The sequence below is a fragment of the Arachis hypogaea genome, chromosome 8, assembly GCF_003086295.3.
Source record: "Arachis hypogaea cultivar Tifrunner chromosome 8, arahy.Tifrunner.gnm2.J5K5, whole genome shotgun sequence".
NCBI classification, from domain to species: domain Eukaryota; kingdom Viridiplantae; phylum Streptophyta; class Magnoliopsida; order Fabales; family Fabaceae; genus Arachis; species Arachis hypogaea.
The window spans coordinates 876759-948847 of NC_092043.1; the positions used below are offsets into that span (position 1 = coordinate 876759).

General features: G+C 32.9%; 4 protein-coding genes across 10 annotated transcripts; 1 reads left to right on the plus strand and 3 right to left on the minus strand.

Moving 5' to 3' along the window:
• Window positions 1–23887: 23887 nt before the first annotated feature.
• On the minus strand, window positions 23888–26503 carry LOC112705563 (cytochrome P450 90D2). The gene is made up of 7 exons (XM_025756417.3): window positions 25815–26503; window positions 25547–25696; window positions 25229–25480; window positions 24991–25159; window positions 24543–24649; window positions 24339–24457; window positions 23888–24231 (listed from the first exon to the last, which is right to left on the minus strand). Exons 1-7 carry the CDS (start codon window positions 26406–26408, stop codon window positions 24123–24125), a joined length of 1500 nt encoding a protein of 499 aa, XP_025612202.1. The 5' UTR covers window positions 26409–26503; the 3' UTR covers window positions 23888–24122.
• A 14319-nt stretch (window positions 26504–40822) lies between these two features.
• LOC112708281 (protein FAR1-RELATED SEQUENCE 5-like) lies at window positions 40823–43478 on the minus strand. Its single transcript, XM_025760468.1, has 3 exons — window positions 43467–43478; window positions 40978–43356; window positions 40823–40891 (listed from the first exon to the last, which is right to left on the minus strand). The coding sequence occupies exons 1-3, from the start codon at window positions 43476–43478 to the stop codon at window positions 40823–40825; spliced, it is 2460 nt and encodes an 819-aa protein (XP_025616253.1).
• A 366-nt stretch (window positions 43479–43844) lies between these two features.
• LOC112705565 (inositol-pentakisphosphate 2-kinase) lies at window positions 43845–48187 on the plus strand. Of its 7 annotated transcripts, none has more exons than XM_072200359.1 (10): window positions 43845–44056; window positions 44145–44275; window positions 44369–44572; window positions 44663–44810; window positions 45387–45427; window positions 45535–45645; window positions 45809–46405; window positions 46639–46838; window positions 47167–47315; window positions 47412–47749. In XM_072200359.1, the coding sequence occupies exons 2-8, from the start codon at window positions 44153–44155 to the stop codon at window positions 46780–46782; spliced, it is 1368 nt and encodes a 455-aa protein (XP_072056460.1). In that variant the 5' UTR covers window positions 43845–44056; window positions 44145–44152; the 3' UTR covers window positions 46783–46838; window positions 47167–47315; window positions 47412–47749. The 7 variants fall into 7 exon arrangements, with proteins under 7 accessions (XP_072056460.1, XP_072056461.1, XP_072056462.1 ...); XM_072200360.1 differs by having other exon boundaries at window positions 47176–47315; XM_072200361.1 differs by having other exon boundaries at window positions 47176–47315; window positions 47392–47528.
• Window positions 47747–52393, minus strand: LOC112705564 (phosphatidylinositol/phosphatidylcholine transfer protein SFH6). The gene is made up of 14 exons (XM_025756418.3): window positions 52104–52393; window positions 51663–51945; window positions 51255–51354; window positions 50904–51170; window positions 50737–50814; window positions 50538–50639; window positions 49847–49896; window positions 49660–49759; window positions 49469–49567; window positions 49246–49359; window positions 49016–49157; window positions 48464–48864; window positions 48202–48276; window positions 47747–48085 (listed from the first exon to the last, which is right to left on the minus strand). Exons 1-14 carry the CDS (start codon window positions 52117–52119, stop codon window positions 48065–48067), a joined length of 1848 nt encoding a protein of 615 aa, XP_025612203.1. The 5' UTR covers window positions 52120–52393; the 3' UTR covers window positions 47747–48064.
• Window positions 52394–72089: the final 19696 nt, after the last annotated feature.

Below are 72089 nucleotides of genomic sequence, written 5' to 3' on the forward strand. Positions count from 1 at the left end.
AGATTAACTTCATCAGCAACCTCTTTGCTATGTGCAAAACCAGATTCGCAAACCTCAGATACAGTTCTTCAGTATTGGCCGAATGCTTCTTTGAAAGTAAGCATTATCCAAGTAGAGGAACTCCTTTTCAAGACACTGTTCTCACACTCTGGTTTTCTTTCCTTGGTTTCTGAATGAATAGCAAACCTCTTTTTATCTCCTTGCATGTTACTAGGTTCTTCTTCCAAGGTCAACACCTTGAACCTTGAGCTTCACCAACCCACATGTTCACTTTTTCTCAGAGTAGAAACTTTGCTTCTGACTTCCTTATCTTGACCAAAAGCCATAAAACAGCAACCATAGAAATCTTCTCATGGTCAACTTGATCTTAGCCATTGAAAAACTACTTGGTCCCCAAGTATCACTTATGACCGTAGATGTGAAGTAGAATAGGGCAGAGAACAATTTTCCCTTGAATGCCATTTTCGGATAGAGCAGAGAGTTGGGAGAAGAGAAGAAGATCTAATGCATGCAAGATGAGATGGATTACCTTTAACCTAAGCTTGATTTGATTTGGATTTTCTGTTTTAGCTTCTGTGCTTCAAGCTTAAACTTTCTCTCTCTTGCTTCTTTGGTTACTAGCTTAGGGAGGAAGCTTTTTCTCTTTCTCTTTCTTACTTTTCTGAAGCCTTGATGTGACTTGATTAGAAAGGAGAGGAACGTTGCTTCTGGTAAGGCAAGATGGTGGGAAATTGAAAATCAATTTCGGGCTTGGATCGGGTTCTTCTCTACTTCAGCCCGTTAGTGCCTTGCTTTGCTTCTTTGAATTTTTCTTGAGATGAATGACTTGGGCTTGTCTTTATTTTTCACTTACTATTCAGCCCATTAGTTGATATCTTTTGTTTGATGTTCGGCTGCTGCAACTTAATTAAGGCCTGCAACATAATAATAAATAATTAGCAACATATATTCATTAATTGATTTATCAACACTAATTATTTATTTTGCCAAAAATAATGTTTGTCATCTGATGAGCGGATAATTTATATGCTTTTTGACATTGTTTTTAGGTAGTTTTTAGTAAGTTTAAGCTACTTTCAGGGATGTTTTCATTAGTTTTTATGTTAAATTCACATTTCTGGACTTTACTATGAGTTTGTGTGTTTTTCTGTGATTTCAGGTAATTTCTGGCTGAAATTGAGGGACTTGAGCAAAACTCTGAAAAAGGCTGACAAAAGGACTGCTGATGCTGTTGGAATCTGACCTCCCTGCACTCGAAATGGATTTTCTGGAGCTACAGAACTCCAATTGGCGCGCTCTCAACAGCGTTGGAAAGTAAGCATCTAGAGCTTTCCATCAATATATAATAGTCTATACTTTATTCGGAAATTGATGACGTAACTTGGCATTGAACGCCAAGTACATGCTGCTGTCTGGAGTTAAACGCCAGAAACACGTCATGATCCGGAGTTGAATGCCCAAAACATGTTATAACTTGGAGTTCAACTCCAAGAAAAGCCTCAGCTCGTGGATAGATCAAGCTCAGCCCAAACATACACCAAGTGGGCCCCAGAAGTGGATTTATGCATCAATTACTTACTCATGTAAACCCTAGTAGCTAGTTTAGTATAAATAAGACTTTTTACTAGTGTATTAGTCTTCTTTTGACCACGTTACATCTTTGGTCTCAGTTTTGTTTTATTCTTCATCTTAAGAGGCTATTGATCACGTTTTAGGGGGCTGGCCATTCGGCCATGCCTGAACCTTTCACTTATGTATTTTCAACAGTGGAGTTTCTGCACACCATAGATTAAGGGTGTGGAGCTCTGCTGTACCTCAAGTTTCAATACAATTACTATTACTTTCTATTCAATTCTCCTTTATTCTTATTCCAAGATATACGTTGCACAACACTTTGATGAATGTGATGATCCGTGACACTCATCATCATTCTCACCTATGAACGCGCGTGACTGACAACCACTTCCGTTCTACTCTGGGCCGGGCGCATATCTCTTAGATTCCCCAACAGAATCTTCGTGGTATAAGCTAGATAGATGGCGGCATTCATGGGGATCCGGAAATTCTAACCTTGTCTGTGGTATTCCGAGTAGGATCCCGGGAATCCGGAAAGTCTTACCTTGTCTATGGTATTCCGAGTAGGATTTCGGTATTGAATGACTGTGACGAGCTTCAAACTCCTGAAGGCTGGGCGTGATGACAAACGCAAAAGAATCAAGGGATTCTAATCCAACCTGATTGAGAACCGACAGATGATTAGCCGTGCTGTGACAGAGCATTTGGACCATTTTCACTGAGAGGATGGGATGTAGCCATCAACAAGGGTGATGCCTCCAGACGATTAGCCGTGCAGTGACAGCGCATAAGACCATTTTCCTGAGAGGATTAAAAGTAGCCATTGATGATGGTGATTCCCTACATACAGCTTGCCATGGAAAGGAGTAAGAAGGATTGGATGAATGTAAGAAGAAAGTAGAGATTCGAAAGGATTCTAGCATCTCCACACGCCTATCTGAAATTTCCACTATTGATTTACATAAGTATTTCTATCCCTTTTATTTTATTTATCTTTTAAATATCTAATCCAATTACATTTGACCCTATGAATCCACTTAACTGAGATTTACAAGGTGACCATAGCTTGCTTCATACCAACAATCCCTGTGGGATCGACCCTTACTCACGTAAGGTATTACTTGGATGACCCAGTACACTTGCTGGTTAAGTTGAACGGAGTTGTGGAAAGAAAGTGCTGAGTTAGTTTTTTGGCACATGCCAAAGAGCCATTATTGTTGATCGCAATTTCGTCCACCAAGTTTTTGGCGCCGTTGCCGGGGATTGTTCGAGTATGGACAACTGACGGTTCATCTTGTTGCTCAGATTAGGTAATTTTCTTTTCAAAAATCCTTTTCAAAATTTTTCTTTTCTTTTTCATTTTTCTAATAATGTTTTTCGAAAAAATTAAAGAAAATACAAAAAAAATTTCATAAAATCATAAAAACCAAAAATATTTTGTATTTCTTGTTTGAGTCTTGAGTCACATTTTAAGTTTGGTGTCAATTGCATGCTTTAAAAATTTTTCTTGCATTTTTCGAAAATTCATGCATTCATGGTTTCTTCATGATCTTCAAGTTGTTCTTGGTAAGTCTTCTTGTTTGATCTTGATGATTTCTTGTTTTGTGTTGTTTGTTGTTTTTCATATGCATTTTTCGTTTGTTAGAGTCCATGCATTAAAGATTTCTAAGTTTGGTGTCTTGCATGTTTTCTTTGCATCAAAAATTTTTCAAAATTATGTTCTTGATGTTCATCATGATCTTCAAAGTGTTCTTGATGTTCATCTTGACATTCATAGTGTTCTTGCATGCATCTTGTGTTTTGATCCAAAATTTTCATGTTTTGGGTCATTTTTGTGTTTTTCTCTCTCATCATAAAAAATTTCAAAAATCAAAAAAATATATTTTCCTTTTTTATCTCATAATTTTCGAAATTTTGGGTTGACTTGGTCAAAATTTTTTAAAATTAGTTGTTTCTTACAAGTCAAGTCAAATTTTCAATTTTAAAAATCTTATCTTTTCAAAATCTTTTTCAAAAATCATATCTTTTTCATTTTTTTCTATTTTTCAAAAATTTCAAAAATCTTTTTCAAAATATTTTCAAAATCTTTTCCTTATCTTTATATCAAATTTTCGAAAACTCACTAACAATTAATGTGATTGATTCAAAAATTTGAAGTTTGTTACTTTCTTGTTAAGAAATGTTCAATCTTTAAGTTCTAGAATCTTATCTTATAGTTTCTTGTTAGTGAAGTAAGTAATTTTAAAATTTTTGAATTAAATCTTTTTATCTTTTATCTTATCTTTTTCAAAAATTTTATCTTTTTCAAAATTTGATTTTAAAATAACTTACCTAACTTATCTTCTTATCTTTTCAAATTTGATTTTAATATCTTTTTCAACTAACTCTTTGACTTTTTGTTTGTTTCTTATCTTTTTCACCTAACTACTCTTCCCTCTCTAATTTTCGAAAATATCTCATCTCTTTTTCAAAAATTCTTTTTTGTTTTAAATTTTAATTTTAATCTTATCTTATCTTTAATTTTCGAAAATTGCTAACCCTTTTTTAAAATTATTTTTGAAATTCTCCCTCTCTATTCTTATTCTATTTAATTATTTAATTACTAACACTTCTCTTCACCTCTCTTCACCTAAATATCCGAACCTACTCTTCTTCATTCTTCTCTCCTTTCTTTTTCTACTAGCATAAAGGAATCTCTATACTGTGACATAGAGGATTCCTCTTTCTTTTCTTGTTTTTCTTCTCTTTCATATGAGCAGGAACAAGGAAAAAAGGCACTCTTGTTGAAATTGATCCAGAACCTGAAAGGACTCTGAAGAGAAAATTAAGAGAAGCTAAGTTACAACAATCTAAAGGTAACCTTTCAGAAACATTAGAACAAGAGAAGGAGATGGCAGCCGAAAATAATAATAATGCAAGGAGAATGCTTGGTGACTTCACAAAGCCAACGTCCAAATTTGATGGAAGAAGCATCTCCATTCCTACCATTGGAGCCAATAATTTTGAGCTGAAGCCTCAGCTAGTTGCCTTAATGCAACAAAACTGCAAGTTTTATGGACTTCCATCTGAAGATCCTTACCAGTTTTTAACTGAGTTCTTGCAGATCTGTGAGACTGTTAAGACGAATGGAGTAGATCCTGAAGTCTACAGGCTCATGTTTTTCCCTTTTGCTGTAAGAGACAGAGCTAGAATATGGTTGGATTCACAACCTAAGGATAGCCTGGACTCTTGGGATAAGCTGGTCACGGCCTTCTTGGATAAATTCTTTCCTCCTCAAAAGCTGAGCAAGCTGAGAGTGGATGTTCAAACCTTCAAGCAAAAAGCTGGTGAATCCCTCTATGAAGCTTGGGAAAGATACAAGCAGCTGACCAAAAGATGTCCATCTGACATGTTTTCAGAATGGACCATATTAGATATATTCTATTATGGCCTGTCTAAATTTTCGAAAATGTCATTGGACCATTCTGCAGGTGGATCTATTCACCTAAAGAAAACGCCTGAAGAGGCTCAAGAACTTATTGACATGGTTGCAAACAACCAATTCATGTACACTTCTGAGAGGAATTCCGTGAATAATAGGATACCTCAGAAGAAAGGAGTTCTTGAAATTGATGCTCTGAATGCCATATTGGCTCAGAACAAAGTGTTGACTCAACAGGTCAACATGATCTCTCAAAATCTGAATGGATGGCAACATGCATCCAACAGTGCTAAAGAGGCAACTTCTGAAGAAGCTTATGATCCTGAGAACCCTGCCATGGCAGAGGTTAATTACATGGGTGAACCTTATGGAAACACCTATAACTCATCATGGAGAAATCATCCAAATTTCTCATGGAAGGATCAACAAAAGCCTCAACAAGGCTTTAACAATGGTGGACGCAATAGGCTGAGCAATAGCAAGCCTTTTCCATCATCTTCTCAGCAACAGATAGATAATTCTGAACAAAACACTTCTAATTTAGCCAATCTAGTCTCTGATCTGTCAGAAGCCACTTCCAGTTTCATGAGTGAAACAAGATCCTCCATCAGAAATCTGGAGGCACAAATGGGCCAGCTGAGTAAGAAAGTCAGTGAAACACCTCCCAGTATTCTCCCAAGCAATACAGAAGAGAATCCAAAAGGAGAGTGCAAGGCCATTGATTTAATCAATATGGCCAAATGCACAAGGGAGGAGGAGGACGAAAATCCTAGTGAGGAGGACCTCCTGGGACGTCCCTCAAGCAAGAAGGAGTTTCCTATTAAGGATCCACAGGAATCTGAGGCTCATATAGAGACCATAGAGATTCCATTAAATCTTTTTCTGCCATTCATGAGCTCTGAAGACTATTCTTCCTCTGAAGAGGATGAAGATGTGACTGGAGAGCAAGTTGCTCAATATTTAGGAGCTATCATGAAGCTGAATGCCAAGTTGTTTGGTAATGAGACTTGGGAAAGTGAACCTCCCTTGCTCATTAGTGAACTAGATACTTGGATTCAGAAAATTTTACCTCAAAAGAGACAAGATCCTGGCAAGTTCTTAATACCTTGTACCATAGGCACCATGACCTTTGAAAAGGCTCTATGTGATCTAGGGTCAGGGATAAATCTTATGCCACTCTCTGTAATGGAGAAGCTGGGGATCATTGAGGTACAAACTGCCTTGTTCTCATTACAATTGGTAGACAAGTCATTGAGACAAGCTTATGGAATAGTAGAGGACGTGCTAGTAAAGGTTGAAGGCCTTTACATCCCTGCTGATTTTATAATTTTAGACACTAGGAAGGAAGAGGATGAGTGCATCATCCTTGGAAGGCCTTTCCTAGCTAGAGCAGGAGCTGTGATAGATGTCAACAGAGGTGAATTAGTCCTTCAATTGAATGGGGACTACCTTGTGTTTAAGGCACATGGCCATCCCTCTGTGACAAAAGAGAGTAAGCATGAAGAGCTTCTCTCAGTTCAGAGTCAAGAAGAGCCCCCACAGTCAAACTCTAAGTTTGGTGTTGGGAGGCCACAACCAAACTCTAAGTTTGGTGTTAAGACCCCATGTCCAAACTCTAAGTTGGGTGTTGGGACTATACAACATTGACCTGATCACCTGTGAGGCTTCATGGGAGCCCACTGTCAAGCTATTGACATTAAAGAAGCGCTTGTTGGGAGGTAACCCAATTTTATTTATCTAATTTTTATTTTATTATTATTTTGTGTTTTATTAGGTACATGATCATGAGGAGTCATGAAAAAATCATAAAAATTAAAAACAGAATCAAAAACAGCAGAAGAAAAATCACACCCTGGAGGGAGGACAGACTGGCGTTCAACGCCAGTAAGGAGCATCTGGCTGGCGTTCAACGCCAGAACAGAGCATGAATCTGGCACTGAACGCCAGAAACAAGCAACATTCTGGTGTTTGAACGCCAGGAATGTGCCTTGAGGAAAAACTGGCGCTGAACGCCAGTAACAAGCATGAAACTGGCGTTCAACGCCCAGACATGCTTCACATGGGCGTTGAACGCCCAGAACGTGCATCATCTCGGCGTTTAAATGCCAGAATGGTGTGCAAAGGCATTTTACATGCCTATTTTGGTGCAGGGATGTATATCCTTGACACCTCAGGATCTGTGGACCCCACAGGATCATCTCAGGATCTGTGGACCCCACAGGATCCCCACCTAACATATTACCCCCTTCTATTTTTCATTCACCACCTCCATCTATCCACTCTTCCCCATACACCTCATCTACCTTTAAATTCAAATTCTCTTTTCCCACCCAATCCCACCAATATAGCCGAATACACACATCCCTCCATCTCCTCCATATCTTCTTCTTATTCTTCATCTTTTCTTTCTTCTCTTGCTCGAGGGCGAGCAATTTTCTAAGTTTGGTGTGGTAAAAGCATAGCTTTTTGCTTTTCCATAACCATTAATGGCACCTAAGGACAGAGATATTCAAAAAAAAAAAGAAGAAGAAAAAAAAGGGAAGACAAAAGCTTCCACCTCTGAGTCATGGGAGATGGAAAGACTCATGTAAAGGGTTTATAGCTCAGTGGTAGAATATTTGACTGCAAATCAAGAGATCTCTGAGATACCTCAGGGGATAAATGGTCCTCCACACAACTATTGGGAGCAACTAAGGATAGGAGCACCAAAATCACTAGGGATCATGCAACAGAAGCAAGGAAAAGACATAGAGGAGCTCAAAAAGCACCATTGATCCTTCAAAAAGGCGCCACCCTTACTAAGGTGGATTCATTCCTTGTTCTTATTTCTTTCTGCTTTTCGGTTTTTATATTATATGTTTATCTATGTTTTGTGTCTCTACTTCATGATCATTAGTAGTTAGTAACTATGTCTTAAAGTTATGAATAATTCCATGAATCCTTCACCTCTCTTAAATGAAATATGTTTTAATTCAAAAGAACAAGAAGTACATGAATTTCGAATTTATCCTTGAATTTAGTTTAATTATATTGATGTGGTGACAATACTTTTTGTTTTCTGAATGAATGCTTGAACAGTGCATTTTTTTATCTTGTTGTTTATGAATGTTAAAATTGTTGGCTCTTGAAATAATGATGAACAAAGAGAAATGTTATTGATGATCTGAAAAATCATGAAGTTGATTCTTGAAGCAAGAAAAAGCAGTGAAAAAGAAAAGCTTGCGAGAAAAAAAAAAGAGAAAAAAAATTTGGCGAAAAAATTAGAAAGAAAAAGAAAAAGCAAGCAGAAAAAAGCCAATAGCCCTTAAAACCAAAAGGCAAGGGTAAAAAGGATCCAAGGCTTTGAGCATCAATGGATAGGAGGGCCCAAGGAAATTAAATCCAGGCCTAAGCGGCTAAATCAAGCTGTCCCTAACCATGTGCTTGTGTCATGAAGGTCCAAGTGAAAAGCTTGAGACTGAGTGGTTAAAGTCGTGATCCAAAATAAAAAGAGTGTGCTTAAGAGCTCTGGACACCTCTAACTGGGGACTCTAGCAAAGCTGAGTCACAATCTGAAAAGGTTCACCCAGTCATGTGTCTGTGGCATTTATGTATCCGGTGGTAATACTGGAAAACAAAATGCTTAGGGCCACGGCCAAGACTCAAAAGTAGCTGTGTTCAAGAATCAACATACTTAACTAGGAGAATCAATAACACTATCTGAAATTCTAAGTTCCTAGAGATGCCAATCATTCTAAACTTCAAAGGAAAAAGTGAGATGCCAAAACTGTTCAGAAGCAAAAAGCTACAAGTCCCGCTCATCTAATTAGAATTAATATTCATTGATATTTTGGAATTTATAGTATATTCTCTTCTTTTTATCCTATTTGATTTTCAGTTGCTTGGGGACAAGCAACAATTTAAGTTTGGTGTTGTGATGAGCGGATAATTTATACGCTTTTTGGCATTGTTTTTAGGTAGTTTTTAGTAAGTTCAAGCTACTTTTAGGGATGTTTTCATTAGTTTTTATGTTAAATTCACATTTCTGGACTTTACTATGAGTTTGTGTGTTTTTCTGTGATTTCAGGTAATTTTTGGCTGAAATTGAGGGACTTGAGCAAAACTCTGAAAAAGGCTGACAAAAGGACTGCTGATGCTGTTGGAATCTGACCTCCCTGCACTCGAAATGAATTTTCTGGAACTACAGAACTACAATTGGCGCGCTCTCAATGGCGTTGGAAAGTAGACATCTAGAGCTTTCCAGCAATATATAATAGTCCATACTTTATTCGGAAATTGATGATGTAACATGGCATTGAACTCCAAGTACATGCTGCTGTCTGGATTTAGACGCCAGAAACACGTCATGATCCGGAGTTGAACGCCCAAAACACGTTATAACTTGGAGTTCAACTCCAAGAAAAGCCTCAGCTCGTGGATAGATCAAGCTCAGCCCAAACATACACCAAGTGGGCCCCGGAAGTGGATTTATGCATCAATTACTTACTCATGTAAACCCTATTAGCTAGTTTAGTATAAATAAGACTTTTTACTAGTGTATTAGTCGTCTTTTGACCACGTTACATCTTTGGTCTCAGTTTTGTTTTATTCTTCATCTTAAGAGGCTATTGATCACGTTTTAGGGGGCTGGCCATTCGGCCATGCTTGAACCTTTCACTTATGTATTTTCAACAGTGGAGTTTCTGCATACCATAGATTAAGGGTGTGGAGCTCTGCTGTACCTCAAGTTTCAATACAATTACTATTACTTTCTATTCAATTCTCCTTTATTCTTATTCCAAGATATACGTTGCACAACACTTTGATGAATGTGATGATCCGTGACACTCATCATCATTCTCACCTATGAACGCGCGTGACTGACAACCACTTTCGTTCTACTCTAGGCCGGGCGCATATCTCTTAGATTCCCCAAAAGAATCTTCGTGGTATAAGCTAGATAGATGGCGGCATTCATGGGGATCCGGAAAGTCTAACCTTGTCTGTGGTATTCTGAGTAGGATCCCGGGAATCCATAAAGTCTTACCTTGTCTATGGTATTCCGAGTAGGATTTCGGTATTGAATGACTGTGACGAGCTTCAAACTCCTGAAGGCTGGGCGTGATGACAAACGCAAAAGAATCAAGGGATTCTACTCCAACCTGATTGAGAACCGACAGATGATTAGCCGTGCTGTGATAGAGCATTTGGACCATTTTCACTGAGAGGATGGGATGTAGCCATCAACAAGGGTGATGCCTCCAGACGATTAGCCGTGCAGTGACAGCGCATAAGACCATTTTCCTGAGAGGATTAAAAGTAGCCATTGATGATGGTGATGCCCTACATACAGCTTGCCATGGAAAGGAGTAAGAAGAATTGGATGAATGTAAGAAGAAAGTAGAGATTCGAAAGGATTCTAGCATCTCCACACGCCTATCTGAAATTTCCACTATTGATTTACATAAGTATTTCTATCCCTTTTATTTTATTTATCTTTTAAATATCTAATCCAATTACATTTGACCCTATGAATCCACTTAACTGAGATTTACAAGGTGACCATAGCTTGCTTCATACCAACAATCCCTGTGGGATCGACCCTTACTCACATAAGGTATTACTTGGATGACCCAGTACACTTGCTGGTTAAGTTGAACGGAGTTGTGGAAAGAAAGTGCTGAGTTAGTTTTTTGGCACATGCCAAAGAGCCATTATTGTTGATCACAATTTCGTCCACCATCATCACTAATTAATTTAGTTAATTTCTTAATTCAACAAAACTGAAATTGGGTTTCGATTTAGATGACTTGGTTCTGGTCTAAGTGAGTTGGTTTTTAAATTGGTTCGGAATATTTGGACACATGACTTGGTTTTGGTTTAAATTCAATTTTATTTATTTAAATCAAGAAGTTAAGGTTTCGGTGGTTTTCAGTGAATTTAAGAAATAAGTTAGGTTATTCTCCCCTGAAGTCTTGAGACTCCGCTGAGGAATTTTATGACCAAATCCTGATTTAGAAATGAATGATTTTGAGTCTTTCAAAATATGATTTTGAAATTGGCATGGTTTTGAGATTGTTTGGAAGTGTTGGAAAGACGTGGAAAGTGGCTCCGTTTTGAAAAGTGATTCTTGGCAAGATGTGAATTGAATACGGTTGTTATTTAAAAGTAAATGGGCCAAGAATGATTTTGAAGTAAGATATTGAGCCTGATTGATGTGTTGAAAATGTTTCTGAAAAACCACTAGACTACTGTTTTATATTGAGATTATGAGACGTTATGCACCCGGCAGGGGCTGTGGTTGGATCCCGCCTGTCGAGGTAGCGGCGGCGGCATAAGGGCGGTGGTTCGTCTCGCTTGCGCTTAGATGTGAGGTCAGTGGCAATAGATTCCGCTCGCATCCCTTCGGATCATCAGAGCGTACAGGCGCAAAACCCTAGATAGTGATCCGAGCACTATATCTCGGGGGTTCCCACACCATGAATCTGAAGGACAACATCTCCATGGGGATGTGTCGGGTTGGCAGTTGAACCGACAATGTGATATCACAGGCAGTAGGGCAGACATTCATCATTTGCATTTATGTGACATTGTTTGGGTGTGCATATTGTAATTGGTTTGCCTATGTGAATACTTATGTTAATTGCTAACTGCTATATTTGTTGTAATTACTATTGATTGTGTTTGAACTACATTATTTGTGATTGTGTTTGATTGGTTGATTTGTGATGAATTGGTTGATGATTGAGTTGTTTGAGCCGGGGGCTGTGTTGGATTGGATGGGCTTGAAGCCATGATTGGTATATTGAGTTCTAGTTTTGTATAAAGTATCTTACCGGTTCAGCATAGACTTAATGAACTTATGCTTGGAATGGGATGATCATTTATACCGCGTAGGTAACTGCTTTCATGGTTGTGGTTTAGAAAAGTATGAAAAATTAAACTCTTATAGCATAGACTTAATTGAACTTATGTTTGGGATATGTTGGTCATTCATACTGTTTAGGAAAAACTTATTAGATTTTACAAGAAAGGAAAAAGGTTTTGTTTTAAATTATTTGAGAAATTTACCAAAGTCTTCAAAAAGGGATTTTCTGGATTTCTAATGTGTACCCAAGATTTTTGGAAAGACTCATAAGATGAGCAATGATCACTGTACTCTAAGAATAATTTTTATTTTACGTATCTTGTTATAGCAATTTCTATAATCCTATAGTGAGAACAAGCGAGGACGACGTTCTCACTCCCCTACAGGTTATTCCTTTTCAGGATATGGACGGCGAAGCTTCAGAAGAGTTATATTCATTTTTCTGTTTATTCGTTATTTTTGTGTTATTTTAGCTATTATTTTTTCTCTCGCCTTTATCTTTATTAAGTTGTAAGAGGGATATGTAATTATGATATGTATGTTTGTATTTGTATGTACATGTGCGTTTATGTTTTCACGAAAAAATACTTTATAAAAGGTTATGCGGTTTTAAGTTTTAAATAGGCTCATATTTTAGTATTAAATATTATAAGAGTCCTCGTAATACTGAGTTAGTGGCGCAGCCGGAAGCGTGCATTCGAATAGCTAGGGTGTTACAAGCCGCACTGTGCACGAGAGCGTAGAACATAATGCTTTAAGATAGGGTGCAAGTGTGGTAATGGGCCTTGTTGAAAATGAATTTGGACTTTGGAGAAGATGGACCTTGTTCATTCTTTTGGACGTTTGCCTGTTCTTGGACCCGTACATTTTTTTGCATAGGTAGATAATTGAATTATAACTTACAAGAATAATGTGAAGCAATGTCCAAAAAAAGAAAAGAACAATGTGAAGCCGGACAACGAAGAACAGCTAGAACAAAAATAATAGTAATAATAATAATGATAATATTAATTGTATTATTTTGTGAATTATTTTATTGGAGTAACATTATGTGACACCTTGGTGAATTTATTTTTATACTTACCACTTGGCATGATATTTGTATCACCATTATAACAACATATATGTAAGCTAAGGATTAGGATGTGAATAATTTAAGTCAAAATAATTTAACTATGCAAGTGATATGGATAAGGTTATGGACCAAAATATTTTTTGTCGTATTTTATGGTGATATAATTTTTCTTCGTTTTTTGATCTATTTGATTCAGGTTGGATCTTTTAAAAAGTTAGGAAATAATAAGATAAGAACTCTTTTGGGTGACATACCACAATTATTTGGAGTCATGGATGAAAACTTATTATATCTTATGCAGAGTGGTGTGAAATATAATTGGCGGATAGATACACACGATACATGCAGGAACGTAAAAAAAACGAGAGAGTCAGTTTGAGTGATGAGGTTAGTGGGTAGCATGCAAGCAAAAGTGCAAAGCTTTGCTACTATTAGGGTATGTAACGAGGCAGCAGCTTGGTAGACAGAAAGAAATTGCACTTCATTGCTACATCGCACGAGAGACAGTATGGATTAAATAAACAAGCATGCAGGGTATAGTTGCACGTAACATGCCATATATTTTCATGCCGGCTTGAGCATATGGTATTGTTGTTGTCCAGAAAATTATCCACCTAACAGTTAAAACCTTTGTTAGGTAATGCTCAGAAACGTCTTTCCCGTTTAAGCAAACACAAGATTGAACAATGTATCCATTTACTAAAAAAGGCTCACCAATTCTAACTTTTCTCAACTAATTTCAAAACAAAAAATAACAAGCTATACACCATCTGAACCATCGACGTTCAAACCAACGGATCACAAGAACCTACCTGGACACTCCAACAAAGTGCCTTCTCAACAACTATGTTTTCATTATCATGCCTACCAACCTGCTGGTACCCATAGCACCCTCAATTTCCCAAAAAACCATAAATCATCATGCATATGATCACATTTAATTCTCTATACTTGTTTATGTTTTACTTGCAGAACTTATCCCATGATTTCTTTTCCTCCTCAATCATATTATTTTCTAAACAAAAAAATAATCTTATAATCGGATTCTCTAATTAACTACTACAATAGCAAAAAATTACTTATCTTAACTAACCTTACATGGATTATTTTAACACACATAAACAATGACAAAACAAAGAACAAGAAATCAATTACGTTCCAAAAAAACTATACATGTTATGTAATCCTACTCTACCAAATCTAGATGGAGATAACCTTCTTGTATCTCTTTTGAAAGGACGCATAATGGACTGTGCCCATGATTAAAGCAGAATAAACGAACATGAGTCAAGGGAGGGGTCAGGAAGCTCGCTACTTACCGGGATGAGGGATCGAAGGACCCCCACTCCAAGCCTGCGACGAAGAATCTGACACTTGGCACACTAGGGTAGCACCTTTACCCCGTCGGACCACTTCGACCACAACCAGACCACGCGCCCCACCCACAGCGGCAGTGAGAACACCCGCGGAGGCATTCCTACAGGATGAACCCAGGGGTTTTTTTCAATGTTAGGAGAATACTGTAGAGAAGACCCAACTCCTGGCCTCTGTGCTTTCCTTTTTACCCTGGGCCTCACCCAATGGTGTGGTGAATTTGGATCACGCACAACTTGACTGGTAAGTGCACCGAGTCGTCCAAGTAATACCTTACGTGAGTAAGAGTCGAATCTCACGAGAATTGTCGGTTTGAGCAAGCAATGACTATCTTGCAGATCTCAGTCAGGCGATTAGAAAAGATGATTGTTGGTTGAAAGCATAAACAAATAATAAAGCAATTAATAAAGAAGTGATGTAAAATTTAGAATGAAAAACAGTTAAGGTTGCAGAGATGCTCATCCTTCCGGATTAATACTTCTTACCATCTACCTTTAACCATGAATGATTCTTTTTATGGCAAACTGTAAGTGATCGAATGCCACACTAGTGGTCACTCAATCTCCTCTTCTTCAAATCCAACGCCACGCTAATGGTCATCCAATTTGAACGAGGAGGAAGTGCTGGAAAATCAGTCTCTGATGATCCTACTCAAAGCGCCACAGACAAGGTCAGATCTTTCGGATCAGAGAATGATGCTCATGATTCTAGTTTATACCACGAAGGCCCTAATCGCCCCATGCCTCGGCTGAACTGATGTCTCGAGAAGTCACCAACGAAGTTGTGGATTAGCCATCTAAGAGATGTGTCCTCAAGCTCTAGTCCTGATGGTCCCGCTAAGGACTCATCAGAACCCATGTAGAACAAGGGGTCATACGCTAGTTCCACCCTAGATTCATTGAGATTACGAACGAGTCACACTTTAGAAATTGAATCAGACATAGATTAAGAATAGAAAAGTAATAATATTATTCCATAGAGATGAACAGAGCTCCTAACCCCAACTTGGGAAGTTTAGTTGCTCATAGCTTACATAAAATATGATAGAATTCAAAAGTGGGGAAGAAGATCATAAAATAAGGGTGATCTCCTCCTTTTTATACTAATCTAATAACCTAAAAATTATATAAATGAGATAGACTAGGCTAATGGTGCAGATTTTCACGTTTTGGGCTCACTTATTGAGTGTTTGGGCTAAGTTTTGGGTGAATTCACGAGCTGGGACTCCTTTTGGGACGCTGCTGTATGGACAGAATCTCAGTTGGGCCTTTAACGCTCGTTTTGGACTCTCAATTCCGAAGCAAAGTATAAACTATTATATATTGCTGGAAAGTCCAGAAAGTTAGCTTTCCAATGCCGTTAGGAGCGCATCAATTGAACCTCTGTAACTCCAGAAATTGCAGTTCGAATGCACAGAGGTCAGAATCTGACAGCATCTACAGTCTTTTCTCTGTCTCTGAATTGAGCCTTTTTCTCAATTTGTTAAAATCACCCAAAAATCACCTAAAATTATAGAAAATTCACAAAAACTTCAAGTAGCTTCCAAAAAGTGATTTTTTGCACAAAAATCTATTAAAACTTAATAAAACTAAACAAAACATAACAAAAATAATAAAAAAATAGCATTAAAAAGTGTATAAAATATCCACTCATCACCCAACAAAGCCCATCTCGCGAACCTCAAGCAGACGGAACCGGACACATTCAAAATCCCGTTCGATTTGGCGCCACCAAGTCGGCTCTATCGCTCCTCCCCTGAGCGCCCACAAGTCCCGGAGAGCCAGCCACATCCTGCAACATTGGGCAACACGTATCTACACGAAAAACACCAACAACGTATCTCTATATCTCTGTATAAAGTAACCTCTGTACACTAGTGCGACCCACTATATATATATATATATATATATATTTCCCCTTTAATTTACTCTTGGGGCAATAAAGTACTATTTATATATGAATTTCGCAAGCTGGAAGCGTAGGAATTTGGACATGGCTATATTAGGCATATTAGTATAGGAAGTATAACCGTAAACAATCCAATGAATTTACTACTAAACTCACTTGACATTATATTTTTTTTATTATCTAAACAAGTGAATGTGCTGGACTTCTAACTGAACAAAAGTTACATTAGGCCTTTACTACTGATATTTGGATAATAGTTTGTGGGCTTAATGCAATTTTTTTGAGTTTCTATTCACTCAACCCAATATAGAACAACATAATGCATGCAGCAGAAGCTTAACATAGATGGCATATCTGTATGCCTCTTTAATGCTATATCCGGGTTTAAGTCTCATTTAAAATTGTGGTTTAAGAATTCATAGTGTGTATGAATGAAGGGTGTGTGAGTAGTGTATAATAACCAAAAATAAAAAATAAAAAAGAGGTTGAACAAGTCAGAACTTTGTAAATATGGTTAGCAATCTATTAGTCAGCAATAAATGTTTATGTGGAGCGGACAAAAAAAAGATGTATATAATAACAAAATATATATCTCTTAAAAAAATTCTTTTCTCAATATATATATTTTGGGTTTAAATTGTATCCTAATACTTTTTTTCCTTTATAAATTTTATATAACTACTTTTTAGTCACAAATAGAATTTAAATCCAAACATCCGGTGCACTTTTTAGATAAGACATACATAAAATATTTTTATATTAAGTTTGGACTTTTTTTTTCTCTATGAAAATAAAATAGGTAATATATTTTAATATTATAATTTTTATATTTTTTTAAGATTATAAAATATACAAAAATCAAAGGGTCTGAATTGTGTAACTCGAATTTTTTAATTTTTTAAAAATAGAAATAAGAGAGTCGAATTTTTGTACTTAAAAAATTAGAAGATTTGATTTTTATACCTCTTAAAAAGTAAAAATCAAAGGATCTGATTTCTGACTCCAAATTAAAAGATTTTATATTTAAAATTAACATCCCAACAATTCACAATAAAAAAAACTATTATCAACACAATATCAAAAATAAAAAGTGCAAGCCTTGCCGTGCTTATCACAATTAATTTCGTGAATCAAAGTTTCGGTTCATGGATTTCATGCCATCATATTGTTTCCTTTTGATCCGTGACTGTTAGTTGTGAAATTGGAGATGTGAAAAGCTTCTTTTTTGGGACATTCATGCAAACGTAGCGTTTCAATTGGATAATTTCACATTCCTGTTGCATTTTGTGCGTTACTTTTAGTCTTTTAGCCTTGTCGGCTCTTCTCTCCATGACTTCAATAATGAATTGCTTTCTTTTTCTCCTACATTGGACTTGGTTTCGAGTTTTTTCTCTTAAAATAGGTCCTTTTTATTAATTACCATTTTACGTACCTTGAATATGCCATAACTAATATCATCATATAAATGGTTAAATGGTAAACGAGCAACGGAAAAAAAATGTGAAAGGTAATGCATGAGTTTTTCAGGTGTATACTTAGAATCCAAAATAAAATTGTAGATTCAATTTAATTTGCACCAAATTATATACTTTGAATTACACTAATTTTCTCTTCAAAATTGATGTAATATATATGTATATTGTTTAAAAAATTACGAAATTTTAACACAATGTTTAACCTTATATACCAACAATATGTCATTTTTTAATCAAATCATTAGGCTAAAAAGAAAAAAAATAAACAACAGTTGCGTTCACATTTTATTATTTATTTAAAGAATATGAAATTAAATAATTTTTTAAATATTGAAAACTTACTTTAGAAAGAAAGTTAGCCAAATTCAACACCATAATATCGACAGCAGAGACTTGACCTTTTATTATTTATTTGACTCTTATTTAGAGTTTTGTAGTTCACTCACATTTTCATTTCTAGTTAATATTTTGATGAAAAAGAGAAAAACAATTTACCATAGTTAAGGAATTTTGCTTGAAAAAGGACTTTATTATATACAACAATGCTAGGGAACCAACTCTATATAAGCCAAGAATCAGTCAACTAGTAAATCAGAGGCACCGGCGACTTTAACCGAATGTTGCTACTGATAAGTACACGGATGTTTCTTTTTCTTGTAAATTGGATGGTTTTGGATATGATTTCTATGTTTCATGTGTTACGCATTAATAAAACATAATTAATTATATGGAACCAACTAATAAATGATCAAAACATCTGTTCCATGATTCTCTCCTAACACTAGTGTATCTTCTCTCATGTTTTGAACGTGTTCAACAATAATTTAACAAACAAATTAAATTATAAATTAATAAAACTAATTATAATTAATTATGTTGTTCTATTCTTAGCTGATTATTAATTGGTTCCATATACTTTTCCTATTATATAATAATAATATATAAATGGATAATGCATTAAAAGCGTTATCATAGTTGAAGGCCAAATAAGATTATAAAAAATATATAAATAAAAAATATTATTTACAAACTAAAATCAGTTAATAAAAATAATTATTATATATATATAATTAACTTATTTTTAATGTGTATATTATATTTTAATATATATTTTATATTAATAATTAATTTTATTGACTAATTTTAATATATAGCTAGTATAGTTAAAAAAAATATAATATTTAGCTGCATATTAAAGTTATTATTCTTAGTAAAAAAATAAGTTTTTTTAGTTTAATACATAAAGAAGTGCTAGAGTTAGGAGGCAGCATGTTCTGTGATTTGTAACCTATCAATTAATTATTATGAGTGTTTTTAATCGTGTGAGATTACGAGAAAGTCTAGGAAGTTAGCATTTTTATTAAAATTTGACTAGCACTTAATAGCAAAAGAAAAAAGTGAGTAATCCCACACCATTAAATGTAATCTCATACTATTAAAAATATTATTGATGGCTACAAATAATAAAACTTGCTGGCCGCCTAGCACTCCTCTTGAAAATTCTCATTTTTCTTTTGATAGTTAAGTGCTGGCCAAATTTTAATAAAAATGCGGGTCTTTAGACTCTTTTTTAATACATATGTAAAAATTCATTTAAAATTTAAATTTTGTATGAGTTTAAGAAGACATATTAGTTAAAGTTTTTTAAAAATAAGAACAAATTGAATTTAATTATACGAAAACAAAAATATAGGATGTGATAAATGACTAAATGTGCATGGACAAAAATGACCCTGGGCGAGATTGTCTATATAAATGATTTGGTAAGCCATTTGGTCTCGTAATTCCTTGTCTTTGACTTTGCCTTCTTTCTCTCAAATCCTGCCATGGCTTCCATGAAAGTGATGTCCTGGAATAATCGAAATGGTCTGGAAACAGTGTTCCATTTTTTGAACGTGTTAGCCGCTGTGTTCCTGTTATCCCGTTCGTCTCTCTTGTTTTTCACACTCCAAGCATTCTCCTATTCACTCACTCTCTTCAACAACCCTTTCTACGTCTTCCTTCTCTTGAACTCCATCATCCTCTCACTCTACGCACTCTCCAACAACAACAACGACGTCGTCACAACCGCACCGCAGAAAGTTCAAACCGTCACGACGGTCCGTTCGGAAGGGAAACAACCACCAGTGGATTCAAACGGAACCGTGACGACGGTTACTACTACAAGGACGATGATGTGTTGCAGGAGCAGGAGCATGAGCGTGAGCAGCACGAATCAGAAGTGTTATCGGAGGGTTCGGTCGGAGCGTTACGAGAGGAGGGTGGTGGCGGTGGGTGGAGGAGGGAGGAAGCAGCAGCAATTGGAAGGGCGCATGTGCCACGTGGAGCATTTGAACAAAGAAGAATTCAACCGCGCCGTTGACGACTTCATCGCCAAGCACAAGAGAATGCTTTGGCAAGAACACACCAAATCATTATCATCATCAGCTTCATCACACTATCTCCCTTTAAAATAGAAACTCATTGCAAATATGCCCTTTCATTATATTTTTTTGGTGCAGCGCATGCAGATTTGCAATTAGTAGAAATTAATTAAGGGTTTAGAGAAGGAAAGATATTGTACAGTTACTGATCCCATTATTTCTGAAGAGGGATTATAATTAATAAGTTTCATCAAATATGTCTATCTTTTTATTTGTTGGTGTTTTCTTATTTAACCAAGCCTTTTAAATTTTAATTTCGCGCCAAATACAAATGGAATTGCAGTATAATAGGATCCTGGTTTCTAATTGATTTATGAATTATGTAATTGGATGACCTCAAAAAATATAATAAAATAAATTTTATTAGTAATTTTTTTAAAATAAGACAGATTTTATTTTTAACATATTGATATTTATAGACTTCAAAAAATGGCTAACAGAGATTCAGCTTAATCTAAAAAAGACTTCAATCTTGTTTAATTTTGATTTAATTGATGCATGTAACAGATATTTTATATTCTGAAAATTAAAATCACACTTAAGTAGTCTTGAACATGACAGATTAAGCAAGAATTATATTATTAAAATTAATTATAAATATAAAATACATGTCAAATATAAATATACATTAAAAATAAATTAAACTACATATGTATTTATAGATAAATATTTAAATCACGATAAATTTGGAACTCTCTGCCAAAACTGTCTTACTTTTCCTTCCACTTGCTTTATATTTTATATCTACTATAATGCTCTTTAGCTATTGGATAAGTGTGTGATGGAGCTCTCATGTACTAATTGTCCATTATTATAATATATATATATATATATATATATCTATTATATTTCTGAGACTTGTTCTGTTTTATTTCCTTAACATACGGATCAAGGCTTCCAAGGGAAGAAATACTAGATAAAAATTTAATGTGAAAGGCTGGCAGGTAGAGTGGTAGGCATATGCAAGAGTTTGTTATGCACTTCATTGCAGAGTGGGGAAAAAACTTACTATCTCTCACTAATTTGTTTCCAATTTCTGTTTCCATGTATGTATGTAGTATCTTTCTTCTTGTGATATTTGCATAGTGCTTTGATTTGGACCCATTAATGGAGAAAAAAAGAAAGATTAGAATATGCGATAATAGTAGTTGGAAGGAATTAGGAGAACAACAAAATAATGCACCAATTGTACTGTAGTATGAGGAAAGCTTAATAACGAGGTAGCTCTCTATTATGAATTATCCATTAGCATAGGAAAGGTTACAACAATAAAAAAGTTTGAGAAATTAGTATATATGGATTTGTTTACTACACCCAACATATTTTCTATTCTGTCTGTCCCTTAAGGGAACCAATTTATAAGCTTCTATTATTCGCACCATACCAATACTCCACAAGAACAAGTCATAAAATAAGCATTGCATTGTAAATCATTTTAATTAGTGAGCCCCTCCGACCTTACAATACCTCAACTTCACCTACCAATATTTTAAAAATAATCTTATTTTAAATACCAGTAAACTTGTAACATAATAGCAGCAACACATATAGTACAACATAATATGAGTCTCGATTGAACCCGTTTTGATTTCAAGGCAGGAAGGAATTTCTTCAGTCATTACATATAGCTGATGTGTGCTTTCTTGAATTACAAGTTTTGAATATCATGTTGGATTTTTTTTTCTTAATTTTTGTTATTTTTATTTTTAATTACAGATGAAGCAAACCCTGGCTCCTGACTCATCCCAGTCGCATGTTTTAATGAGAATTATTGAAAAAAGTGATAGCTTCCCATTTTAATATAATGCTAAGTGTAGAAAAAGTGAAATTAAACTAATCCTAAAATGATCTAAACTAATTTAGAACTCAGAAGTATTATTTTTCTCCTCACTTTATTATTAATTTACAAAGCAGATGTGTTAATCATTATTTTGTCTTGTCGCTTCCCTCTACTGCTAACTAGTTGTCATGTAGTCATATATCCAAATGGGGGCCCATTTCTATATTTCTTTTCTCCAAGTGGGCCGGAAGCCCATTTTCTAGTAGGTAGCAACACCAATTTTTTTGGCATATAATAAAAAAAATAATTTAGTATAATTTATTAACCAACGACACACGTTTAAATAAATATTTAGATATATGAGAAATTAGTTATTAATCAACTGGTTAGCAGATATTGTGAAAAATAAAAATTAAAATACCAAACCACAGGCAACTGCTCCATCAAATTTCAGTGTGTCGTATTTCTTATGTGCAACAGCCAACAAGTGATTCTCCTCCACCAACCTCACATAATTTATACTTTTTTAATGAGGATTTTTTTGCTTTTTCATATATTATTACTATTTTTCTTCTCCCACTGTACTATGAACACTATAACAAGAAATCCATTTAGAAATTAGAAGTTGAGAAGAGCATCACTTGTTAGATTATTGTAGGCAGGTGAGGGAGCTATAAGGTCAACATCCTATCCTATAGAATGACTACTCTGGAGAAATATAATATCCCAATTTGCAACAAATTGTTCATAAAACATACTATATTAGTGTTAATTAATCTGTCCGCACATATATATTTTTTACTTTTTTGCTATCAATTTAATCAAATATGCCGACTCTTGAATGATGCTTATCCATTTGTTCATATGATTTATGTTGTCTGTTTTTCTAATATTGTTTACAATCTTGAAATAAATTTCATGGTCACAAAACTGTTGAAGCCTTGAAGACATCGTCACGGAAAGAGACATGATCGAGAAATTTCAAAGAGCTTCGTTGAACGATTTAGCATATCTGAAGAAAAAAGATAGGTGGTCCAAGACCTGGTAATATATATGGATATCATCTTTTCTTTTTTGAATTGTATCTTTCTATTTTTCTATTTACGTGGTTGTATTTAGTTAATCATTTCTGTCTAATTTTTTGACAACTATATGTATTTTTATAGTGAGTATATGAAAGCTGCACTGGATTATGTTATGTTAATCTTTTATCCATTTGACAAATATATTGATTATTATAAAATAACATAACAAACAGATCAGATTATATTATGGGCTCTTTGGTGTTTATCAAAATTTTGCTTCAATTATCTAAAAGTAAAGATAAGGTAAGGTGAGATTCATCCTTTTATTTTTAAATTTTATAAATATAATTCAGATACTAAAAAAAAGACTTTATATTTGCTAAGAATTTAGGTTGAAGCAAAAGCAAAATAATAAAGGATTTTGTTAGGTAGACAATGAATAATATTAATAATGAATTCTAAAATTGATCTAATAAAATAAAAATATAATACACCCTCAAATTATTCACATAAATTTTAATATTAGGATAGCCATTCAGTGAATTGAACATTCGATAAATCTATTGTTCACATTATTTAGTATTTTCATTGTTTACCTATACTTTTTCAATAATAAAATAACACAAATAAAATTAATGTGGTTTAGCTTAGCAGTTATATCTACTTATAAAGGCGACAAATAAATGTATTATTATGAAATAGAATGAGATATAAAATTATGTGATAACTCTATTTAAACCAAAATCTCTAATTTATAAATTATTTTTAAAATAGCTCTTTTTACCCATTATAACACATTTATATTAGAAAAACTAATTCTAAGACTCCAAACTATCAAACCGATTTTGGTTTTGTTAATCGATTTTTAATTTTTTTACTGATTATAATTTATAAATTATTTTTAAAATCCGATTATTTAAAATTTGGTTACAATTTTTTAACCAATTAACTAACTTATGATTTTTTTTATGAACAGCCCTAAAATTTGTAGCTTAACCTTAGCTTGTAATCTCTTATATATTTTATTTTATTTTTGATATAATGGCAGGCAATATTATTGCACTATAAACTATATAAACTCTGTTAAGTTGGTTTCCCATCAACTTACATTAGCATAGACCATGACTTTGCTAGACAATTACCCAACGGTTAATTTACAAAGAAGGCCTTAATTATTAATTATCATATATCATGTAATATATTATTACATAATTTTTGTTTAGTTTGAGTGCTGTTTCAGAGATGTCAAACGAACAGGACAGCCACTCTTGAGCTTTGAGAAAAGCGCCCATTTCTGAATACTTGAGTCTGAATCAATCACCTTCCACCTGAATTACATACATACATGCATGAAGCCAAACATTTCATAATTTCATTACTTCAATTAATCAAACACACATAATCAGATTAAAAGATATAAAATAGTCTCACACACTTGTAAGTGGTGATGAGACGGTGGAGGAACACCAGCATCATGGCTCTAGCCATGTTCTTCCCAAGGCACGTCCTTCCTCCCATCCCAAAAGCTAGGAAGCTGTATGGTTTAAACTCACCCTGTTTGAATTCAATCAAACACTTCGATTGTGATGTTTGAATCAAGGGGAAAATCAATCAAGTGCGTATACATTATTACACTTACAGCAAATCTAGAAGGATTGAATACATGTGGATCATTGTATATAGTTGGATCAAAGTGTATGAATTTAGCATCAATATCAACGTTCCACCCTTTCTTGATTTTAAATCCTGTGCAAGTAACCATATGTTAGTTAATTAAGTAATTATATTATTAGATCGAGTTTAATTTTTTTATTACGTAATTGGATGCACGTGTAAAATTACTTTTCACTGACAGTGCATTAAAATTAAATTCTTATTATATGTCTATGAGAGGAGAATAAGAATTTAATTTTGATAATATAAAGTAATTTTACACGTGCATTTAATTACGTGATGCCACATCATTAAAAATAACTACTTTTTATATTGACTGTGTAAATGTTCATACGAGAGAAACGCTTTATTAAAATTAAACTCAAGAAAATAATTACATCAAATATATGATATAATATAATGGAAGTAAAAACCTTGAATCTCACAATCTTGGAGTGCTACCCTGGGAAGCCACTGTACCACAGATGCCATCCTTAACGCTTCTGTCACAACTTTAGAAGCATATTGCATCTCATTGAGATCCTCTAATGTAAGATTATCCCTTCTTGTTCTGCCATTTTTCTCAATTTGTAGTTGCTCCTTCTGTTTAATCAATACCAAGAAAATTAAAACAACAGCAAATAGAAACATTAAATTATATTATTCACTGACCTTAAGCGTGTTAAGGGCCTCTTGATTCTCGTCCACAAATTTGACCATCCATGTCATTGCATTAGCGATTGTGTCCTGTCCTGCAATCATCATAGTTAAGATGTTGTCTTTGATCTCTTCATCCTTTAATTTGTTATCATCATCTTCTTCTATAAGTTGTTGGAGAAAATCTACTTTGTCATTAGTTCTTCTTATTCCACTTCTTCTTTCACTAATCTCCTTCTCCAATATTTCCATAATTGTTTTCCGAGCCTGCAATTCCATTTCATTCAGTGGAGATTCATCGGGAAAGAAAGAAAGAAAGTAATACATATTTACCTGTAGGCCATTGGAGAATCTAGTCCATGGCAACCTCAAGGGTAATGCAAGCATTGCTTCACATAAATGAGCAATGCCCTTCTGCATGATCACTAGTTCATAGCCATTCTCCATGCTTATCAGCATTTTACACATTGCCTTACATGCTAGCTGCGTTATACACAGACATATATAAGACCTTGTTGTTGGGTAAGTATATATCATGAAACCACTTATTCCAAAAGTTTAAACTGATAAGAGGAAGTAAATACAAAAGAGAGATAGATACCTTGAATGCTTCATGTTGGATGAGAAGAACGGGTCCACAAGGCCAGGTACTCATGGCTTCAAGAACGAGGACATCGAACATTTGAACAAAGGAGGACAAAGCATCCGTTGAGAACAGAGTGAGGAGACGGCCACGAATGAGCTTGTGATGGTGGTGATCAGCACAGAGCAAGCTATGGTGTCCCAAAAGCTCTGATATAGATTTTATGTACCTCTTTGAGAATCTGCCTCCCTCGTTGTTTAGAATCGCTTTGGCTGAATCTGTGCTAGAAACAAAAACATGTGTTTCTCCGAACAAGTTGGTCTTGAAGCAACTGCCATGCCAGAGGTGGCGGAGTCGGACAAATTCATATACTCCTTTGGTGCTGTTGATGGCAGCCATGAACTGCAGTGTCTCTCCCACAAATGGCAATCCTCCGTTACCCGGAGGGATCCCGGCACCACCGTCACCGGTCTTCTTGTTTCTGCTCCAATGCCATGATAATAATAGCAGTAACAAGAAGAGAGCCGCACAACAGTAACAACTAGTGTATCCATTTTCAAGCTTTACCATTTGAGAAATCATTTTAATTTGGTTCATTTGTTCAAGCAACATACATATATAATAATATAATTAAGATTAGCGTGTATTCCCACACGCACTAACACCCATTCTCCAGGGTTGCTTCCACTTGGAATTTGAAGTGGAACAATAATGAGTAAGGCCTTGCAGTTGAATTGTCATGATTACCGGCCACATATTTCAAACTTTATGTGATGCAACCGTTAACCTTGGTGAGTCATGCTCATGAGTGATTATATTGACTCAGAAGCTTAGCCTACTAGAATCATCACTAATCTGTATATATTGGGTTCAAGGTATGTATCAGTGTTTTTGGATATGCTCTATTATTCTATTTCTAGTTGATAACGATATGTTATTCAACGGTTCAAGTCGTTTGTTGGTGGGCGGATGATTGCTTTCTTGTTCATGGCAACAGTTTCATTCCAAATCCGCTCACTCCACTCGTCACACCAATTGCATTGCAAGTAAATATCATCATTAGAGATCTATTATTTTTTATTTTTTGGGGACTCGTAGTGATGATTATACTACTAAAAGAGAATCTTAGATGATCAACATTTTTAATAAAAAGAAAACAAAAGTATTATCTAAATATAAAAAATATGTCACTAAATCAGTCACAATATATTGAGAAAGAAAAATGTTAGAGTAATATTAGAATTTGTTATTTTTTATTATTAATATTTAAAAATATAAAATAAAATATATTGTTAAATTATTAGATTAAAAAAACTAAACTAAAGACTTATTTTGATGAGCTTATAATTTTTTTTTTAGTTTTTTTTTTTAAAAATTTTATAAAAAAGTAAAAATATTTTTATGTTTAGTATTTCATGGAAAATTTTTTTTTTATCTATTAATTATGTTTGAATATAATAATATAAAAATATTTTTTGTTTATTTATTATGTGAAAGATATATACTTTTTAAGAAAAAGATCTTTTAAAAAAAGATTTAAATTGTAGTTTCTCGAAAAAAAATTAGTATTTTAGTATTTTTACTTTTAATACTAAAAATTTATCAAATACGATAAAAAAAATCATTGTAAAAATATCTCTTTTATTAACTTAATGATACCCCAACAAGCACTAAATAGATTAAATTGATGGCTAAGTAATAACTAATAATAAAAATTTCGATGGCCTCCTAATATTTTAAATTAGGGGACATAGAATTTATCATTTTTGACCATTAGTTAGCCATCAACTCAATTCATTTAATCTAATAATCTAACAACATATTTCATTCCATACTTTTAAACATTATGGCTAACCGATGAACAAAAACAATAAATTATGATAGCCCTCTAGCATTCTTCCAATATATTTATATAATAAAATTATATTACTAGTGTTTTGTCCGTAATAACATTATGAGAATATAAATTTTTTGAAATTACATCGACTTTATCTTGACATTATAGATTATGGCAAAAAAGATTTATAGAATCAAAATATTTCTAAAAAAGATTATAAGGGACAAAAGTTTTTATCAGTTAAGAAGATCAGGATCTTCCTAGATAAAAAAAAAATTCAAATAATAAACTTTTTAGTTATTATTTTCACATTAAAGGAGTTTAATTTTTTTATTAATAATTAATTTTAGCATTCATTATTCAAAACTTAAAAGAATTTAATGTGTATACTTTTATATTTGATTAGGTGTTAAGTTTATTGTACAAATAAAAATAATTAATTTTATGATTGTTATTTAAAAATAATATTTTTTCTCTCTTTAAAATTATAATTAGATATTAGTATAAAAAATTATATTAATAGTTATAAAATAAACTCAAAATTATTTTTTTAATTTGAATCTTAATTCTAATTATGCATCACAATATTAGTATTCTCTTTAAATTATATGTAATAAAAATTTGAATGAAGAGAGATAAAAATATAAATTAGAAAGATAAGTAATAAAAATTTAAAACTAAATAAAAAACTAAAAAATATGTATATAATAATGATATATTTTTTTATGTGAATAATATTATAAAATTATTTTTAATTATAATTATAAATTTAATATTTTTTTATAATTTTATGAATCTATTTAAATTATATTATTTTATTAATTTTATTTTTTTTATAATAGAAAGGTAGAGAGAGGTAGAGAACGAGAGAGAAAAGGGAGAGAAAAGGATAAAGAAGAAAGAGAAATAAAATTTGTTAATTTTGGAGAAAAAGATTGTATTTTAATTGTAATAAAAGAATATCTTGTAATACATTATGTTTTGTCAAATTAGTAATATAAAATATAAATTATAAGTTATATATAGAGTGGGAAAGGTAGAGAGAAATAAAGAAGGAAAGAGAGGTAGATAAGATGATGAAAGAATGAGGTTTATTAATTTTGAAGAAAAATATTTTATCTCAATTTTAATGAGATAGTGTCATGTGACACATTTTGATTGTTAAATTAATAATATAGTTATATTTCAATTTTAATTTTAATATTTTAATTTTAATTTTAATTTTAATTTTAATTAGAGAATATTATGTTGTACATTTTGATTGACAAATTTGTAATTAATCATTGGTAATAATATATAAGAGAGATAGAATGAGTGAAAAAATGAGAGAGAGGAGGAGAGAACATTTTAATTTTGGAGAAAAATATTTAATTTTAATGGCAACGAGAGAGTGACATGTGGCACGTTTTAGTTGTAAAATTAGTAAGATAAGATATAATTTAATTTTAATTGTAATTAGAGAATGTTATATTGCAAATTTTGATTGACAAATTTGTGTTTATTGATAATAATATATAAAAGAGATATAGTGCGTGAAGGAATGAGAGAGAGAAGCAGAGAATTCTTTTATTTTGGAGAAAAAAATTTGATTTTAATTGTAATGAGAAAATGACATGTGACATATTTTAGTTGTAAAATTAGTAAGTAAAAATTAGTCATTAATATTAATAATGATATATAAGAGTCTAAGAGAGATAGAGTAGGTGAGGGAATGAGAGAGAAAATGAAAAAACTATTTAATTTTGGAGGGAAAGATTTGATTTTAATTACAACGAGAAAGTGACATGTAACATATTTTGATTGTAAAATTAGTAAGATATAATAGATATAATACAAATACATAATGGATTTAATTTATTTTTACTTTGTATTTTATATTTTAATATATAGTTTATATGAGTTTAATTTTGATGCACTGAGAGTATAAAATATTTTACACATTCGTATAAATACGGATAGTAAACGGGCTAGTCTGTCCCGCCATTTGACGGGATGGTTCGCCTTACCCCGCCTAGTGAGGCGGTCCCAAATTTCTCCTCCGTTTCACCTAACGGCGGGTTGGTGGGCTAAACCTGTCAAATCTCTCTTTTTTTATTTATTAATAAATTATTAAATATTAAATAATATATAATTTCACAATTATTTCAATAAATTTATAATTTCTACATACATAAAAATATTATAATTTTAAAATTCACAAATATTAAAAGTCTTTATAATTCTAAATATATAGTAAAAATAATCATCAACCAAGTTTTTTGAAACAAAATAATAAAATCAATACTGTAAAACATAAAATAAATATTGTCTAAACATATAATTAAACATCTTCAAATCTTTAATCAATCAAACATATAACATTATCTAAATTATAACTTAGAACTTTTTTATTATTATTTTCAATTAAAAAAAAACGATGGGCATGTTGGAAAAGTCCGTCCTACCTTGCCGAAACCTGTCAAAGTCTACGAATTAGGTAGCGCAGGTTAGGCGATTTTTGGAGATAGTTATTTTTTTTTTTAAAGTTAGGAGTAAGACTCGAATCCGTGACCTCTAGGTGAGTACGAAAAGATTATGCCATTAGAGTTATAACTTGTTGACTAAAAATAATTATTTTTACTAATATAATGTTACATAATTAAATACACATGTAAAATAATTTTACATGTACTATAATTAAAAAAGGTTAATTAATATTAACTTAAATACAATAAAAAATGTTGATATTTTATAAACAACTATGTAATGGTATAGCTAACGACATTTTCCGTGGCTAGTGAGGTATAAACAATAAACTCAATTTTTTTGGAAATAGATCTTTTTAACTGTTAAAAAAAATTAAGATGGTAAAATGTAATTTTTAATTCTTTAATATTTTTTTATGTTTGTTTTTATTTTACTTATAAAATTAATAACAAAAAATTATATTTTATTTTTTTAATTGTAAAAAAAATTAAGAATATTTTTTTCTTCATTTGGGCTCATATAAGTTCATTTTGTTTCAGCCGGATTCAATTGTTCTCGGACCAAAGCGAACATAAAATATTGCTACAACTTAAAAAGTGACGCCCTGACAAAAAAGGGTTGATAATCCATTAATCCAAAACAACAATAAAAAGTATTCTATGACCCAAAAAAAATTTCACTAGAATTCTTCAAAAAAACAAAAGTAAAAAAAAAAAAATCGTGAAGCATTGTATTACACCATTTCGGTGAATAATTCGGTGATCCTCACTTGTTTTTTCACCAATTATGATAAAAATTTAAATCAACGGTTAAATTATTATTAAATTTGATCCAACAGTGGGTTATATTTTGTCAATTATAATCAAAATTTTTTTATTTGCAATTAATGGTATATGAATTACGGCCCAATAGAATTTGTTATTTTCATAAAAAATTTTGCTGAATCCTAAATTTCACCCGCACACAAAATTGAATTTCATAATTTCCAACTAGTTAAACACACAATTGTCTCCCTTTGTCAACATCAACATCATCATCTTCTTCACTCTAATATTAATTCTGTCGATGTTCAACTATACATCTCCTAAGTTTCATATTTTATACCCTTACAAACTTATTTCTTTATCAAATTTACGGGCGTATATCTTATCTTTCAATCTCTGCGAGGAAGCAATCTGAATCCCAATGTCTAATGAGGTAAGTTTTTCATCAACCTGAAACCCTAAGTCACACTCTTAGGATTAATTTTGATAGATTTATTGCATCATGCCATCAAATACCTAGCCTAAAATTAGGTTATTTTTAGCATTATTTACTTATTTAATTAGATTATTATTTATCAACTGCAAGCAATGTTAAATTATTAACGACTTTAGATAAGGGAAAAATTGTTGAAACTGTATTCTTGTTGGGTGCATAGCATCAGTGGAAGACAGTCACTTATATGGGGACGATAGTGGCGACGAGTATTGTTGACTCATCGATTGTTCTAGAAATGCTCTCTTTTGCACTACCCGTTCCCATTATCTGAATTGTCCCCTGTTTGGTTTTGGCACAAAATTTTCTAATTTTGTAGTTTTTGTTGTGGTGGACGAGAAGATAGTTTTTCTACATTGCAGTGGTGGACCAAATCTAGTAAACTCCTCTATCTCCATGACTTAGCAGTAGACCAAAAAAAGCTTCACCTCTATGAGATAACACTAACCCTGTTCTTTGTATTTTTCATTTTATCATTATATGTTTAACTTATGATTTTTATTGATTATTCTATTTGTAATTGTGACTTCAATTGAAACTGGTTTTGATTTTAAAGTAACTACTGCAACTTAACTTCTGCAATAATGTGTTGAAAAGGATAAAGATTGGGTGTTGCTTATTATGCTGCAAATTGAAAATTAGTTCCACTTTATCGGAAAACCTAACTAAGAATACATTATGCATTCATATATATCTTCAATTGTTTTTGAACTTATACAAATTCTGAGGAGGGGTTGGCTTCAAATCTCCTTGTGTATATAATTATTAGCTTCGCTGAAGTACTTTACATTAATTAATGCATTCTTTTTTGAAGGTAAATGATTCTGAGTTTTTAGTGAGTTGACGAAGTAAATTTCGCTCATAATACTTATCATTTATTGTGTTAAAGACAAATTGAAAGGCTTTGGTATAATTCTTCTGAATTGCATAATATGTAAAGCTTAAATGAGCTTCCTTTTAATATAAATAAATCAATTTAAATAAATATTATCTTTTTCTTAATGCTATAATATAGATTATCAACACTGAAGTTATATAACATCTGATTTGAAACTGTTACATTGTTCTTTGTGACTTAGATTTATGTTTCTAAAATATTTTTTTTATCTTCTTTCCCAGGTTGCACAGTTTGAAATTTTGGATCACTAATGTAGATAATATCCATTTCTTCTACTAGTTATGAGTCTCAAAACAAAGGACCATTAATTAGAGCTTGATTAGTTATGTTATGCTATTTAATTTAATTTCATAATTCTGTGTAAATGACATTGTTATGCAGCCAATTAAGACTCAATAATTAGTATCTTTCACTTTATGTCCAACTTAAGGCCACAATTTTATGTTGCTAATACTCTTGGATTGTGATGTAATGTCATGTTATGTACTATTGTGCATAAATTAATGCTTAATGCTTTTATAATTATATGATTGTGTCACTGAGTAACATAAATAGTTGACAATCAATACATGTTTAGTTTTGTAAAAATATGTTCATAAATTCTAAAAATAAATAGTGTTATGACTTCAAATACAAGTCTTCAGTCAGTAAATAGATATAAATTTGGAGAAATTTCATATAATAAAACTACAAAATTAAAAGCATGTATTTAATAACATTTTTATGAAAGAACTCCTAAGAATAATGAATGTTGACCAGCCAATATTTTGATTGCTATAAAATAAAAGAGAAATATAAATAAGTGATTCATCCATAATATAGATAATAATTAAAGTTAAAGTCTTTGTAAATACACCCATAATATCCAAACTGGCACAACTAAAATAAAATTAGATGATAATTAAAGCTTGAAAATAAAACTAGTTTATAATTAAAGCGAACTACATAATAGAGTTTAGCGAACTACATAATAGGGGCTACATATGCCACTAAGAAAATGCTTAGGTATTGGTCTTCATGCTCCCACCTGGTGTTTCTCTCACTCAATTGCATCTTTAAGAATCTCATTCTTCAACTGATTGAAGGGACTAGTAACCAAGTCCACCGCTAACTTAACACGAAGCAAGTTGTGTTCCAACTGTTTCATAAAATTTATATTTTGTTAGAGTTTGGTTATCTATTAGTATATATATTTGATTGGATAAATGATAGGATAATTTCTAACATTCTTAATGTCCTCCCATTGCAATCCAATGAATAATATTTTTTTTTACACGAGACACTTAATTATCTTTTCAAATAAAATAATAAAAGAAATTACCTTGATTAATATAGTGATAAGAATTAGTAATCAAAGCCAGGTAGCTCACCATGCCTGGGAGATCATACTCAAACTGATTTTCCATGTTGATCCATGAAATAACCCAGCTAGCAGAATTGGTACTGCAGTAACAACAAACAATTACTATACAATGTTATTAATTATATTATCGGTCTAAATATTTTTTGTGGCTTAACAACTACTCGCTGTGACAATTTGGTATGCCCTTACCATCTATAATTGGCCAATCCGGTAAGGCATGGGGTAGAAATTTCTCATCCGTATCAAAGCATTCACTTGTTATTTTGAACAACATTTTGGCCTACAAATTACCAAGAATTTTTGAGTGGTTAAATTATTTGATAGCAAGCACCTAATTTGTAATTTTTGATCTTATGAAAAGAAGCCTTACAATATCGCGCATCTGAGCCTTTCTATCTCTAACCAAGTACGGTTGTGGATTAGAGTCAAGGTAATATAAAGTCTCTTGGTGCATTCCAATTACCATCGCAAATCAATTGGCACCGAGATCCTCAATTGGCACATAGATCTTGAAATTTGGATTAATTAGATAGCATATAGGATATTCACATATCATAATTATCCTTAATACACAGGACCTTTAAACTTAAAGGTAACAATAAACAATACTATATCCAAATTAAAGATTTTGTAAAATTTAAAAGAGAGGGTCATCTTACATATTACAATTGTGTTGATGCTTTGATCTAAGTGTCCATATACTCCATCTGCATGAGTGCTTGACTCTTTTTCTCATGCACATCCTCCTATCAATCAAAACTCATGTTAAATAAATTATTGGAGTATAGTTGATAAACTCTATTAAAATATGCTATATTATGATCACAATATTCATAATATTTCATGCAATTGGACTAACTAACCGCAAAAGTGGGGGGAAGACACCAAATGTAGGGGTCAGGGTAAGCAAATTGAGCGAGTGTCACATTTTTGCATAGCATTTGCACGACCAATTCGTCTATATCATTTTCAGGAAGAAGGCTATGCATGATTTTTCTTGTAGCTGTCATCTCGCCCATCTTCACCAGATACTCCCTTTGTAGAGTCAACAAAAACACATGGATTAATCAATAATTATAATTTTACTACATGGTTATTCTCTTTTTTTATGATATTGCAAACACATAAAGTTCAGATTTTACTCTTGATACACTCCGCTGTTAAAGATGTAAGCAAATATCCTGGCTTGCACATCATTGAATAAGCAAATATCCTGGCTTGCACATCATTGAAGTCCATTGCAGGTGTACCTTGAACTTGTTTCTCCCGCTCTGCACAAAAAATATATTTAATACAAGTTATGGAGACAAAGTAATGCAACTATATTATTGACTGTGATTGAGTTTAGCACAAAATTAAACAAGGTACCTTTGTGGTAGCATTGGTCCGACGAGAGCCTTGGCCTACACAACGCCTCTTCAACGGAGGGCTTTTCTTGGTTGTCCCCTAATTACCCGCACTGTTAACTGTAGATAAATCTGTTTCCTTATCCTTTTTTGGTTTTCTAGTAAAAGGGGTCCTGAACAACCTATTCCTTATGATATTGGTATAAGCTGGAGCTTGCACTAAATTCTCTTCAGTATCGGGAGCTATAGGAGAGATGTTATAAATTCCAGAAGGAACCAAGTTAGTTGGGATTTTCTCTTCCTTGTTTGTGTAAACCAAATTGTCATCGGAATCAATATATATTAAATTCTCTGCAGGCTTCTCAGTAAGATCATTTTTTGGTTCTTTCTCAACCTGTAATTTCTCAACTGAGTCCTTCAACTCTTTAATTTGAACTTGTTGCTCCTACAAGACAATGAAGTATTTGACTTGATATAAATATTTAAAAAACTTCAGAGAGCATTGTGAATGACAAGCCATTAAATAATAGTAATAATAATAATAATAATAATAATAATAATAATAATAATAATAATAATAATAATAATAATCTTATTTTGAATTTTTTACCTTAAAGAGTCTTATCAGCTGCCGCATGAATTGCCTTGTCTCCATGTCCACTTGTTGGCACGTCCCAGTGACCAAACTCTCCTTAAACATCTGAAAGCCGTGTTGGGAAGGATCCAGCTGTTGCGAGCCTACGGAGAGCATGTTTTGTCCACCTCCAACTACTTCATTCAATTGTTGTGCATCATGCGGGGTCTCAATCGAAACTCCATTAGAATTGAAGTTTGCATGTGTCCCTTCTTTAGACTCTCCACGCAGAGACTCTGTTCCATTGGTTTTGTCAACTTGTCCAACGTCCACCATTTTTTCTGGGATAGCATGGTCATGGTTGCTCTCAGCCTTGGCAAAAGCATCACTACAAGCATATGGTGAACAATATAGTTAGATAAGTTAGTATACCTAGACCCAACAAATGAAAACTTATATTAAAATACACACTGAAGTTGCAATCTTAATGTTGTTACCTGCCGTAAACTTGTGAAACAGAGCCGGTGATGTCAAATGCCTCCAAGTTCAGGAATTCCATTGAAGAGTTTTTTCTGTGCCTGGTTTTCCTTCTGTGTGTAATAGTGAATTGTGAAACATATGTTATATAGGGAATAATATGGGATATAGGAAGTTGTATGGACTCATATTGGCGCCAAAATATGGTTGTGCAGAAAATTTCTGGACAAGGCACGATCATGTACGAATATCAAGTAATGCAGTTGGGAGGACAAATGCGAGAGATGGTCGCATGAGTTATGGTTGTCATAGTATATGATTACATAATGATAATAGCCTATTGTTTGATTATAATAGTTACTTACTATCGGATTACTATACAGCTTATGTGATACCAGTATCCCACACATCTGATCCTGTCTCTAATTGAGGGAGTATTAAATGAAGATCAAATAAGGTAATATAGAAAGAGTTTGCTAAATCTTTCTTACTAATAAAATAATATCATACAAGAATTTATTTTATAAGTTTATAATTTAAAATTTAGTATTTAAGATTTATAATTGGTTAAATATTTGTTTAAAATGGTAAATTTTGATTGTCATTTAATATTTTTGAAAGGGTTCACCTCTTGCCAAATTGTTAACTGTTAATTAATCTAATTTTATTATGTCTTATTTTTAATGTAATTTCATCTAATGTCTAAACTTACTATTAATTAAGCTAACGATACCTTAGTCTATACACTTTCACATAAGCTTTTTTTAGGTCATTTAAATTCTTTAATTTCACTACCACCCACAGTTATTAGAATAAATTTCTAAGAAAAGGCATGATTTTTAATCAAAAATTCTTATCATCACCACCCAAAAGCTTATGTCAAGGACAGACCAGACCACATATATGTCCACAACTTTGCCAATACAGCCTGGACGACTGGTATACGGGTACAATCTCAACAAACACACTTTAAAAAGAGAGAGCATGCAGTACTATTTATTAAGGCTCACAAAAGAGACAAAATTATGTCACACTTATTGGCAGTGGTAGGACATTAGTGTCTACACAAGTGCTTTTCTAATTTAGCGAATTTGTGTAGCCATGTGTAAGCAAAAAAGGTGGCTGAAGTCGAAAATATACATACACTCCTCAATAGCAAATCACCCCCACAAAAGAATGCGTACGCAATAAAATGCAAGGATCATCGATTCAGCCATTTTTAATATGGAGGGGAATAACACATTGATAGATATTCTGCTGTCTGAGATACGACTACTCCGGGAAAAGGTTGACGACATTGAAAAAAAATTGATACGCAGATAACGCCCTGGCTCGCGTCGAGTCTATCCTTCTTGCCAATGGTGACTCAAGTAGCGGGATCAAAGGAGGGCGGAGGAAGAAACAGAGAATGAGGTCACCTCATCCAGGTGTGTTCAGTGAAGGTGCCACTGAGAGGGTCCAACAACAACTAAAATCAGCATCTACTACCAAACTCAATGCACAGGAAAAAAATTTTAAGCTCACGGATAAAGAAACGGACCTGATTACCTTGCTTACTGATGTCGATGAGGACCCAAAGGAAGTTTTTGAAGTCAATATAGTTGATATGCCACCTCCAAAATCCATTAACAGGGTGGTAACTCCGAGGAGTCACGTGATTACAACTATGTCTCAGCCACCGCATAGGATTAAGCCAACCCAGAAAGCTCCCTCTGGCACCAATTCTAAAGGAAATTTAGTGGCAATAGGTAGCACGGCAAGATTTCGAACACCGGTAACACTTTGCATCTTATGAATTTTCCGATTTGTAATATCATTTTTTATCTTGTGATATGGTTCCGTTACTAATGTTCATGGATGGGGAAAACGTAGCATATGCTGTCAAATGGAAATGCCTTAAGCATTGTCCTACCAAAGAATAACCATCGCAGCACTCTCGTTGAAACACTAAGTACGCAACTGCATTTCCAAGCTGCTGCACCAAGAGGGAAAATCCTATCATGGAAAAAAGTCAATCACGATGTTGCATCATTCGTGGGGTTATCATTTACTTTCAAACCAGTCCCTGAGATGAATTTAAGAAAAGAACATGAGAAAATCGGAGCATATATCTTTTGTTCATCACTTGATGGGGAGTAAGTTGTTGCTTTTTAAGTGTCTCCATGAGAAACCTTACATGAAAATGACATTGAACTAAAATTTGTTTATCCAATTCACTGAACTCTATTGCAGAGAGGAGATCATTAAGCATGCGGACTGCAGAATCTCTAGAGCGCAGCTAACATGCATGTGCCCAGGGCATGAGATTTCAAAAGAGGTTTTCATTTAAGAATTAAAATTCCATAAAAATTAACAACACTAACTCATTAATTCTTTAGTGATTTACACATCCAAACAATAATATAAAGTACCTTAAAATTGCAGGTGTTTACACTGATGGCTATTAGAACAACACATGAACAGAATAACAAAAAAATATTATGGAGCTTACCACCATCGTTTGCGGTAATCTCAATTATTAAGTATAATAATTCTAAATATGTGTAACAATGTAACATATAGTAAGTCTAATATGAGTGTTATGTCGAGAAACTTGTACAATTGTGTAAATGATTAACTGGATTTAATACAATTTGAATTGACTAATCTCATATTTTGTGTGTTATGCTATACATTATTTATCAAATTCCAGGAGGACATCTTTAGAGATAAAACATTGGATGACTTGCTCAGAGACTATGGAAAAGATTTTATGCAACCCAACAAGAATATTAAGTTGGTATATCCACTGACCTTAACTAATTAAAGTATTTAAAATTACAGGACAAAACTAATTTAGGTATATATATCATTTGTTGAGTACATGATATTTAAATCAAACAAATTTTCAAATTTTAGGTATATATACCAGTTAAGGAGAAAGTTGGTCATTGGTATCTTATAGTCTTTAGCATCGTAGACAAGGTAACCTATTATTTCGATGTGTTATCATCAAAACATGGCGAGGAACAAATGCTCCAGGACATGAAAGTAATAGTAAGTATCTCAATATAGCAAGTGACATGATATGCTAAAACAAGGACATGAAAGTAATAGTAAGTATCTCAATATAGCAAGTGACATGATATGCTAAAACAAGGTCCATTGTGTCTCATAAAGCCATGATTACAGGAACAAGTGCTTGTTCAAATAATATCATCAGAGGATTATGTCAAACATGGAATGCCAGGTAAGGACCATTTTGAAAAATGGGATATACTTAGAGGATATGGATTACCGCAACTGGAATCAAGGTAGACCATTTATTAGTATGTTTTCGCTTCTCTTGTCAATGCACATCCTTTCATTGAGGTTTTAATCAAACTTTAACAATCTGACACAGTGAAAATTTTGCTTGTTGGGTTATGCAATGGCTGAATATGGAATCTCACTTCACCCCATCTGTCCTTGGAGTGGTAAGGATACATACCTTGAGTTGTCTCAGCTCTATTTATAATCATTGTATTATTAAAGTGTCAATTTGGTGAACATGTAGCTCAAGAATGAGAAGGTCCGCATGAGTAGCACCTTGAAGCTTGTATTATCTGAGAGCAACGAAAGGAAGCGAGACGTTCAAATAAGCACAGATCGATGGTGGAATACGGTTGTGGCAAAAAATTAACTAGATATTTAAATTTGAATGCAAAAATATTTCTATTATATGATTATTAACTTAGGTATTTGAATTTAAGTTCCAAAATATTTATTTTGCTTATGGATAAGATAATTATCCATGCTTATGATTTAAATTATTTTAATCATATTTAAATTATTTTTTACTCATTTTTCACATTGAATTAAACCGATGCACATAGCAATCTTGCTGCAAGGTGCAAACAAATTAGAATTGAACTAATAACTAAAAATCTTCTCATCATTAAAGAACAATGAAATGAGAACACATAGTTTAAAGCACTATGTTATTAACATAAAAGAAATATGTCATAGAATAGTCACAGAGATGATGATAGAGGATAACAAAGGACTATTTTACATTATTTTCTTCTATTTTTGGAGACTTCAATGTGTGATAAAATAATTAACTCATCCCAATTTCTCACTCTATTGAGATGAATTAAAAAAATTGAGTGACTATTTTTTACTAACAGTATGCATTTTTGTAAGTCTCTTGTGTCTCATACTAGTGAAAAAATAATACTTTAAAATAGAAATATAATCACAAAACAGCAGACAACTTAGAATAATGGATTTAAAAGAGTTCATTGTTGTCTTTGTATGATCTATCACTAACTAACCTGCATAGCATAACTAATGAATGAATTGAAGTTAAAAGGATTGAGTTTTGCCATTGTATGATCTACCACCAACTAACTTACATAACATTACTAGTGCATGAATTTGAATATCCTTGGTATTATATACAGAGTAATATAAGATCCAAGCATTTAGACTTGTGAAACACTAATACCCAAAACAAGAGACAAGATGAAAAAATCCCTCAAATTTTAACATAAACACCATATTTATTCCCAACTTTCATCTTTCATCTTTCATCAATGTAGCCTAAAATTGGTAATAAGTAACTACAAAAAATCAATTAGACATAATTAAAAGTTAGAACTTAAACCCAACATACACCAAATTAGACAGGATTAGTTTTTCACATTTCTGATGTTTTAATAGAAGATATCCATATTTAAAAAAGACAAAAAAAAAACTAAAAGTTAAATCAAAGGTAATTTGAGCTGGAACAACTAAATAATATGTAATACACATTACAAATTAAATGAAACAAAAATAATATAGGACTAATTAATTTCATTGGCTCCATCGTCCTCATTTCCAAATTCATAATTAGAGTCATCTATCTCCATATCCTGAAATAACACAAAATTTATGAGCAACACATGAAAAACCCCAAAGTAGCCAGTAAATAAAATATAAAAGTTGAGAAATGTCTCGCTTGATCTCTACTAGATTCAGAACTAGAATTTATTGCACATTCACCTTCATCTTCCTCATAAATGAAGTCTTCTTCCTCATCCCACATAGCCTCATATGCATCATCATCTGTAAGTAGACTATGCCTTTCATGTGAACCCCCATCATACTTACTCCGATCTGGACATGTAGTTTTGTTATTTCCGAGCTCACGGCATATACTACACCGTTGTCCAGCACGATCCTTGGCTCTTCTACGAATTGGGGGGTCACGAGGATCTGTATAAGTGGCAGGAATTGTGCTACTAGAAGCAACTGCACTAGCAATATCATCAGCTTTCATTTTATCCACTGTGTTTATCGCCCAATCCCTCATGCTCCTGAACCTATCATCTTTACCTGCTGATAGTGTAGCCACCAATCTAAACCAGTCCATCAAACACCAGTATTGGGTAGACTTTAAGCAATCCCAACTGAACCCCCTTGTATCTTGTATTTGTTGTTTCACATTTTTGGTCCACCTATCTAGAACTAAACATTTTAGCAATTCACAAATGTCAAGTGTAACTAAAATAGATAGAATGTGTTCGCAAGGAATGCCAAATGACTCCATCCTCATACAGGAGCAAGTAAACTCCATTGGTAAATCACAAAAAGATACTCGCCATGTATCGTTAGGACTACCATACTTAACCACCGTGTATAACATATAAGAACCAACATCAATGCAATCTAACACTTTTATTGAACCAGACCTTATAATAATAGGGCGAAATAGAAAAAATACCTCTCTTTTATATAAATTAGCTGCAGACTTCTCCAATGACAATAAATGAGTTTGCATCACGGGTACTCCATATGCACATTCAAAGTCTGCTAGACTATCTTTGAAACGAATGTAGGCAACACATCTATCAAAGTGCTCTACAAAATCTCTTAGATTATACCTGGATTTGACATACTTTGCAATAACTGAGTGCAACCCCTCACATCGAGAAGTGGTCCTAAACCCAGTAAAGAACTTCCCACGGATATGTGTTGCCCAACTATGACGGTTATCATACATGTCAATTATCCATTGCTTGTCTTGCACATCAAACTCTTCAACCATCCGATCCCACTTACTACGGAATACACCAACCTCGTAATCACCTAGTATGCACTTCTTAAACTGCGATGTGAACCTAGGATTACCTACATTACTTGTGGCATTGCGAATAAGGTGCCAAGCACATAGGCGATGATGTGCATTAGGAAAAACTTTTTCGATTGCATTTTTCTTTGAAAGGGCACCATCTGTGATAACTGAAATTGGGGCCTTCCCCTTCATTGCTTCCAGCAAACTTTTTAACAACCAAATATATGTTTGCTCCGACTCATCACACACAAGAGCGGCCGCAAAGACAACTGTGCGGTTATGGTTATTAACACCCGAAAAAACGACAAGCTGGCAATGATATTTGTTTTTCTTGTAAGTAGCGTCAAAAGCCAATACATCACCAAACAATTGATAATCCATTTGGCTTATTCCATCACACCAAAATAAATTCTTTATCGAGTGAAGCCTATCAACCTCATATCTTATAACCATGACAGGATCAATGGACTTCCTCTTCCTCAAAAATTGAAGAGCTGCACTAGCATCACCCTTCAACCGTCGACGTTGCTGTGCGACTTGATTGTACAAGTCCCTGGGCAAAAAGGGAACATTGTGGTGACCACCAGATTGGCTTGAGAGTGCTGCAAAAATATGTGCAGTGCCTAATCCACCCTTCCTCATTATATTTATTTGCTCAATGTCTGCAGCAGGTATTTTTCTGTGACCAGGAAGCATTGCAGTAAAAATTGGAGGAAGAAGGTCGTGATTATGCAAATCAGAAAATTTTGAAACAATCCAGCGACCACTAACAACATCAAATGACACCTGAACCTTTGCCATACAGCCACACCTAGTTTCAGCTCTAGGCTCTTGTTTTCTGGTCTGCGTATTATCTGCCTTTTTTCGTCGGAAGCCCTCGCGACAACAAACAAAATTCTGTCGATTGATTATCCCATTGTGCTTTTGCGTCTTACTTTTTCGACCACTAAATCCCCTTGACTTGGCAAATGCATTGTAGAAATCAAAAGCCACTCCTAGATCACTGAAATGATATTTTTTTATATCAACATCTACAATATTCAAGAACTCAGTCTTTCCTATGTCTTCCCACTCGTCAATCTTATAAGATTCATCCAATTGATCAAAATGGGCACCTTCATTGGGTTCAGAAGCACCAACTTCTGCATTTGCCAAGTTAGCATCCATGAAGATATCGTCGTCCAGGAGCTCATCATCGTTTCTCAAGGGATTCTCCAAATTTCCGTGAAACCCGTCAACATTATTGGTGTCATCTACATAATCCTACATGAACAAATTAATTTAGGCTAGGTATTTGATGGCATGATGCAAGAAATCTATCAAAATTAATTCTAAAAGTGTGACTTAGGGTTTCAGATTGATGAAAAATCTACCTCATTAGACATTGTGATTCAGATTGCTTCCTCGCAGAGATTGAAAGATAAGATATACACCCGTAAATTTGATAAAGAAATAAATTTGTAAGGGTGTAAATATGAAACTTAGGAGATGTATAGTTGAATATCAACAGAATTAATATTAGAGTGAAGAAGATGATGATGTTGATGTTGATGAAGGGAAACAATTGTGTGTTTAATTAGTTGGAAATTATGAAATTCAATTTTGTGTGTGGGTGAAATTTAGGATTCAGCAAAATTTTTTATGGAAATAACAAATTCTATTGGGCCATAATTCATATACCATTAATTACAAATAAAATTTTTTTTGATTATAATTGACAAAATATAACCCACCGTTGGATCAAATTTAATAATGATCTAACTGTTGATTTAAGTTTTCACCACAATTGATGAAAAAATAAGTGAGAACCACCGAATCATTCACCCACTATTACATTACTGTTTCCTAAAGCGTGACCGTAACATGCAAAAGCAACAGAAAAACGTGATCGTTTAAGGATCAAAATTTACAAAGGGCACGAGGACGAAGGATCTGAGGCGCAATTACGAAGACGACGAACCTAGTTAGGTTTTACCATGATATAGTGTTTTATTATATTTGGAATGCCCTGATAGTGTTTGATGAAATGCTTGACTGGGCGTTTATTATAGGTAAATAAATGTACGAAACCGATTGTTGGATGGATGTGACTTTAACAAAGAAGGACGCTGCTGGGTGGGTTTACAGAGGCGAAGGAGCTGCCAACATTGTTCTCGCTTACGTTGGATCATATCCTCCTTTTGTGCGTGCATTACTTCATTCTCTTTCTCTTTTTTCATTCAAATTTATGTGTGTTCTGACCCCAACAAATGAAAATTCATGTTGATGAGCTCAGATTGGGAAAGTGATGCGCTTGCGCAAGGCTCCAAGGAACTGTGCTCTTGCTATGAGGAGCCCCTCTGCTTTGAATGCGCACGAACACCTTCTCTGGAAAGACATTGATCAACTCATAGGATCTTCCGACAGCGAACTTGCATGCCAGCTATTTGTCGAGCACGTTATGAAGCCATTGCTTGGTTCCCAATATGTTGATGCTGGGGTATGTAGGATAAACTTGTATGTTAACATTTTACTCATAATGATGATGATCTCTACTCTGATCTATATTTTGTTATTACCTCGTTGTTAGATGCATGTCATGGTGTTGAAGGAGTTTCTTGAGGCAGTTGAAAGGGACGTTATTTCTAAGCGTCCTATTTGGCGAGTTGATAATGCCAAGATTGACACGCTTTGTGAATCTGTGCTACTCATGTCCGATTATTCGCTTTTTGCTCATGGTACTCACATGTCTCCATATGAAATTACTTTTGCCACTTTCTGTTAAGGATTTGCTTGCTTCAATATGGTTTTTTGCTTAGATAATTTTCCTCTGAAGTTGCAGAAGTTGGTATTCAATAGTATTGCCTGTATTACTTTGTCTCCCTTGAGTTGCAATACAAACTAGAGAAAATGTCAACTGGGGAATGACCCAAATTAAATATTGCTATGGGTAGAACCCAACTTGCTATTGATCATTCAAGTATTGATGAGCTGCTTAATCAACTGCAAGGACATAAAGCCTCATTTACATCCTGTGGCATTTAAATTTGACTAATGTTATATGCACTATTTTTGTTTACATTACTTTTTTACACTTTTTGTTTTTTAGTATCAAATGTGATTTATAAGAAGTGAGAGATGATAAAATGTTTGTCTTTTATACCATAAACGAAAATGCGTATAAGAAACATGTATGAAAAGAGTGGTTCAAATATTATTTCTATTAATTTGGTAAGATGATTTTAGTCATCCCGCTTACCTATTTGTAAAATATTTGAAAGTTCTGTTGCAATCTCCCTTTCATTCCATTTCAGGGGCCCTAGAATCTAGATCTTGCATATCTGTTGAGATAAAGGTACGTGGTCCACAACTTTAACTTGATTGTCTCACCTGCTTCCCCTTTCTATTTCTCTTTCTCTTTCATTTGGTTGTAACATTTGAAGTCTTCTTCTGAAAATGTAGCCCAAATGCGGATTTCTTCCTCTGTCAAGATTCATATCTGAAGGAACTGCAATCAAAAGAACGATAACACGTTTTGCAATGCACCAAGCCCTGAAATTGCATCAAGGAGAGGTACCTCATCAATGTAATTTTACGTTTGCTGGTATCTTGGTTGCTGCATTGTGCATTCTTCTTCATGTTCTCACATTATGTAGTGACAACATTTTTTTTATTAACCTTATATTTTTTTCTCTTACCTCAAAATTTGAGATACATATTTTTCGAATCATTGTAGATAGCACTGATAAGTGAATATAATCCACTTGATCTGTTCTCTGGATGCAAGGAAAGAATTTATAAAGCTATTGTGGACCTTTTTACTACCCCTCAGAACAATTTCCGGGTATTTTTGAATGGCTATCTCATATTTGGTGGATTGGGTTGTGGAGCAAAAGATACAAATGTTTCTATTGCGAAAGCATTTGAGGATTCACTTAAGTCTGTCATTGAAGCTGATGCTGGTAAATGTACAGAGAACTTAATCACTCTTGTTGCTGAGGCCGTGCAAAAGTCAAGGGTACTAGATCGGCTCTTGGAGGTTCAGAAGCTTGATAGTGTTGACATTGAAGGAGCCATTCATGCATACTATGAAATTACTTGTCAACAGTGCTTGGTTTGTAAAGAGTTGAGTGACGAGCAAGCAAAAAGATTTTCTGTTTTTCATTCTGCTTCTTTGGATGAAAGCTTGAGAATTGTGAAAGACTATTTGATAGCAGCAACTGCAAAAGACTCTAGTTTGATGATATGCTTTAGACCAAGAAGAGAGGGAGATTCTGGATCTGAATACAATAACGTATGTCTTAAGTCAACTAACCAAACCTTTGATTTTAAGGTAGCAGCTCATTGCATCTTGTTATTTGTTTAAATTTCTTTGATGAGATAAACATTGGACAGTGCATCACATTATTTATTTATTTATTTTATTTCAGCAGCAAATTAGTAATTTTAGGCCCCATTCTTGGTGATTCTATTATCAGTTTCTGTATCTATGATGTGACAAGAATTATACTTGTAATGCTTGTTATTCCATGCATCTTAGCTTGGTTGCAATTTGTTCTTTGTCAGGTTCATTTTCTCGACCTGGATTTGAAACGTTTGAGTAAAATGGAAGAACATTATGAATTAGACAAGAAGATCGTGAGCTGCTACACAGAAATGATTGAGGGGGATGAAAAAAGAAAGAAAGTCACAAACTTGCAACCTTCATAAAGTGCAAACTGGATTTAATGGACTGTTATAGCTGAGACTTGACAAAGATTGCAGTGGTAAGCACGCATAACTAATTTGATTAACATTCTTATTTCCCTCAATGTCTTTTTGTGTCTGTTTGGTCGAACCCATTAGACCATTATATAAATATACATGGCCCATGCTTGGATCAAATGGTCATGTGGAGGTTGCAGTTCTGGTTAATTGCGACTATGGAATTTTTTATCTGTGCATATATCACTTCTAGGTGCATATAGAATGGATAATGGTATTGAATTTTTTCCCCCTGAAAAAAAGAAGAAACTTTTAAATAATTTGCATTTCCTCCATGATTATAATTTAGCTTGGCAAACTCATGATCATAATTAGCAGCTAACTTCCCAGTGTATGCAGTAAAGGGTAATGGGGACTTGACAAAACCCACCTTTATAGGCTGTGTCTTCAGCTCAGATCTGGTTTTTACTTTGTCAGCGTAATTTGGCCATTGCTTGGCTGATGATCTGTGTGCCAATGAGTTTATGAGCTGTTACAAGGTTTTTTCTCTCCCTCTCTATCTCTCTCTTTGTCAGACACAAACTAGGATGTATTTATTATCTCATGTTTGAGTAGTACAAAATGGACATATGTAGGTTGAATTTGCAGAAGCAGCTCATACTTTCCCCATTCTGCTGGCACATTCAAATTAAAGCTCATACTGGGATAGTGTTTATTTGAAGCTCTCATTTTCTTTCTTTACGAATTACAACCTTGGAGAGAGCAGTTATGTGTAAAATACCATTGTATCATAAATGTGATAAAACATGATTAGTTTTGGCAGATGTTCATATTAGAAATTACTTGATATTGATAGATGAAAATGCTACAGCTCATTTGTAGTTTTGGCATACTTGTTTCCAGAATTCGTTAACATTAAGTCCCTCAACATCTCATGTCACTTTCTTATATTGGAAAATCTCTTTATACATTTTGTTGAATGCGTATCTCATTGATCTGATTATCATATTTACAGGCCAATTCAAATTCCAAGAAAACCGTTACTATTGGGAAAATACATATTTTCTTGCTCCTATAATTTATAGTACTAGTACCACAGAGACTTCAAATTGTTGGAATGCGTAGAAAACTAGAAATCTGTGACCCGTAAAGAGAAATTTAGATACAAGACCAGTGTGGCAGGTAGAAGAACAATATTCTTTACTGCAAGTTTAAATATTATTACACTCAAACTGACAAGAAATAACGTGTTATCCACAAAACAAGCTCCTTTGGGTGCAGTATCTCTTCAACAGCAAACCTTTTTCCACTGTAAGTATGGACAGATGGAACATATTTTTAGAGTTTCCTATATAGTGGAGGATGGTAACTAAAATTTGTTTTGTAAAATAATATACATATATGGTACAAATATCTTTGACTTACCATGCTTTTGTGTTTGTCCTGTCTTTCTATGTATTCCATTAATTCTTCTTGTTTTATCAAAGCTTCGTATAGAGCCTGTTTAGGAAGCGAATTAAACAGTTTAAAAATACACCTTAAACTAGATGATGTAGTGGACTAGCCAATTTGATGGCAAATCATACATTATAATGTTTCTCTTCAAAATTTGAGAGTAAAGCAGCAGGAGATGCTGCCTTTCAGCTGGAAGCAAAGAATGTGATTTCACAAAACAAACTGCAGTTACCTTCTTTGTAGCAATCAACTCTGATTCCAATGCATCAACTCGATAAACTGCAGCATTCAGCAGCTCCTCTTTCTCATATGTCATCATATTAGATTTTGATTGTAGCATGTTAACTTTCTCTTCAAGCTCGCCAAGGCGTTTCAAGGCAGATGCGGGGAGGTTTGTCTTTGTGAACTCAGGAGCAGGTGAAGGAGGACCAGATTCTTCCATAGACACTGAATCAACAGTCATGCTTGCTATACTTTGAGAAGAATTAGATTCATGCCTCAGTATTCCTTTAACACCACCAAATGCTATCGAACGGGCAAAAGTAACAAGGGCTAAGAAGAAGCTCATTATGACAGTCCAGATATATGCTCGGTTTCCATCAGGACATTTTTCATTACTCGATAGAAATTTTTCTGCAATGAGCACCCATGTGTTAACAGGAATACTAGTCTTGGAAAAGATTTATGCAGCTTAGATTGACAAATACTTTTGAATTATCAATTTTCGGTTAAGTATGGCATATCGAAACTAGTAAATTAAGGAAAGATGTATCAACTAAATAACCTGTTGTTGAGGCAGATGAGTTTTGAGATGTTGCTTGCTTTTCCTTCCAGCCAACATCCACAGCCTTGTCAACCATTGGTATATACTCATCATGCTGAGAGAAACCCTTAGCAGCATGATTAGCCTTTCCAACCAATCTTGCCTGCAAAAACACAAATCAAATTCTTCTTAATTCATTGCAATGCAGAAATTTATTCTTTTGGAACCTCAAGCTCATGCTGCTAACTTACTTCTTCATGCACTGGAGTCAAGATAGGGTTTATATGATTCCCACTTGCTTTGGGAGATGTAATTTCGTCAACTTCAGACCCTGACTCTCCTGTAGGTGTATCACAACTTCTTATCTGTTCTCTCAGAAACAGAAAATTCAAAGAAAGATCTAATCAATTCTCAACTCTGTATTCTCATTCATGCAATGAATGTCTAAGATTAAGATGATGTTAGAAACTGTACCATTGGATAAGATGTCCTATCGCATTCGAATGCGGTCCCCTTATCGTTAGTATCTGTTACTATTTGTCTAGAGCAATGTACTTCACCATTGAGAACCATCTACATGCCCGGAATGGTTCTAGTTGAGTTACTGTTAGAAGCAAAGCATAATGAAAAACCAGACAACAACATTTACATGATATACAGCAAACCTTTATAATGTTTGGGTCTTGCCATGGCCCTTTATCAGATCTCATACAACCATCCCGATCAGCGCAAGTGCAAGTACCACCAAGAAATTCTGGCAGCTCACTGAAAAGTTTCAGTTAATCAGAATTTTCCTAAAAACAATACAAGTTGACTGAGTTAATTAACTAATAGAGTTGAATATAGAGTTACCTCGCATCAATAACTTCAAGTAATTTACTCTGGAACTTGTTTCCGAGAACCTATGCAACATTCATCAATTAATCATACACTGAAAACCGTAGAAAGTAATTACTTCAGTGAAATCCTTAGAAGAATGATCTTAAACGAGTTAATCCCTAAAATAATTGAGATTGGCCGCTTGCATTGAAAAGGTCCCCGAGATTCTAATTGCGTCATAAACACCCGCAAGATTAAAACAATTGTACTATGTAAGTTCTTCACTCTTTTTTCATCAAGTTACTCCTCACACTACGAGTAATCTAACACATCTCTTTCACACTAGACTAGAAGAAACAATGTCGTTTTAGTTTTGGCGCTAAATACTTGATAAAATGATATTGTTTAACCTAAATGGTCATACTATTTTTTTTTTTTGGCATAAGACGTTTTGTGGTTCATTAAGGTTAAATGACGTCTTTTCATCATACTTTTTAGCGTCAAGACGAAAACAACGCTGTTGTCTAGTCCAACGTGGAAGGGTATGTGTTAGGTCACCCATGGCGTGACCAGCAACTCGATGGAAAGGGAACGAGACCAACATGGTGCAATTTTTTCAATTTTAGAATTTTTAGGGTGCAATCGCAATCTTAAAAATCTTTTCAGTGCAAGGGGTTTATTTCAGCGACCACTTTGGAGTTTAACTAAGAAAGGAAACACGTACTTGAATTTTTGACGTGGTTTTGGGATCTAGGAATGTTTTCACCGTGTTCCAAAGCATCTTGAAACCAGGGCCAGCATTGATGATAAACATTTGGTAGAGTGTCTGCACAGTATCATTTAAAGGTGTGAACTTAGAAGCACCATAAGACATTCAGAAGCCATGAAAAAAAAAAAAAACGGTGATGTCTAAACAGACATACTTCTGGATAGTAATCACCATCAATCTTCTGCAGGCGCGTGATGAGTTCCCGTGCAGACTTGGTTAGATTTTTGAAACCCTAGAAAAAAAAAAGAAACAAAGAAATGCGAACTCTGGTTTTAATTGAAGCCATTTTGAGTGACCATTTAGACAGACAACAATGCATACCAGGCCTTGAACATCCAATATGGTTGTGCTTGAATCTATATGTCTCTTAGCAGCTATTGAGCAAGCTGGAAACTTAACAGCAAATGTTTTCTCAAAACCCTGCACATGGTATCTCAAGTACCTTTCAATATTAGTTACTTGCATAAGTTTGCTGGGATCAACTTTGCCTAGTCTTTCAATATAAACGGGTCTTCCTTCCTTATCTACGCCATGATTACCGTGTGGATAGTACTGCTGGACTTCATGCAATTCCTTGAACTCAAAATCCTGCAGAGTGAAAACAACAGTAATATAATGTTCTGATTGTGCAATCAAACGCTTAGGTATTTTGTTTTGAACAAGTTGTCTCACCTCTATAATTGTATCTGTACCATAGTCTTTCCTCCATTGTATCATGTTGGCCCACATGTGTTTTGCTTTCTCAATGTCAAACTTCCTGGCTTTCAAGAATCTGCAAACATCACTTGATTTAGTTTTTAACAGAATCAAAGTAAAGTGTACTACATGACACTCTCATTGTAATTGAAGTGAAATCTCTTACTCTAAAAATTAGAGTTCCGATTAAATATTGATATATAGTTTATTTTAAAAAATTTAAAATTTCATGGACAAAATACTACTGTAGAAAATGAACATGGGAAACGATTAAAAAGTAAAAACTAATCTGATTGTTATCATCACAATTCACAAGTCCTTATTCTAGAATGCAATCCATGTGAATAACAAATATAAAAGGAGTGAATGTATGAGTTTTGTAACCTCAATAACGTGTGATAATCATCGTGTTTGGCGGGCAGCAAGTTATCAGATATAAGTGCCTGTCGAAATACATCGACTGATTGAAGCTCCTTCGCGTCTCGAACATCCTCAATGAACAGGGAATTACTCCGGCTGCCACTCTTTTTGCTTCTTTTCTTCTTAAAAGAATGCCTCAACTTGTTCGATGCATTTATTGCCTTCTTTTTCAGACTGTATATTGCTGTCTTTCTTTCATCCTCTGAATGTTCTCTTCTTTCATCCTGCCCTGCTACTTCTTCAATACCTACCAAATAAAAAGTTTCAGCAGAGCCCAATCAGAGGCCACTTGGAGATATGATTCAACTGAAAACATTGAAATAGTAGTAAACAGAATCATGGCATGATACAGTGGCATGCAAAGCCAAAGAGACTTTAAAGGGGGGGCGTGGAGGAATCACTTACAAAGGTGCCCTGACATGTTAAGAGTGCTAATAGAACAGCTGCAGAGTGAAGCATCAAATTCACAATTATGTACCCTCAAATCAACTCCATTTTTATATATATGAAACCATCATATTGGAATTGTCGGCAGGGAGACGAGAGAGAATCACATGAACTGAATTTGGAATTTATGAAATGTAGTGGTCATGAAATTATGAGCATATTCTCGGGCGACAAAGAATTTAAAAACTAGTACTAGTCTTCAAGATAATGTTTAAGTCTCTATAAATATAGGTGATATGGTATGAAATGATTGGTTGAAATTGTGCTAGATACATAAAAATGAGATATTATATTAACTCTGATAATTATACCTATCAAATAATCATCAATTATGTTGCGTATATTTTAAAATCAATTATCAAATAATATAAAATATATATTAAAATATAAATATATATTAATAAATTAAACTATATATTTTTAAATAATATTAGTTATTATATAATATTTTTAATGTACGAATAATATTTTTAAATAATCATATTAGTTACTATATCAGACTAAAGAAGGTATTTAAATATTTTATGTAAAAATAATAATTTAAATTTATTAAATAAATTTGATAATTTAATTATTTAATATAATATACGTTAATATCTTAGTTATTATTTTCATGAAAAAGGTGAGTAATCAAATTTAAACAAATGGTTATATTTGATATAAATAAAGGTGAATTATAAGGTAAAGATGTAAATTTATAGATCTTTTCTTTTATGTGATGAGAGAGAGATTAAAAATACTGGGATCCACATTTTGAATATTAATAAAATAATAAAAATTAACTATAAAAGGAATTTAATTCTCTCTCTATACAACCCAATCTGTATAATAGAGTGTCCCATAAATAAAATATAAATTGATATAATATTTTATATTTCAGTGTACTGATCAATTATATTTTAATTTGGTCTCAAGGAAAGATGTACATATGAAATTTCATTGACAAGTTGCCACATAGTGCGTTGCTGGGACCCAGTACATTGCCATTAGAGTTTACCACTATTTGATACTTAAAATATTCAAGCGATAACAATTTTCTTTTAAAAAAATATTATCATCAAAAAATTTTTTTTGAATAATTTAAAAATATAATAAAAATAATTAATATAGATAAAAAATAATTTTTATATTTAACAAACAATTTATTTATTTGATTCAAATTTTATTGTAATATTTAGATAAATATTTAAAAAATATATAAAAAATTGAAACAAAATTTAATTTTTAATTTTTTTATTTTTTAAAAATTTTGGTCATTCATAATTTTTTTAAAAAAATTCAATTGACATAAAATTGTCAAATTTTAAAAATAAAAAGATATTATTCCTCTAATAATACTTGTAAAAAATTATATTAAAATTTAATTTTTAAAACTTTTTAATACATATATATTTAATAACTATTTTTTATCGTATTTTTAATTTTTTCAAAATTTATTTTTTGTTAAAAATTTTTAAAATTATTTTTAATGATTTATTCATGATATTATTAACATAAGTTGGCTTTGGCGGGAATCTGCCCTGCGTCGTACGTTTCCTTGTTGGTCCTACGCCGTCACTTTCAACGGTTTCTTCTTCTTTTATTTTATTTTCAGTTTGATTTCAAGTTCCTATAAGGCTATAAAAAATTTAATTTATCATAAAATTAAAAATAAAAATATAAAAATAATTTTAATTAATCAATATTAATTAATTTTAAAATTCTAAATTTATAATTTCAAATTTAAATTTAAAATAAATAAAATAATTTTAATATAAATAGTTGAAAAAACTGAGTAGTGAGGATGGTTTCGTAAGGGTAACTCCCATTTACATTGGTTTTGCTTTATTAAATTTAAGCATCACTTTTAACCTTAAGTCAAAGAGTTGCAAGAACTCCAAACCTTATAAGCCAAGACACCCTACCACCGATCATAACACAACAAATAGCACCTTTCTCATCATCGCAAAAGTTAGTGTTCGCTTTAATTTATTTTTAAAATGTTAATACTTCTAAATGCGATAGCCACTATAATTATAAAACCACGTAAACGATTTGAGTAGCTGAAATGTCGTGTTTTTACATTTAAATATCTATCATCTATTATATATTACTAATTTTATCATCAAAATATATTATATATTATTTTCTTCTTTCTTTTTTTTCTATTTTTTTTCTCTTATTTCTTCGTCTACTCTATCTCTCTTATATATTATTATCAATAACTAATTACAAATTTAACAATCAAAATATACAATATAACATTCTCTAATTATATTAAAATTTAAAAAAAATAAAAATTTTGAAATTAAAATTGAAATTAAAATATAACTATATTATATAATATATATTACTAACTAATTTAATAACCAAAATATGTTACATGACACTCTCTTATTAAATTAAGAGAAAATATTTTTCTTCCAAATTAATAAATTCCTATCTTACGTTCTCTCATCTACCTCTCTTTTTCTATTGCTTTCTATCATTTTCACTCTATATATATTTTATATTTTATATTAATAATTTGACAAAATAAAATATGTCAACAGTCACTCAAATTTTTCTTCTTCTAAAATTAACAAAATCTCTCTCATTTTTTTAATCTTTTTCTTTTTTTCTCTCATTCTCTATTTTTCTCTATCTTTTTATTCTACAAAAAAAAATTAACAAAATAATATAATTCAAATAAAAAATATTATTATTATTTACATATTTTTTTAGTTTTTTATTTAGTTTTAAATTTTTACCGCTTATGATTAAACTATATTTTCAGTTCTCTTCCTTCAAATATTTATTACATATAATTTGGAGAGAATACTAATATTATAATTAAAAGTTAGAATTAAGATTCAATTGTTTAAAAAAAATTAATTTTGAGTTAATTTTATAACTATCAATATAAATTTTTTTATGCTAATATCTAATTATATTTTTATATATAGAGAGAAAAAATATTATTTTTAAATAACAAGCATAAAAATTATTTATTTCTATTTGTATAATAGACTTAACACTTAATCAAATGTAAAAGCATACACGTTAAATTGTTTTAATTTTAGATAAAAATATTAAAATTAATTATTAGTAAAAAATTAAACTCTTTCACATGAAAATAATAATAAAAATCTTATTATTTGATTTTTTTATTAACGGAGACCTTAGTCTTCTTAGTCGATAGAAATTTTTGTCTTTTACTACCTTTTTATAAAAATAATTTTGATTCTATATATATTTTGTGCCATAATCTATAATATTAGAATAAAATTGACATAATTTTAGAAGATTTATGTTTTTATAATGTTATTACGGATAAAAATGATAGTTGAATACTAAATTCAACTATTATTTATTGGTCAATTCTATAATATTTAAAAATGGTTTATTTTTATATTTTTAAAAATTAAATATTAATTTTTATATTTTTTACAAATTAAATACTTTTTAAATACCATAATAAACACCTTGTTTATTATAGCTTATACTTCATCTTTTTTGAACATTGACCGATCTTAGGAACGTCGCCTCTCAATTTTATTGAATCATGTATTCAGTAATTTTATTATATATTTACAAAGTACAAAAGATATATTTTGGTCAGTCATTTATCCATAATATCTCTCAAACAATCAAAATGGCAGAAAATTTAACATCATTGTTTCAAAAGAAATGAACTCACCTTTTACAAATTTGGTACATCAGAAGTTGTTCGTTAAATCAAGAAAATAGGAAGGGTTGTATTTACAAAGACATTCTGATATTTAAATAATAATAGATCAATTTTTTAAAAATATCAGTATAAAAATAATACACCTCCCTTTCGACCTCTTGTTCTCCTTTATAGTATAATTTCTGTATAACAACTATGCACTTTTTAATTGTCATTAACGAGCATTGAATAGCATTTGATATTTAATTTTGATTATTTGTGCATTTTTTTTTTGATTTCTAAGATTGTACTTTAATGTCTTGGATCTTGAGTTAAAGAGTCAATCTTCTAAGATACGGGTCATTTGATTGCCTTATGGGATTTGGTAACAAAAATTTATGTTTCGGAACCATTTAGTGAGCTTAGCAATAAATCAAATAAGAGATGGTGAAGAACGTAACAGAGAGGATGAGAGAAAGAGAGAAGAGAAAAAGAGCTTTTTAAAATAGTGATGGCTTGATTAAAATTAACTTTAATTACAACATCTACTAAGCTTATATACAATACTTGTCTAACCAACTATCTATTGTTAACTCAGCTAATTACCTATCCAGTGAAGAGCGAGTAATCATGCTTGGATTGAGTGTAACCAAGCTGAATGAGCATAGCAGTGAATCGTGCATTGTCTGCTCGCTTGCTTGAGACTATAAAGTAATTTTTATAATTTGCAAACTAAAATAGTAGTGAAAACATCTAAACCTATCAGTAGCTACAGGTAAACATCCTTATCAAGTTCACCATAAAAGAAAGCGGTGTTAATGCTCAATTGGTGAAGGTACCATGTTAGATCGCATCCAAACACAAAAGAATATACAGTTTTGCCATCTTTGCTACAGGGTTGTACGTATCAAAGAAATCAAATCCTAGAGTCCAAGCACAATCTTTAGTGACGAGCCTGGCTTTATACCACTCAATACTCCCATTCGGGTTGTATTTAATTTTGAATATACACTTGCACCCAATAGCCTTCTTGCTAGTGGGTAGAACAATGAGTTTCTAAGTCTTATTCACGTCCAAGGCGTACAATTTGGTAGATATGGCATCTCTCCAGCAATCATGAGCAATTGCCTCATCATAATGTGTCGGTTTAGTTATTGATGATACAACTAATGCAATTTTTTTATATGCATAAGATAAGTAAATGTGGCGGCGACCTCCGAGTTAGAAACATTAGAAACATTAGAAGATTACATACAATACTTGTAAATGTGGCGGCGACCTTCGAGGTCTATTAAATTTTCGAAGGGGTGTAATGGGCTGCTTGTTTGTGTGAGAAGAGATCTGATTCAAAAGAGATAAGGGATTTTCTGGTGTAAGATAAGGGATTTTCGAGTTAAAGGCTCGTATTATATTATTAAATATATAGAAGTGGTTGTAATATTCTCACTATCAGAGTGGCGCAGCCAAAAGTGTGATATTCTGATAGGGAGGGTGTTATATTATGGTATCAGTCTTTAATTTTCTGTAGAGCCTGAGAAATGGACTGACTATGCTTCAGTTACATCTAGGATTTCGACTTTTCCGTTTTTCCTCTTTTTTGAGTTATCTCCTAGGGGTCTGACATGATGGACAAACTCATTCAATTTATTCTCGCAAATGGCCTGCTCCAAGACATCCTTCAAGTAAAAACAATCTTCTATGCGATGTCCATGGGTTTTGTGATAGACACAAAATAGGTTCCAATTTAGGTTTGGCCTGGGCTTAATCATTCGAGTCTTTTGTAAGATTCTTCTTTGAGAGATTTGTTGGTAAACCTTTGACATAGTGACTATTAAGGGTATATAGTTGTTAAACTTACTAACTCAGAGAGCCTATTGCTGAGGTGTTGAATTTGGGAATCCTCCTATAACATTCTTTCTAAATACAATAGCCAGGATAATTATAAAACCACATAACCGATTTGAGTAGCCCGAAATTACATGTTTTTAGATCTAAATATCTATTATTTATTATCTATTATACAATACTAATTTTACCATTAAAGTATTATATACTACTCTTTCATTATAATTAAAATTAAATTTTTTTCTAAAATTAGAAAGTTCTCCTCTTCTTTCTTTCTCTTTCTCTCTCTATCTCTCTCTGTTTCTCTCATTCTTTTACCTACTCTATTTCTCTTATATATCATTATCAATGACTAATTACAAATTTAACAATCAAAACGTACAACATGACATTCTCTAATTGTATTAAAATTAAACTAAAATTAAAATTAAGATTTTGAAATTGAAATTAAAATATAGCTATATTATATAATATATATTACTAACTAATTTAATAACCAAAATATATCAAATGATGATACTCTCTTATTAGAATTAAGAGAAAATACTTTCCTTCAAAATTAATAAACTTCCATCTTACATTCTCTCATTTATCTCTTTCTCTTTTTCTATTTCTGTCTACCATTCCTACTCTATATATAATTTATATTTTATATTAATAATTTGACAAAGCAAAATGTGTCAACAGTCACCCAAATTTTTTTCTTCTACAATTATCAAACTCCATCTCTCATTCTTTTTCTTTTTATCTTTCTCTCTCTTTTCTCTCATTCTCTATTTTTCTCTACCTTTCTATTCTACAAAAAATAAATTAACAAAATAATATAATTCAAATAAAAATATTATTATTTACATATTTTTGTAGTTTTTTAAACTAAATTTTACCGCTTATGATTAAACTATATTTTCACTTCTCTTTCTTCAAATATTTATTACATATAATTTAGAGAGAATACTAATATTGTAATTAAAAGTTAGAATCAAGATTCAATTGTTTAAAAAAAATTGATTTTGAGTTAATTTTATAACTATCAATATAAATTCTTTTATACTAATATCTAATTATATTTTTATATACATAAAGAGAAAAAATATTATTTTTAAATAGCAAGCATAAAAAATATTTATTTCTATTTGTGTAATAGACTTAATATCTAATTAAATGTAAAAGTATACACGTTAAATTATTTTAATTTTAGATAAAAATATTAAAATTAATTATTAGTAAAAAATTAAACTCTTTCACGTGAAAATAATAACAAAAAATATTATTATTTAATTTTTTTAACGGAGACCCTAGTCTTCTTAGTTGACAGAGACTTTTGTCTTTTACGACCTTTTTGTAAAAGTAATTTTGATTCTATAAATATTTTGTGTCATAATCTATAATGTTAGGACAAAATTGACGTAATTTTAAAAGATTTGTGTTCTCATAATATTATTACGAGTAAAAATAATAATTGAATACTAAATTCAACTATTATTTATTCGTCAATTCTATAATATTTAAAGATTATTTATTTTTATATTTTTAAATTAAATATTAATTTTTATATTTTTTACAAATTAAATACCTTTTAAATACCATAATAAACACCTTGTTTATTAGCGCTTATACTTCATCTTTTTTTAATATTGACCGATTTTAGGAGCATCACCTCTCAATTTTATTGAATCCTGTATTCAGAAATCTTTTTACATACATACAAAGTACAAAAGATATACTTTGTTTAGTCATTTATTCATAATATCTCCCAAACAACTAAAATGGCAGGAAATTTAACAACATTGTTTCGAAAGAAATGAACTCACCTTTTCGTAAATTTTGTATCTCAGAAGTTGTTCGTTGAACCAGAAAGAATTGTACTTGCAAAGACATTCTGATATCTAAATAAATAAAAGATTAATTTTTAAAAAATGGTCAGTATAAAAATAATGCACCTCCCTTTCGACCTCACGTTGTCCTTTATAGTATAATTTCTGTATAATACCTATGCACTTTTTATTGTCATTAATGAGCATTTAATAACATTTGATATGGTTTTAATTTTGATCATTTGTGCATTTTCTTGATTTCTAAGATCGTACTTTAATGTCTCAAATCTTGAGTTAAATAGATGATCTTCTAAGATACGGGTAATTTAATTGCCTTATGGACTTTGGCAAAAAAAAAATCTATGTTTCGGAGTCATTTGATGAACTTAGCAATGAATCAAATAAGAGATGATGAAGAATGTAACAAAGAGGATGAGAGAAAGAGAGAAGAGAAAAAGAGCTTTTTGAAATAGTGATGACTTGATTAAAACTAACTACAATTACAACATCTACTAAGCTTATATACAATACTTGTCTAACCAACTATCTATTGTCAACTCAGCTAATTGCCTAACTAACATAGCATATAAATAATATAGTTTCTCTAACTTAGCAAATGTGTACTATCAATATGGCCCCTCAATTTGGTGATGATGCACTCATGCCAACTTGTCACAAGACCAAAGTAACCCAGTAAAATTCACCATCCAAAGCTTTTTCTTCATGGTCTCGTTGATTGGAAGCACTACATTAGTCAAGGGAAGATTGACCAAAGTAATGTTCTCATCAAACTCTATTATATGGGTTCTAGGAAGTAATAAACTTGGGATATTATTCTTCCCAATCTCGTAGGGGTGAGCATGGGTTGCGGGTACCAAATTACCCATTCGAATCCAAACCGAACCAATTAAATTGGTTCTGAAATCAACAGGTAATCGGGTCCAATCCAAACCAAACCAATTATTCTCTCTAACAATTAGTTCGGGTAACGGTTTTGGGGCTACGAAATTCGAACTAACCCGTAAACCCAATCATATATTAATTAAATAAAAAAATAAAAATTTAAAAAATATATATGTCTTTTAATATATTTGGATTTTAATATCTTTAGTGTTTAATATGTTTGAATTTTAATGTGTTTAGTTTTTTATATATTTGGTGTTTAACATGTTTGGATTATTTCTATTGATAATGTTACATGTTTATTGCAATTACAAAATTTTTAAGATAAAAATTTTATTTTTTTTTATAAATTTCTATTTTATCGGATACCCAATTATCCGAATCGAACCAGTCCGTTTTTAATCGGTTTGGTTTGGTTCAGATATACAAAAAAAATACAAATCCGAACCAAACCGAATCAATTACAATTTAATTGGTTCGGTTCTAATTTAACCTTAAACCCGAACCAACCCGACCCATACTCACCCCCACAATCTCATTGATCGAAAGCATTGAATTTGAGCAAAGAAAAAAAGCCTTTGACAAACTTAGTGTTCTCATCAATCTCTATTGTGTGGGTTCAAAGGAAGAAAGAAGAAGGACTAAGAATAGTTCAAAGGAAGAAAGACTAAAAACATGACCCTTGCATAAAAGACTTATGGCTGCAGATGTTTAACAAACCAAATTGGTTAAAACACTTGGAGAACAAAGCTAGAAAGAGTAAGAATGTCAGCATACTACTCACGGATAGAGACAAGGCAACAACTTTACTAAGCAAGATTGAACCCGTCTCTTCTACATGGCAATCAATCTCGATATATTTCATTCTCTTGTAAAAAATAGGGTTGGCAGCAATGTACATGGCAGAACGACTATCACAATACAAAGTAATGGGCTTGGAAAGTGGAAAACCAAAATCCTTGAGAATGAAGGATAACCATTGAGCTTCACAAACTGCCAGTGAAAGAGCCCGGTATTCAGCCTTTGAAGAAGGAGTAACATTGGGTTATTTATTGCTATTCTAGGAGATGAGTAAAGTGCCAAGATAAAAGTAATAACCAGAGATTGACTGGTGGGTATCTGGACATGAAGCCCAATCAGCATCCGAGTAGCTAGATAGTGACAAATCAAAAGTTGCTAAAAAGAACAAACTCGTGGTAGGTGAGGATTTAATGTATTTAAGCACCCTCATAGCAGCTTGATGATGTGCTAATATTGGGCAATCTAAGTATTGACTGAGTTTTCAATGGCAAAGAAAATGTACGGTCTAGTACTATTTAGATAGACCAATCTACCAATGAGTCTACGATAAGTTGAGACATCCTCATAAGTTAGACCAGAATCCTTTCCAAGCTTGATCGAATAGTCCATGGGAGTGGTAATCGGCTTAGAATTATTCATCTCATAATCTTTGAGAAGATCTAAGACATATTTCCTCTTATTAACAGCAATGCCCTTGCGGCTTCGAGAAATTTCAAAATCCAATAAGTATTTAAGTTCCCCTATATCTTTGATCTTGAAGGCATCATCCAATCATTTCTTGACAAAATCAATTTTTTGCAAACAATTCCCTGCAAAATTAGATCATCAACATAGACTAGAACCATAGTAACTTCAGTTGCGCAAAACTTAGTGAAGAGTGAGTAATCATGTTTAGATTGAATGTAACCAAGTTGAATGAGCGTAGCAGTGAGTCAGGCATTGTCTGCTCACTTGCTTGAGACCATAAAGTGATTTTTGTAATTTGCAAACCAAAATAGTAGTGAAAACATCTAAACCTGGCAGTAGTTACTTATAAACATCCTAATCAAGCTCACTGTGAAGGAAAGCGGTATTAATGCCCAATTGGTGAAGGTACCATCGTTGAATAGCATTCAAACACAAAAGAATATGCAGTGTCGCCATCTTTGCCACAGGATTGTACGTATCAAAGAAATCAAATCCTGGAATCCGGGTATAACCCTTAGTGATGAGCCTGGCTTTATGCCACTCAACACTCCCATCCGGGTTGTATTTAATTTTGAATATACACTTGCATCCAATAGCCTTCTTGCTAGTGGGTAGAACAATGAGTTTCCAAGTCTTATTCACATTCAAGGCGTACAATTCGGTAGAGATGGCATCTTTCCAACAATAATGAGCAATTGCCTCATCATAGTGTGTCGGTTTAATTATTGATGATATAACTAATGCAAATTTTTTTATATGCATGAGACAAGTTTCCATATGAGATGTAATGTGATATTGGATACCTTAAAGAAGATTTAGAAGCAGTAGAAACATGAGAAGATTGTATACAATGGTAATCTTGTAAATGTGACGTCGGCCTCTAAAGTCTATTAGATCTTCAAAGGGGTGTAATGGGTTGAGTGTTTGCGTGAGAAGATGTGTAATTCAAAGGAGATAAGGGATTTTCTGGTGTAATACTAGAAGATTGTGCTATATGTAACGAATTTAGTAATGTGCTAGGGGTAGATGCATGAGGAAAATACACTTAATCATATTTGCAAGTGTTGAAATGAGGATGTGATGATTGTAAAACTAACTTGGCAAGTGCACTGAATCGTATCAAGTAATACCACAGTGAGTGGATATTGTTTCCACGAGAATTAATGGACTAAGCAAGCAATAATTAATTGATTATTCTAATTAGACAGATTGAAAACTTGATTTGAGAGGAATTAAATGTCAAAATAGAGAAATAGAAGACACCATATATGAATGATCAGAGAAAGTAGTATGAATGAGAGTGCTAAGTCTTCGAAGATATTCACTCTCTAGGAAAACAATCCTTATGTTATTTAATTGAGACTTACAGAGATCAATTCATAATAAATCATAAATAATTAAACTCCAATTCCTTGGCAATTCAATTTCCCTTTAATTACTTAATCACTAATTCCTTAGTCAATTAGTTAAGAAAAAAGGTTAAGCACAATTCTGATTTATGTTCACATAAAGTTCAAGAGTGATCCTAGGTTAAATTATATGCCACTTATTCAAACTAGTTCTAAACCAATTGAAAGTTATAACAGTTACAACGTCGCACACTTTTTAACGCATTATTCCTAGTTAGATTAAAAAGTAATGAGGAAGAGTTTTTAAATTAATTCCAATATTAAATTTTTCAAAGTAATACTAGAATCCAAAATGGATGTTGGAATATTTTCCAACAGTTCTAATCTTTAGGGATGAAGAATGAAAAACTCAATCATGAAAATAGATCAAAGCATAAATCTCAAATAAAATAAAGCACTTAGATTAATAATCCGTAAAAAAAAGATAAACAGAGCTCCTAGCCTTAACAGAGGAGGTTTAGTTGCTCACGATGTAGAAAAACAAAAACCAAGGTTGTAAAGTGTGATAAGATGTGATAAAAGTCCTCGAATGAATTTCTTAGACTTTTATATTCTAACCTAAACCTAACTTTTTAAATTCAAAATAAAATTAAATTAAATATTTTCTAATCAACCTTAACTAATAATAATCTTCTTTCTCTAATTGAAATTCAAAGCTTGGCCGTTTAGGGTGTTGGAATCATGAGCTTTGCAATTGGTCTTGGACTTGGAGAGTTGGCTTGACACCTGGGTGAAGTGGTGTTGCTCTTGGATGATCACTGGAAGTTGGCCCAAAAATGACTGTATGGGCATGTAGGATAGCGTGTGAATGGCGTGCCACTTAAGGGGATTGAAATGCATGGAAGCTTGCTAGATAGTTGGCCTAGCATGCCACGCCCAAAAGTGGCATGGCACGCCCTCTCTAAGAGCAATGATCGAAGGCGGGTGGAAGGGGTTGTTGGCGTTGCACGCGTAACTTTGTGGGGATCACAGGCGTGTTGCACGCCTAAGCGGCGCAGCTTTTTTTGGTTCCTAGGAGCGTTCGTTGTGCTTGGCGTGCCACTTGAGGTTGTGGTGTGACATACCCTCCTTATTTGGTTCCTTGGAAGGTTGGCAATGAACTTGACATGGCACTTGAGCTCTTGGGATGACACGCCTTCCATGATATTCTATTGGCCCAACATGCCACGTCCCCTTTCTTGCTTTCTTGGCATCCTCGAAGGTGTGTTGTAGACTAATGACGTTATGCTGTTATATCTCTTTTGTATTATTATTATTATTATTATTATTATTATTATTATTATTATTTTGGTTCAGGTGAAAAAATTAAAGAATTTAAGAAAAATCTAAAATGAAAAGCATGAGTAAATTTACTTATCCAATTTATCCTGTATTAGGCTTGATTAGGACATACCTACTTAATAAATAAGTCAGACTTAGGATTTTGTAGAAGTCTATTTATTTAGAGAGGACAGACTTAATTGAATTTGAATCCTCTAAATTTTAGATTTTCACTTTAGAGGATAAAGTGAGATCTCTCACAATTGAATATTTTTTCTCTCATATTTTGTTTTAGTCCCATCTATGAAATAAATGGTGATAGATCATACTTTACTCTCTAAAGTGAAATTCAAAATTTAGAAGAACCAAATCTGACTCAATTAGGCTCTTCATATAAAACTTGTACCATATATATCTAAATTATAGTATATATGGTTCAATATGTTGGTGGACAATCATATAACATGGATTTAAGTGCTTAGCTAATAGTGGCATCTAGTAGTAGCATAGATGACACATATGATATGATATGATAATGATAGACATAATAATGAGAGACAAGGCAACACAAGATTCGTTCCATCTCGTTATCTGCTTATCTCCCCACCTCTCACTGTAAATCTTTTTCCTGTACTGTCATGGATTAGCTCAATATACTCAAGAGATAGGTTACTGTTCATTGTATGAGGTAAGATTGGGCGTTTGGTCAATACCACTTTCATTTTTAGTGAGAAACCTTCAGTGGGAATCTTCTTGTTTCTCCATCCCTTGGGTACCTTCTTCTTGGGACCTTCCTCCTTGGTGATGATGCACACCCAACACCAAGTTTAGGTTTGATGTCAAAAAAAATTGTATTGGTTCCCACCAAAGGAGACTTGAGCTATAAACTCTGCTTTACTTCAGTCAAGAATCCTTGTAGACTTGGGTTAGTGAGTTCACTCTTCATGCAAATGCCTTATTCACCTGAGTGATGTATGGGTCTAAAAACCTTGAAGATCAAATAATCCTCATGCATCCTCAAAACCAATTCACCTTTTTTCACATCGATCAGAGCTCTCCCAATGGTCAGAAATGATCTTCCTACGATTATAGAGTCATTTTCATCCTCTCCCATATCAAGGATTATAAAATCTGTAGGGAGGAAAGATTTTCCAATCTTGACCAAGACATTTTCCACTATTCTATGTGCATGTTTCAGAGACTTGTCTGCCATTTGTAAGGCTATCCTTGTTGGTTGTATCTCTTGGATTTGCAGCTTCTTCATCACAGACAAGGACATTAAATTGATATTTACACCAATATCACATAGGGCTTTGTCAAAGGTTATGCTCCCAATAGTGCATGGAATCTGAAAGCTCTCTGGATCTGGCATCTTCTTTGACATTTTGCTCTGAATTATTACACTACATTCCTTGGTCAGGACCACTGTTTCATTTTCCTTTAAAGTCTTCTTCTTAGAGAGTAAACCTTCAATGAACTTGACATAGAGAGGCATTTGCTCCAGAACCTCATCAAAAAGAATATTAATTTGAAACTTTCTAAAAACTTCCAAGAACTATGAGAATTCCTTGTCCTTGTTCTCCTTTTGGAGCTTCTGAGGGTATATGGCAACTTTGACTTGTGCTCAGGTGCGTTAGGTGGGGCATGTGCTATGGTACCCTCAGTCTTTTCTGGAGCTTCTGTTTTTTTATCCCTCAGCAACTTGTACTTCCTCCTCTGTCACTGGTTCACTTACTAATATGATAGTCTTGCACTCTTCTCTTGGATTAGATACTGTGTCACTAGGAAGAGTGTTAGGAGGCCTCTCAGATGTTTGCTTGCTCAACTAACCTACTTGTATCTTGATGAGCGGATAATTTATACGCTTTTTGGCATTGTTTTTAGGTAGTTTTTAGTATAATCTAGCTACTTTTAGGGATGTTTTCATTAGTTTTTATGTTGAATTCATATTTCTGGACTTTACTATGAGTTTGTGTGTTTTTCTATGATTTTAGGTATTTTCTGGCTGAAATTGAGGGACCTGAGTAAAATTCTGATAAAAGGCTGACAAAGGACTGCTGATGCTGTTGGATTCTGACCTCCCTGCACTCGAAATGGATTTTCTGGAGTTACAGAACTTCAAATGGCGCGCTCTCAACGGCTTTGGAAAGTAGACATCCAGAGCTTTCCAGCAATATATAATAGTCCATACTTTATTCGTGATTAAATGACATAAACTGGCGCTTAACGCCAGTTCCATGCTGCATTCTGGAGTCAAACGTCAGAAACACGTCACGAACCAGAGTTGAACGCCAAAAATATGTTACAACTTGGCGTTCAACTCCAAAAGAAGCTTCAGCTCGTGTAAAGTTCAAGCTCAGCCCAAGCACACACCAAAGTGGGCCCCGGAAGTGGATTTCTGCACTTAGACTTATTTCTGTAAACCCTAGTAACTAATTTAGTATAAATAGTACTTTTTACTAGTGTATTAGTCGTCTTTTGACCACATTACATCTTTGATCAATTTATGCGATCTTAGACATTGGGGGCTAGCCATTCGGCCATGCCTGAACCTTCATCACTTATGTATTTTCAACGGTGGAGTTTCTATACACCATAGATTAAGGGTGTGGAGCTCTGTTGTACCTCAAATTTTAATGCAATTACTACTATTTTCTATTCAATTCCGCTTGTTCTTATTCTAAGATATTCGTTGCACTTCAACATGATGAATGTGATGATCCGTGACACTCATTATCATTCTCATCTATGAACGCGTGACTGACAACCACTTCCGTTCTACCTTATACCGGGCGCATATCTCTTGGATTCCTTAATGAGAATCTTCGTGGTATAAGCTAGATTGATGGCGGTATTCATGAGAATCCGGAAAGTCTAAACCTTGTCTGTGGTATTCTGAGTAGGATTCAGGGATTGAATGACTGTGACGAGCTTCAAACTCGCGATTGTTGGGCATGATGACAAACGCAAAAGAATCAAGGGATTCTATTCCAACATGATCGAGAACCGACAGATGATTAGCCGTGCTGTGACAGAGCATTTGGACCATTTTCACTGAGAGGATGTATCCATTGACAACGGTGATGCCCTACATACAGCTTGCCATGGAAAGGAGTAAGAAGGATTGGATAAAAGCAGTAGAAAAGCAGAGATTCAGAAGGAACACAGCATCTCCATACACTTGTCTGAAATTCTCACCATTGAATTACATGAGTAACTCTATCTTTATTTTCTGTTTATTATTTATTATTATTCGAAAACTCAATAATCAATTATTATCCGCCTGACTGAGATTTACAAGGTGACCATAGCTTGCTTCATACCAACAATCTCTGTGGGATCGACCCTTACTCACGTAAGGTTTATTACTTGGACGACCCAGTACACTTGCTGGTTAGTTGTGCGGAGTTGTGACTAAGTGTGATTCATGTTTGAAAAGATAAACTTGAAAAGATAAGAAGATAAGAAGTTAGAAAAGATATTTTAAAATAAAATTTTTGAAAAAGATAAAATTTTGAAAAAGATATGATATAAAAGATAAGATAAGATAGATTTAATTTTTAAAATTAAAATTAATTACTTGACTAACAAGAAACTAAAAGATATGATTCTAGAATTTAAAGATTGAACCTTTCTTAACAAGAAAGTAACAAACTTTAAATTTTTGAACCAATCACATTAATTGTTAGCATAATTTTTGAAAATAAAGATAAAATTAAGAAAAAGATTTTTGAAAAATATTTTAAAGAATTTTCGAAAATAAATAAGAAAAATGATAAAGATTTAATTTTTGAAAAAGTTTTGAAAAGATAAGATTTTTAAAATTTGAAAATTTGACTTGACTTACAAGAAACAACTAATTTTAAAAATTTTTGACTAAGTCAACCCAAATTTTTGAAATTTTGAGAGAAAAAAGGAAAAGATATTTTTTTATTTTTGAATTTTTAATGATGAGTGAGAAAAACACAATTATGACCCAAAACATGCAAATTTTGGATCAAAACACATTATGCATGCAAGAACACTATGAATGTCAAGATGAACACCAAGAACACTTTGAAGATCATGATGAACATCAAGAACATATTTTTGAAAAAAATTTTTGATGCAAAGAAAACATGTAAGACACCAAACTTAGAAATCTTTAATGCTTAGAAAATATGAATGCAAAGATGCACATGAAAAATAACAAAAGACACAAAATAAGAAAACATCAAGATCAAACAAGAAGACTTACCAAGAACAACTTGAAGATCATGAAAAACACTATGAATGCATGAATTTTTTCGAAAAAATGCAAGAACAATATGAATATGCAATTGACACCAAACTTAAAAATTGACTCAAGACTCTAACAAGAAATACAAAATATTTTTGGTTTTTATGATTTTATGATTTTTTTTGGATTTTCTTTTATATTTTTCGAAAAACATATAGGAAAAAGAAAGTAATGAATCCAAAGTCCTCAATCAAAATCCTGTGAATTAGCCATGGCTTAATAGCCAGCCAAGCTAAAACATGTTATATGAAACTCTAAGATTCATTCTTGAAAACTCTGAAAATTTTCGAAAACAGGTGAGAAATTTTGAAAAATATTTTTGAAAACTTTTTGAAAAGAAAATAAAAAATAAAATTACCTAATTTGAGCAACAAGATGAACCGTCAATTGTCCATACTTGAACAATCCCCGGCAACAGCGCCAAAAACTTGGTGGACGAAATTGTGATTCATACTTAAATTGTTGTTCGAAATTGATTCCCAGGTAATGGCCCCAAAAACTTGGTGCTCAATACCATGGTCTAAACACAATTTCACAACTTCGCTCAACATACCAACAATCTCTGTGGGATCGACCCTTACTCACGTAAGGTTTATTACTTGGACGACCCAGTACACTTGCTGGTTAGTTGAGCGAAGTTGTGAAATTATGTTTAGACCATGGTATTGAGCACCAAGTTTTTGGGGCCATTACCTGGGAATCAATTTCGAACAACAATTTAAGTATGAATCAAAATTTCGTCCACCATATCTCCAAGTTTTGAAGTGAAGTCCTGATCTCCTGCATGAAACTATGAGTGTTCTTGGAGGGTTTTGCAACTATAGAAGCCAAGTCAGGAGTATTATAAGGCTGAGATGTGGCTGAGAGGCTTGAAACTGGCAGTTGTTAAAATTATTCTGATTAAAACTGCCTTGAGAATTATTAAAGTTTGGTTACCTCTGAGATTGGTCTCTCCACCCAAAGTTAGGATGATTCCTCCACTATTGATTATATGCCTTAGAAAACGGATCATTGTTGGAGGATCTAGAGAAATTACCCATGAAATTAACCTGTTCAGAAGTAAACTGGCCATAGTCATAAGTCTCACCTTGAGGGAAGCCACCACTCATGTTGTAGGAAGTGTCTTGAGCACTGACAGCTAAAACTTGCATTCCACTCAAGTGTTGTGTAATAGCATTGATTTGCTGAGACATAGCCTTATTTTGGACAAGAATATCATCTAAGGTATCCAACTCTATGACTCCTTTCTTTATTGAGGTCCTCTCAAAAGAGTACATATATTGGTTGTTGCCAACCATCTCAATCAACTCTATGGCCTCATCTGGGGCCTTTTTCATATGAAGTGATCCTCCTGTAGAATTATCCAGGGATATCATGGCGATTTCAGAGACTCCATCATAGAATATCTGCAACTGTATATAGTCAAAGAACATATAAGGAGGACACTTCCTGAGCATCAACTTATACTTTTCCCAGTCTTCATAGAGAGACTCACCCTCTCTCTGCCTGAAAGTTTGAACATCCATCCTCAACTTAATCAGCTTCTGAGGTGAAAAGAACTTGGTCAGAAATCTGTTGACCACTATTTTCCAAGTGTCCAAGTTCTCCTTGGACTGAATGTCAAGCCACTGTTTAGCTCAGTTCCGTACAACAAATGGGAAGAGAAGTAGCTTGTAGACATCATGATGGACTCCATTAGTCTTCACAGTGTCAGAAATCTGTAGGAAATTATAAATAGACAAGTTCGAGTCTTCCTGCGAAAGTCCGTGAAACTGGCAATTCTACTGCATTAGAAAGATCAACTGAGGCTACAGCTCAAAGTTGTTTGTAGCAATAGGGGGTACAACAATGCTATTCCTATAAAAATTTGGACTAGAAGCAATATATGAGCCAAGTGTTCTCCTAAGTTCTACAGGCATATTAGGAGGAGGATTAACAACATTGGTATTAACTACATTGTTATTGTTTTTAAGCTCCAAAGTGGACTCTTCAACTTCTTTCTCAAAGTTATCCCTGAGGTTCTCACTGGCTTTATAAGCTCTTGCTTGTTGTAGACGCTGCGTCAAGGTCCTTCCAATCTCAGGATCAAAATCTAGAAGAGGTTCTTTGTTTTTGTTCCTGCTCATGAACAACAGAAAATAAAGAAAAGTGGAATCTTTATGGTAGAATATAGAGAATTTCTAATGAGGTATCCTGTGTAAAGGAAACAAAATAAAATAAACTGAACAAATAACACTAAAAATTTTGAAAGTCAACAAAGAAAATTGAATCACTAAATTAAAAAATAACTGAAAAGAAAATTAATCGAAAAAAATAAAATAAAAATTACTAAGGGGGACACCAAACTTAATTTCAAAAATTAAGAGAAAAATTTGAAATAAAATTAAACTAAATTTTTGAAAATTTTAAACAACAAAAACCAATAAAAACTAAGAACTAAGAACGCCTAATTTAAACAATCAAACAACAATTAGTTGTCAATCGCAGTTAATCCCCGACAATGGCGCCAAAAACTTGGCGCAAAATTTTAAGTTCACAAACTAACTGGCAAGTGCACTGGGTGGTACAAAATAATACCTTAGGTGAGTGAAGGTCAATCCCGCAAGGATTGATGGATTGAGCAACAATAGTCGAAAGAATCACTTAGTCAGGCAAGCAGAAAATGGTGTTGAGGTTCAAAAGCATTAAACTACTGACACAGAGAATGAGACAAACAAATAGTAGAATCGGTGTGAAACGTATGTGAGAAGATAGTTGAGGTTCTGGAGTTATATATTCTTCCGGATTAAGTTTTCTTGCCAACTATTTTAATCATGCAAGATTCATTTTATGGCAAATTGTAATTGACTAAACCCTAATTCCTTAGTAATTTAGTCTCCTCTAACCTAATCAACCGCGCGCCAATGCATTGGTCACTTAATACAGATTAGAGGGTTATGTTCAATTCTAGTTTATTGGCCACAAAAACTCTAATTATCCAAATATAAGAGGAATATATATCATGTATCCTGTTAAGTCCAAGTAATTAGCAATTTAGGAGGAATTTATTTTCAGGCTAGTATTCAAGTGAGATAACTTTTCCAAGAATCACAAGAATTCATATAGAACAAGGGTTGTTCTTCTGATATACCTAGATTCATAAGATGAAGAACGAAAGTAATCTTTGAAACTGAATCAATACATAAATTAACATAGCATAATAATAGTCTTAATCCATAGAAATAAATAGAGCTCCTAACCTTAACTAAAGAGGTTTAGTGGCTCATGGCTCAAAGGGAAAACTAGAATTCAGAAAAGGTGAAAGTGCGTAAGAGAGAA

Bases quoted from the DNA above. Each gene is read 5' to 3' on its own strand.
- LOC112705563 (XM_025756417.3), bottom strand. From the start codon at position 26,408: ATGTTGCTTGAACAAATGAACCAAATTAAAATGATTTCTCAAATGGTA. The intron at 25,160-25,228 runs GTCAGTGAATAA...TTGATTAAACAG, and splicing joins AGGCCCTTAACACGCTTAAG to AAGGAGCAACTACAAATTGA. The intron at 24,232-24,338 runs GTGTGTGAGACT...TATGTAATTCAG, and splicing joins CGTCTCATCACCACTTACAA to GTGGAAGGTGATTGATTCAG.
- LOC112708281 (XM_025760468.1), bottom strand. The intron at 40,892-40,977 runs GCGAGACATTTC...GTGTTATTTCAG, and splicing joins CTGAATCTAGTAGAGATCAA to GATATGGAGATAGATGACTC.
- LOC112705565 (XM_072200363.1), top strand. From the start codon at position 44,153: ATGTACGAAACCGATTGTTGGATGGATGTGACTTTAACAAAGAAGGAC. The intron at 45,646-45,808 runs GTACCTCATCAA...GAATCATTGTAG, and splicing joins TGAAATTGCATCAAGGAGAG to ATAGCACTGATAAGTGAATA. The intron at 46,406-46,638 runs GTAGCAGCTCAT...GTTCTTTGTCAG, and splicing joins ACCAAACCTTTGATTTTAAG to GTTCATTTTCTCGACCTGGA.
- LOC112705564 (XM_025756418.3), bottom strand. The intron at 51,355-51,662 runs GTTACAAAACTC...TGATGTTTGCAG, and splicing joins GATTATCACACGTTATTGAG to ATTCTTGAAAGCCAGGAAGT. The intron at 49,760-49,846 runs GTAACTCTATAT...GAAACTTTTCAG, and splicing joins CTTGAAGTTATTGATGCGAG to TGAGCTGCCAGAATTTCTTG.